At 35.4% G+C, this 70,760-nt stretch overlaps 2 protein-coding genes across 2 annotated transcripts; one reads left to right on the top strand and one right to left on the bottom strand.

Annotated features, from left to right (window-relative positions):
* The first annotated feature begins 10,122 nt into the window (after positions 1 to 10,122).
* On the top strand, positions 10,123 to 30,875 carry LOC123539151 (uncharacterized). Its single transcript, XM_045323641.2, has 9 exons — positions 10,123 to 10,359; positions 12,746 to 12,860; positions 15,995 to 16,128; positions 24,694 to 24,835; positions 25,887 to 26,029; positions 26,508 to 26,618; positions 26,933 to 27,091; positions 27,812 to 27,880; positions 28,528 to 30,875. The coding sequence occupies exons 1-9, from the start codon at positions 10,314 to 10,316 to the stop codon at positions 28,581 to 28,583; spliced, it is 975 nt and encodes a 324-aa protein (XP_045179576.1). The 5' UTR covers positions 10,123 to 10,313; the 3' UTR covers positions 28,584 to 30,875.
* An 11,277-nt stretch (positions 30,876 to 42,152) lies between these two features.
* LOC123537981 (type I iodothyronine deiodinase-like) lies at positions 42,153 to 44,291 on the bottom strand. The gene is made up of 2 exons (XM_045321938.2): positions 44,282 to 44,291; positions 42,153 to 43,893 (listed from the first exon to the last, which is right to left on the bottom strand). The coding sequence occupies exons 1-2, from the start codon at positions 44,289 to 44,291 to the stop codon at positions 43,142 to 43,144; spliced, it is 762 nt and encodes a 253-aa protein (XP_045177873.2). The 3' UTR covers positions 42,153 to 43,141.
* Positions 44,292 to 70,760: the final 26,469 nt, after the last annotated feature.

The raw sequence follows: 70,760 nt of genomic DNA, 5'->3' as shown, positions 1-70,760 counted from the left end.
TGGTTGTCAATAGAGCGCTAAACATGTACTATAAATGCTTGGCAAGCCTCTGCATTTCCGTTCATTATATTCAACGTTGAATTGAGTAAAAATTCAATATTTAAAGACACTTTTGTACTGTTCCTTTTATCAAAATGCTAGGATCTTCATGTAATCATAAGAAAATAGAAAGTGCTACACCAACTTTGCTAAATAAATAATGAAGAAAACAAAGAGCCTGCTTGTAAATGAAAATCATCTTATAAAAGATTTTTGCTAAACATGCCACAGCGCCGCACTGCAAATTATGCCCGGTAGTATGACAATACAACATTTAGATATAGCTTCATTCCATATGGTGCTTCCAGCATAATTAATTACATCATTAGTAATTTATTACATTATTTTGAGAAACTTTGTAATTTTGCTTCAAGTCTCATTCGAGTTTATCCATCCTTTCTGTCAAACAATTAAAGTACATGTGCATGTCAGAAGAAAGTTACCTATCAATTGTTGAATGGAGGATCTGTATAACATGGACATCGGCATCTGAACAAAACACTAGCGGTATTACAGGAGTATAAGCTTATTATACGATTCTTTGCTTAGCCAATTGTTTTTTAGATATACGATCAGATTTTGATAAACTTCATCGCCGTCAAATTACGATCTTTCTTGAGAAGACAGGATACCAGTTCAAAATGATGCCGTTTTGCGAGAATTTTTGTAGGATTGCTTACACTAGGAATAATTTCAGACGGATCATTACTTGGTTTGACTTCTCCTGGCCACATCACTAACAAATCAATACATAGCGTTTTACTGATCTTTTACCTTTTGAACCCATGGTTCAAGCACAGTTCACTCACTTTGACAATACAAAAGATAATAGGTAAGGGTAGATTCCTCGGAAGCACAGAGCACCAGAAACACTGCCCAAAAGCCACGCATTTACATAGTAGGCCAACAAGAAAAAGAAGCTGTAATGGAAAAAATTTTCAGACGGGTTGCTTCAAACATCCAACAAGTACATATTAATATTAGCTAAATATTGACAAAGGGGAAGGAATTGGTAAGGGGCGAAATGGGGTCGGCGGTGGGGAAGGAATCCGAAGGGGAAAGTTGAACAACGACGAATATACAAGGGAATGCCATGTTCTTTAAAAATAGTAGCACTACAACGTCAACCACGATAACGCAGACACTCATATACCAAAGATAAACACACAACGACGATCAACTGAATAACAGAAAAACGAACAAGCAACACGTAAGAAAACAGTAGGGCACCGTTATAGACTCACAAGCTTACAAACGCACCCACACAAGTAGGAAAAACAATCAAGTACCGTCTTGGGATTCGGCTGCCAAAACAAAGAGGAGCCACGAAAACTTACTAAAAGTAAAGGGGGAGGGGATGCAAAAAGTAGCGTAAATGCAAGGGAAAGGAAAGGAAAAAAGGGGGAAGTGAAAGTCAAAGTCTGCAAATCACCAAATAGGTCTCTTTTCTTGTGAAAAATGTCCGAAACAATCCTACACTAGCAATTTTCTATCAAGTACAACCTGTCTTTATGACTCCAAACCAAACTCTCTGTCAAATAGTCTTTACCGAAAAAAATAATGTATTTTTAATAACAAGAGATTGTAACCTAATGTACAATTCTTTGTAAATAACGAATCGTTAGAAATTGTCGATTCATTTTGTTACCTTGGGGTAAAGTTTACCCGTAACGGTAATTTTACAAAAGCTATCTCAACTTTATCCGATCGGGCATTGAGAGCTTTGAACGGTCTTTATTCAATTTTTTCAAGGGTGAAAATGGACGTTAAAACTAAGTTTTTACTGTTTGACCGGATGGTTATGCCTATTCTTCTATATTGTGCAGAAATATGGGGAGTATATAATGTAAAAGACATAGGAAAAATACACACGAAATTTTGCAAAAGAATACTAGGGGTAAAAACTCAGACATCAGTATGGCTGTCCTAGGAGAGCTAGGTAGATATCCTTTGTCAGTTATGTGTAAAGAAAGAGTAATAAAATACTGCTTTAAAATTATGGAAAATAAACAGTCTATCATGTACAAAATATTCATAAATCAAAGAGAACATGTGAATGGAACCAATTGTATACCATGGGTTAAATCTGTGGAAAATGTTTTTAGATGAATTAGGTTTTGGGTACATTTTCTATCAGAACGATATCGATGGTCAGTTATTTCCTATGTTAAAACAACGATTGAAAGACCAGCTTACTCAAGAATGGCGTGCCTCTGTAGATAGCTGTACAAAACAAGAGTATTATAGAAAAAGTAAAACATCATTTGGTTTTGAAAATTATTTGACATTTTGCGAAAATGATCACCTCACATGTTTTCGTTTATCATCTCATCGTTTAGCTATAGAAACAGGAAGATATAATGGTGTAGAAAGAAATAATAGAACATGTCAAAATTGTATCAATTTATTTTTTAATTGTACTAATTTAGTTGAAACTGAGTTCCATTTTATTATTTGTTGTCCTAAATATAGAGAGCTAAGAAAAATGTTTTTACCAAAATATTGTATGAATTGGCCAACAATTGAAAAGTTTATTACACTTATGATATCAAAAAATCAGAGAACCATTGTTAAGTTTGGAAAAATTTTAAAAGCTGCATATAAGCTTAGAAATAACACAGATTAAGTAAAGGAGAAAAGCCGAAAACTGTCCATTATGTGAAAGAATGGACAAATCGAGGCGCAACGCGTCAAGAGTGTCCATTCTTTCACATAATGGATAGTTTGAGGCTTTTCTCTGACTTAAAACACGGTCCTCACGAAAAAATCAAGATTGTCGTGATATTATATAATGTCTCTAATATTGTCCTCTTTGAGGCAAAGGCAATTCATTGATTTGTGTCTCTTTGCTAAATAAAAATACCAAGTCAAATAGAGTTTAAATTAGAGATTGCATATAAATATTTATTGCAGTTAAAAGGTTTTTAAACACTAATGATATTCAAGTTTCGAACAAATCTCATTTTGTCATATTTATAAATGATTTGAAGTACCTTTACAAAAAGTAAAATTTAACTTGGCCTTATGATGTATGTATTAATAGTTGTCCATGCTTTGTTCGTGCTGAGTTTGCAGTTTTATATAAATCAAGTCATTTAATAAATGACGGGTCCAGGTGAAGACATTCTAAAATGTATGTATATGTATTTTATATTGTTATTAGAAAACAATCGTTCTTATCTCGTAATTACGAGATCTTCTATTAATTTTATTAGAAGAAAATTACCGGTATTACATGTGATCTTTATTCGTTATGACTCATATCTCGTTTTGACGAGAAAATATTTCGTAATTACAATAGATAACACCGTTATTGCAAGACAATTATATTCAACTTTAACTAAGATCATCATAGCTAATCATGGCTAAATTTTCTTTTAATACCGAAACGTGCCGTAAAACTTTAGGAAACTTTTTTTTGTCTTAGTAGTAGAAAGCTAAAATTGCACATTTCTTGGTATGACTGCAACAAATGTCAGTTATGGCACAAAGGACATCGGACATTATGCTAGGGATTTTGCCCTAAGTTCAATGCTATTTCTTGACTTCAGTAGCAGATAGTTATATAATAGCTTCAAATACTGATGAATAAGTTATATTCCTATCAAACTGTCTCAAAAAATAGTTTTGTTTCATATTCGTTTTCTTGAAATTTGAACAGTTTGTAACTAAGGGTCATATTTTTGAAAAAATTAAAATGTGTATTTTTAGTTAGAATAAGCATTGGTATTTAAGGTATGTCTACTATGAAATATTTTAACACAATAAATAAACTGATACCATGCAGATTATCAGTTTTATTGACATTTTTGAAAATAAACGAAACGGAAAAAATAAAAATGGAACAAACTTTTTGGTCCCTAACTGTACTTCAGCTATTTCCACTCGAGTGCCCATGATAACACTGATGCGTTGATCATATCCTATTGTTTGTTTTCTATACATCTATTGCTATACTATATTTATACACATGTACAATACTGACCGGGCATTATGTGGAGGATTAATAGTGAATACATGCAGTGGTGTAGCTGGCCCTACATTGGCGTAGTTGGCCTTTTCCAGTTAAAACGGAGACTGCCTATTCCACTGTGGGTTCAGGGATGCCTTACCTTTAGCATTTTATATCAGTGGAACAGAACTTCACTAGCTAGTATCAACATTTATATAGATAATCTTGGGGTGTATGTGTTAGTTCTTTGCGGTCCTTACTAGTATTTCGGTTTGCTTCGAAATAAGTTTCAGACGTGTGAGCGAATTGATGCTAATTCTTGGGGTGTCATGTTAGTTCTGGGCGAGTCAGTATTAGTTCTATGAGTGTCAGTGTAAGTTCTGGAAGCAACTGGGTTAGTTAATGAGATGGTGTCTGGTGTAGTTCTGTTAGGGTATAGGATGCTGGATCGAATAAAAGCAAATGTTGCTCTTAAAATGCTTTCTATGTTCGCTTCAACTGTGTCCTACAAAAGGTAAAAAATTGCACTTAAGTGGCACTATTCCCATAGAAGTTCGTCTGTATTTCTTTGTCATGTTTACGTTGAAAACACATATTTAATATGTCGAAGCCACTTGCTTGGTTCTTGACTTACGACAGATGCAGTTGTCTCAATCCTGATGACACCCAATCGACGGACTTAGACTGTCAAGAGGTAACAGGTCTGATTGAAAAATTCATAAGATATACTTATAACGATCTGTCTGCTTTCTAGCGTGACCTTCTATGTCCGCTATTTATTTAGTTTAGTGTTTTCTGTGCTTGAAATATTTACAAAAATGAATAAAGCTGTAGATATGTAAGGTTTAGGAAACACATGCAATAAGTGTCAAATATTTATGTAAAAATTTATTTGCTGACACCCTGTATCTTCTTTCAATTTTAAACACTTTCCCACCTGTGACCAAGTACCATTTTTGCAGCATACGTATATAATAATTATTTACAAAAGGCATGTGAACTATTTTGTTGCGTCACTGGGTGGAAAGGTGTTTAAAACGTAAAAATGATTTATGTTCATATTTTAATAGAAATGAGAATGAGAAATGTCTACAAAGTCTTCTTTTTTGTTCATAAACTTGCAAAATGAAGTCGCATTTATCAAGAAATGGTCTTCAACTATTGTAACTATGCAATTTCAGAAGTCTATCCCTATGTCACTTTTTCCTTAATTGGATAGGCAATCTGAATAGGAAAACGTCCTAGGTCCTTTAACCAATTTTACACGAACACTGCGTTAGAAAGATAGGTCTGCAGCATTTGAAAAAGAAAGGAAAAAATGTGTTTTAGCTGGACTATTCAAAGAATAGGTGGAGCTATTGGACTCCAGTTTGTTTAATTCTGCCCATTGTTTTCTCGTTTAGGGCACAGCCATTATTTTATCTGGGGACCATACGCCGCTTTTCATGGAATTGCATTCTGTGCATCATTGATGGTTCCTTGTGCACAGTCGTATGAATACATCTGCGGATGTCTCCAAATTACATTCTGGTACTTATAACATGTGTAAAGGTTGAGCTCTGCTCCACCCGGGGCTAGAGAACGTGGACGGTAGCTTGCACTTCCATTGCCGTCCATGAACAGGCTCAATCAAACCGAGCCTTCAAAATTTTCGTTTATGTCGTGTTAGGCGACCTGTGGTTTTCCACTTTTTATTTTATCCATGCGTCGACGTCTGCGGCGTAGGAGTCCGCGTCGGCGTCCCGATTTGGTATAATGTAAGCTAGTATCTCAGTAACCACTTGTGGGAATGGATTGAAACTTCACACACTTATTCACGGTGATAAATTAACTTAGTTAAATACACTGCACAGGTTCCATAACTCTATTTTGTGTAACTTTTTATTAAGGTTTTATATGTAAGCTAATAATTCAGTACCTACTAATGGAAATGGATTGAAACGTCACACACTTGTTCATTGTGATAATCTGACATGCAGTGCTCAGGTTCCATAACTCTGTTTTTTTACAAAATTATGCTATTTTTCGACTAAGCAGTTGTTTGTTAAATTTCTGTATGTTAACTGGTATCTCAGTACCCACTCATGGGAATGGATTGAAACTTACACAATTGTCAGTTGTCATGAGCTGATATACATTGTACAGGTTCCATAACCCTTTCTGCAATTTAACAAAATTATTCCCCCTTTTCGACATGCCATACCAGGTGTATATCTGCGATACTTTTCTATTGCGATTTAGGAGTACACAAAGAGGACTTTACTACTTTCTAACGGTTGAAGATTTAATTACTTTTGGCAAATTGTTTGATTTTCATTTGACTGATAATTTGTGGGGCGATTTTGGGTCTCTTCAGCGTTTTTTTTTATTGCAGTTACAAGTTCTGTAAAACGTTGCAGTTTATATTTCGAAACTTTCGAATTACATAGGTTGATGTACTCACACCCTCTCAACGTACAATGTTGTTACTATACCTGTTCATTATTAACCTGTACCTGTCCATTCTTAAAGTATCCATTATTTTAAGAATGGACAGTTACAAGTTAATAATGGACAGGTATAGTAAAATAATCGTGTGTATAGAACGGTATCGGTACAATAACCTATATAATGGACAAAACTAACAAAGGATTACATCACAACCGTGTTTTAATATGTAATAAAGTTTATTTTCTTCTGTTCTGGTTATTCGTACATAGCGCTTTAATATTACACAAGACATACAACAGTGAGATATTTTGCTATTATATGCATGTCCACATGTCATTCTTGTTATTTCGTTTCGAACAAGTTTGGTACTTGTGAATCCTGCATGTGTTCCAGATCATACTTATATATTTGTAAACATGTATACCTGTATAAGTTATTAGAATAAAACTATTATGTTTAACATGTAATTATATGGTAAACCTTCCTTTACAGATCGTGATACTTTATTGTACATATAGATCTAAATGATTGTATCTAAATTCAAAATGCTTAGGAGTATGCGACCACGTTGTCTATGACAAATGTTTCGTATTATATGATACATTTTATGTTTGTAATATTTATTTTGTTTGTGATGTTCGTTGCCAAAGTCATGTGAATGATGATGTGCAATAAAAAAAATACAGCCTCAGCTGGTTGATCACCTAACACAAATTTTGATAAATAATTCTGTGGCCTATTATAATTAAGCTACCGATCCCGACAATACGATGCAAAATTATCTAGGCTGTGTCAGAAGTATTTTTCGTTATCGCTAATGACAGTAGTATCAGTTAGACCCAATAATTGTAGAAACACGGCAGTATTGTCAACTTCAGCATTTATTCTTATTCCTGCTTTGTTTTTAAAACTGTATTTTTTTCTTCAATGCGATTCAACAAAGACAAAACGAGTTAGTAAATCTAGTTCTAACTTGTTAAATACAGTTTTAAAAACATTTTTACGGGTCTGGGAACTTCCGATTAAAAAGTATAATACGAATACCGTAACCGCTTGGCCAACGATGAATCACCAAGTAACTTTAGTACTATTCAGACCACGTCAGTAATCTAAATTTGAATACATATAGCGTAACCTTTTCTCATGACTGTAATTTTGGTTGCTCAAGTAGATATTGATTGCTTGTTTATATTCTTGGCTAGCCACACTTAATCTATATGTGTTTATTTAACTTTGACCCACTATCCGACCAGGGATACTAATGAATTTTGATAATGTGGCTGTTGACCTCAATACAATTGACACTGTTAATTTTCCAACCAACATTTGCTTTACCATGGACCTATGGCGGATTATCTTTGAACATCCCTGGACTTATTGGACTCGACTGCCACATTATCAAAGCTTATTAGTACCTGACAGCGACGTCATATAGTGTTTATTTTCAATGTTTATCTTTTATTTTATACTCTTCCGTGAAATACAGAATTTTATCAGTGAAATAAAACTGATATTTTCACGGTTTCAAACAGTGAAAATGATATTTTTATTTTTCACTGGTACGGAACTACATTTGAATGCGAAAAGATATAAATTATAAACGATAGGAAATTCCTTGCAAAATATTCTTCAGTAACGAAAATATGTATAAAAATAATAAAAGGATCATAAATATTTATATTTTATCATAATAAAATGTCAAAAAAATCAGAAAACATAATACAACTAGTTATAGTTTTTCTACAAAGACATCCTGACGTCACGATATTATCACGTCATGATGCGATGCACGTGACGTTGCGCGGGCAAACTGAATATATTTTGGTTAAAAACATTAAAAATGCATAAAATAAAAAGAAAATTTGTTTGTTTTAGTGTAAGTATATACAAAGGTATGTTCGTATAGTGAAATATTGGTTCAAATTGATAAAAACAGATAATATTATTCTGAAAAGTATATACAATATGTCTCATAAAGATTGTATAAATGGAAAGAAAAATTGGGTTTCTAGTGTAAAAAAATTGTTATGTGACTATGGATTTAACTATGTGTTTGAAAACTCAACGTCTATTAGCGAAACATACTTTTTACATATTTTAAAAGGAAGGTTAAACAAAGGTTATTTGAATGTTTTGCTCAAGAATGGTGTAATAGTAAGTCGTCGAACACTGTGTTGGAATTGTATGATACTGTTAAGGTGACATTTGGGTATGAAAGCTATCTTGATTTTTTACCTTCCGATCTTAGATTTTATTTAACTAGATTTCGGGTTTCAGCACATTCATTAAGAATTTAAACTGGACGATATGGAGTTAATAGAATACCAAGAAATGAACGTTTTTGTATTTTTTGTAATTTAAATGATATAGATGATGAATTTCACTTTTTCTATAAATGTCCATGTTTAGCTGATCTTAGAAGAAAATATATTGAATCTTATTTTTATAACAGACCAAATATGTATATACTTATTGAATTGCTAAAGTGCACTGATAAAAATAAACTCCTCAAATTATGTAAATTTATCAAATTGTCTTTAAATCGAAGAATTTCACTTTTGCAACGGTAATTATTGTTGTGCTCATCCTCTAATAAGTAGTGTATACTAGTATGTGTTTTAGTATATTTGTTTTGTAACTTTTGAATATCGTGACCTATTGAATCTGTTTTGTAATGTATGTTATCTAACTATGTACATGTTGTACAAGTTAATAAAGAATATGTTCTGTTCTGTTCTGTTCTGTAAGATCGAAATATATTTCACTCGTGAACACTATAATTTACATTTTCACTCGTGGCTGCGCCACTCGTGAAAATATTGCATCATATGGTGTTCAATCGGTGAAATATATTTCGATCTTACACTAAAACAAACAAATATCCTCTATACATTGTACAGTATACACGCAGAGTATTACTCCCGCACGATAATTTAAACGACATCATGTTTATATTATCGTTTGATTGTTATGACAGTACATATATATAACCCCTCTCACAAAAAAAGTGACATTTTCATTCGGCGGCCCGTTGGTTGATACATGTAAGTTCCAGTTAAACAGGACTTATTCCAGAAAAAGGATACCGCCGCTCGTTCCCAAAGGTGAATGGCTAACAGTATAAATATATAGAGGATATTTGTTTGTTTTGAGTGAATATGGAATATATTTCACTTCGAAGTGAGAAAATTTCAAATATTTTCACGAGCGCGTAGCGCGAGTGAAAATGTGAAAATTTGCTCACTTCGAGGTGAGATATATTCTATATTCACGAAAAACAAACAAATTTTCTTTTTATTTCAGCTCAATTACGGTGAGATGTGCATTTTGCAACTATTTTAATCTCAGCGCGGGAAACAGACATGACGTCAGACGTGCTGTGACGTTATAAAGACGCATGCAACATAAAGTTCCATTTTGTTTTATATTTTGCTGCATAACGGTATGAAATTCTCTTTAAGTAAATTAATTTGAATCGAGAAATATACTATAAAGAACAAAGTGCGGCTACAATTTTCTTCCTGTTTTAAGCAAATAATTTAAAATTCATACACACTGTAATGATGGGGCGGAGCTATATTTCTCACAGGGTGAAAATATAGATTTAATATTTTCACCCTGTAAGTGATGAAATATGAATATATTTAACTGATAGAATACAGTATTTCATTAGTTAGCATAAAATACACAAAGAAAACTTCGTGCAATATTTCAGCGGCTCCTAATAGAGCTTACCATGAGAAATCAGCTTTCAACGACGAAAAGTTCATTTATACTGAGGTCCTCGCTCTTGTTGACGGCCAGTTAGTTACATTTTGTCGCGGTATTGTGCACAGGAAGAATTTTATTTAGTTAAATACACGCATGCGCGATCACAATACGAGAAATAAGGATGAAGATACATGTTTTTGTGATATTGATAATAATTGCTGTCTTAGGTAAGTCAGAGTTTAGAAAGACTATATTTTTTTAAAAATGTTATTTGCTTTATCAACATTTATGATTAATCAAATATGACCAATTGTATATATAAATACATATATAATTCTAAACTATACATAATTACTTTCGAATCTTAATCTTATAGTCCGAGTGTACTCAGATTAGGAAGTTAACATTCAATTTAGGAAGAAAAATTGACTTAAACCCTACACAGTTTCCCGCCGTACAATGTCGGGATAGAACATTGAAATTTAATCAACTGTTCCGACAGTCATCATCAAAAACAACAAAGACAACAAAAATAACCACATTGTGAGATGATTTCGATTTATTCCCGTTAACCAATCTATTTGTTTACTTCTTAAGCTTTTAAGATATTTGTTCAGACCCTGCAGCAATATCACACCGTATAGTTACAGTTTGTTAGGTTATCTGTTCTTGTCAAATGTTATATACATGCGTTAAAGTGACATGCCTTTAGTTACAAAGTAATTTTACTATTTTCAGAAAATGTAAATAGGAAGTGATGAAAACAAAATCATTTGTTAAAATAAACGTGTAGTATATGTCAAATATGTTATTGTCATTAAACGGACACAAGGTACTTATATTATTGTCAGTAGTGAACAAAAAGCCCTCTTACGCACTTCCCGAGATTTTAACAGATAATTATATCTGTAAAAATCTCGAGAAGTGCGTAAGTACAGTAAGACGTTTATGTATACATGTATTGTTAATATATTATGTTGTTCGTAAGTATTTACCTGACACTCATTAATTTTCGCCAATATTTCCGGGCGTTTTTGTTACTTTACGCAATATTTCTATCCTGAAAATGTCTATACAACTGAAATAACCTGTATATTTAGCCAATGCCACGATAGCGCATTGGTAATGCGTATGACTTCCCTGCACGTTATCACGGGTTTGAAATCACTTCAGACATATTTTTTAATTCAATGTGATGTTATCCCTAATGCTTTTATTATTACATTATTTTATGTAACATATTTCACAAATTATTTCACATATTTCATTTTAACTGTTTTCTGGGCTTGTGGTATATATTTTCCGAAAATACTCGCAATACTAGTAAGTATCGTCTAAGATATGTTAACGGTTAGCTTGAATAGAATTGTATTTCATTCAACAATGAACCATAAAAATCATGAGAAGTGTGATCATAAAAGTATGGCAATTTTCCTGCCTGTTAACTTTGCAGATAAGATTTGAAAAAAACATATAGCGAAACGTATGACTCGAACCCACAATCATGAGATTGGTAGCTAAACGTGTTGTCCGCACAGCTAACTGCACCTGTGACATAACGTTAAACTTTATAGAAAATTATATACGCAACAGATTTGTCGCTGATTCGGTTTGGACACCGAAAATTAATTTACGGAAATATACGGAATATTCGTGTGTGCCAGGTCAATACTTACGGACAATGACCATACTTTTTATCAACATAACATATTGTCTTAACTGAGCTACATTCATAATCAAATGTCAGATAGTAACAGCTGATTGTGTAAAAACTTCCAGTCTTTTTTCCAGGATAGTACACATTTATGCTGCTTTCATCTGTACATGTATACAGTGTGTACTATTATTAACCAAATTCATCAGTGTTAATACACATAAATTTGTTTATTCTATGTTTACATAAACCACTGGTAGTATTTTTTTCATGTTTTCAAATATGGAATTTGGGTCTAGTATACCTTTCAGTAATAAAAATAAACATATTGAAAATTTGAATAAAGAAACTAAAAATACCCAGAATTACAGTACTATATCGCTCCTACAAGTTGTTTTGTTTTTGTTGGGTTTAACGTCGCACCGATAGGCCAAATGGCGACTTTCCAGCTTTGATGGTAGAGGAAGATCCCAAGTGTCCTATTCGTACATTATTTCATTACGAGAGGGCACCTTGGTAGAACCACTTACCTTCCGCTAGCCAGTTGGATGGATTCCTCACATGAAGAATTCAACGCCCCGAGTAAGCCTCGAACCCACACCGGCGAGTAGCAAGTGCCCTATAGAAGTTGAGATATTCACATCCATCTCTTTGTAACAGACTGAAGTCCGAAATATTCAATCAAAACAACGAAAATATCGTGGCTTTGCGTGCAATTGCAAATGTATTGGCAAGGTGGGAACCAGCTTGCAATTTAGAAACCCAAAGGGACTCTTTAAACAAAAGCTTGTTTCTTTTTGCGTAACTGTACGATATACAATGTACCAGTATATGAACTTCACAGATCTTTCTGTCTAAGTTATGTTGGACATCAATTATACTTCAGACTGGAAATCCTAGTTACGGGATCCTTAGTAGATAATTGCGTATCCTGAAATTATCATGACGTTACTTTTTAGGCAATTATGTGACTGACGGTAGAAGGGGCGGAGGAGGTTTCAGGGGTGGATCAAGGAGCCGTGGTACAAGAAGCGGGGGATCTAGAAGCAGCGGAACCGTTAGGAGTACAACAAGGTCAAAACCAGTTATATTTTACAAGTTAAATCATAGCAAAAGTTCCTTCTAGGGCACATCTGTATAAATATAAAATGATCATCATGTAAAATTTTGGTTGCAATGTCTGTTTTATACTGCTAAAAATGTCAAGTAAGTATTTACGCTAGTTATTTAACATAAATTGTTTAATCCAACAACAAATTAAATCTGTTACGCCTTTCAGTAGAGTAAATACTGTAATAAGACATAAGACCCGGTCAATCCATTACGATTTGAAGCTTGAATTTGTTGCGCATAATTAGAGGGTCGCAATGGGGTTTGTTTTCACATATTAACCATGCATTTGAAGGTATTGTCCGTAAGTATTGACCTGGCACTCATGAATATTCCGTATGTTTCCGTAAATTAATTTTCGGTGTGCGAACCCAAACAATGATATAGCTATTGAAAAGCCAATTATATACCATCACGTATCAGATATAGCTGTGCGGACAAAGCGTTTTGCCACTAATCTCAGGGTTGAGTGTTCGAGTCCTCTGTCTGACCAAATTGTTCTTTTTTTATGATTTTATCTGTAAAAGACGGAAACTTGTCACACTTATCATGTTTATCAACGAAATACTCTACTATCGATTACCATTCTTCTACGTACATAAAACCGTTCTACAAAATGTCGTTTAAAATCTTCAGGACCGGACAAGCATGCATTTATTCAACGGAAAATTCAAAGAACTGTTGTTAGCGATACAAAATGCAATGTTTCATAAAAAATATATACTCATAGATACAAATACAAACACAAGGAATTATATTTTAAAAAATGGTTAGAAAATAATTCGAACCCATGGTAACGTGTTTTCAAGTCGGAGAGCTTACCACTACACCACTGTGCCGTTGGTTCTCTAAATTGATTATTTTGATAAATCTAGATATTTTCAGGACACGAATATCACGTGAAATAACGAAAACGCTCGAAAATATTGGCGAAGATTAATGAGTGCCAGGTCAATACTTACGGAAAATAACTACAATATTTAGTTGTTTACATTTAAATTTGCTGATACATGTCAATCCGGTTGACTGAATGTACATATGTTATGTTCCTCAATAATGGAGGAAATAAAATAATCAATCAATCATCCTCGGGTTTAGTAATATGTAATCAACGGAACGCGTTCAGTCAGAGAGTTGCCTCAATTAGGAAAGAATAGTTTAACGTCATAGGTTATTTCTTAGGTCACGGAGTTTAATTGGCCAGCTTTTAACGACAACAGCTTTCGATATCAGTAGCTCAGTCAAGTGTGACTTACCGAATTGAAATGTTCCTTCTCAAGAGAAGGAACAATAATTAAGATATAATACTTTATAATTAAAATATAATCCATACTGCTTCCTAATCTATTATTAGATTCCCTGACGTTCAGAAAGCGGGTTAAACCAGATGATTGCTTGCAAAATCTTAACTGAATAATTCGTATGAGATTGAAATGCAATACATATTAAAACCAGCCTTGAAAGGTCACGTGCACCTGAGGTTGTAATGAAACATAATTCTTACGGTCACTTCTGATATAACTTGTCTTGAACATCACCATGTTTTCTTCCCATTTACCTAAATAAAACCATCGCGACAGCCTGTTTGTCGAGCATTCGCTTCGAGTGCGGACGGGAGTCTTTAGTTCGATCCCCCGACCACGTCATACCAAAGACGTGAAAAATGTGTACCAGTAGCTCCATTGCTTGGTTTTCAGCATTTTAAGGGAAACTGGCTCTTCTTCACTCATACCCTTGTTGCGATGAATTCAATCAGGAATCTGGTGTCGAGGGTGAATAGTGTAATACATTAGTATAGATTAACCCTTACCATGCTGGGCACGATTGATTCTGTCTTTGTGACCAGTGTAGATCATGATCAGACTACACTGTTCGCTATTCAGCCAGTATCTTTTTGATAAGCACTCCTTTTAACTGTTAATGGTACTGTCCAAACTGAAAGATGGACACGTTTATTATAGAAATTTACCAAGGTAAGGGCTAAACCTAAATAGTGTTGGGGGTACATTTGTTGTATTTAGAGAAACATCAGAACATATCTTCACAATGACCTCGAAGACAGTTTGACCGTAGGCGCTTTATATGCAATCCACTCGTTTTATTCAAAATTATTCGGACAAATACATATAGGAAATATTCCCACTATTCGCATATCGTATAAAGTAATGACGTATTCATTCTATTGAAACTTTACAACTTTACTTTGAGCGACCTGTGAAGTTTCCATTTTTTTCTATTCTACCCCTAAAAAATTTGTTTCTGTGTACGAACTGACTTCCGCGAGTAAATTGCAAGTCCCCGAACCGACTAAAGTGACAGTATCTTCCCCGGAATGGTCTTGGACACTTCCGTTTGAGTTCTTTTCCCGTTATAAAGCAATGAAAGTGATGTTACTTCACATTTTGAAAAACGATCCTTGCTCCACATTTGATTCATGCGAGGAAGTTGTCATGCATTTGAGCAGAAGGCTATTATTGATTAGTGGGTTTGCTGGCGACTCTCGACGGAAATAACGTATCGCTCCAAATTCATCATACTGACCCCATATATATTCCGAAGAGAATCACTAACAAACCGAATAGTTGATTTTTTATTGGCCACTTATAACCTAGATCGACATAAACATCTCCGGACCTTCCACAAAATATATGGTGGTGGTGGGGATGGAGAGGTGGGGGAGGTGGAAGGGGACCATCACGTGATCACATTTTAACCAATGTAAATGCAAAGAAATTTTATGGTAGGTAAATCAATAACCGACATATCGCCATTACAAAGCTGATATGAGCCGTGCCATGAGAAAAACAATATAGTGCATTTGCGACCAGCATGGGTCCAGACCAGTCTGCGCATCCGCGAAGTCTGGTCAGGTTCCATGCTGTTCGCTAACAGTTTCTCTAATTGCAATAGGCTTTGAAAGCGAACAGCATGAATCCTGATCAGACTGCGTGGAAGCGCAGGCTGGTCTGGATCCATACTGGTCACAAATGCACTATGTTGGGTTTCTCATAGAACGGCTCATATAGCGATTAGATAGCGAAAAACCCATAACTTATACTAGAAAACAAACTGACGATTGGTTTCTAAAATATTTTCAGGTTTGCAACTCGTTCCTCTTATCGGGGATCCTCTTACCGACAAGGAACGTGGAAAACGGCGGCTGCCGTCGGCACCTTATACGGTCTATCTAGTTACAAACAAAGGAGAAGATACTTCGATTCTCCTGACAGCGGTTTGTATTTCATTTTTAATTTTGTTAAAGTAATGTATTGATTGAAATATAAAGCTATAAGTTTTGATTTTACGAAAAAGTGTATTGTATTTTCGAAATAATGCTTTGTCTTTGCGAAATACAAAAACAAAATAGATAATAAAAAAAAAAGAAATAATAATACAACATTTAGAATAAAGGGTTGAATGTCACCGTGATTATTCCGTAGCATAATAGTGAATTCAGATATTTAAATATTTGAGCAACACCACGAGAAAACCAACATAGTGCATCCGTGCAGTCTGATCCATGCTGTTCGCTAACAGTTTCTCTGATTGCAATAGGCTGGTCGCAATGCATTATGTTGGTCTATGAGCGACAAAATGTTTAGTATTTAGTTAAAATACTATTTTGCTTTAACTTGATTGTGATGAATATTCAAGCTTATTTAAACCACTAAGTGTTCGCTTCCTGAGGAAAAAAACTGATGTCATATACCCTAGTGGGGCTCGAACCTACCATCTCAGGGTTTAGCGGTCAGCACCTTACCCACTTACACAGGTTACACGCCACGGCAATAGTTTGAGCTTCCTCAGTGTGTATTTGTGTGTTTTACAAGTGATGCGTCAAACATGGCCTCCAATTTTATTTTGATTTCATAAAGCAATTTAAAAAAAAATCTGAAAAAGATCTAGTCTTAGAATAAATATCATGTACATGTACTTAAAAAGGGGCCTGGTTTGAAATGCTGTGTTTTTAAGTTTTAAGTTGTTCATGAAACAAAAAAGATGGATGGTCAGCTGTTAAGTGTGTTTATGTCTTACTACACACACAGAATATTATTCTTCTTTAAATGCATTCCAACACTATCATGCATGTACGTTTATCACATTAAGAGTTTTTTTATGGCTTTGGTGCCAAGATTACAATACTGTAACCACTTGTACATAATTTTATCTTCTGATATTGCCTTGATTTTGAACTGTTTTTATTGTACTGCTTACTTTTTAGGCCACCGAGGATGGGTTTGTTCAGTTTGTCAGTATGTGCAATATATGGTTCGTGGGTCAAGGCCAAAAAATTTGAAAGTCGTAACCCAGAAATTAGGCAAAGGTTGAGCTATACCATGATGTTATACTATCATTCAGGAAACTTTTTAGGGTGGATGTCGGTTTAAGCGACATGTCAGTAAAATCTAATGACGATTTAAACACGTCGGTGGCTAATAAATATTGTTTAGCCTGGCATTGGGATATCGCTGACTTGGATGGTAAAAGAGACATTTATGCGACATTTCTTATAAAAAAAATCTTATCTTTTAATGCCTAAAATAATCAATAATTTACTTTGGTTGTCAAAGAATGCTACGATATGTATTATATACTGAATAAAATGTAAAAAGTAGGGGTTGATGTACTCCACCCACCACATTAGTACATATACTTATGAGGGAAATCTTAAGAACTTTTAATCCCTTTACAAAGGAACAGAATTCTTATGTTTACAGTAAAGAAAACAAAATGAATGAATAATTAACTAAAATTTCAGATACCTTCGCACTTTAATGTCCGACGAGTTGGCTAAACCTACGGTTTGTGTTTCATTTCTGGGCGAATTGCATACTGACAGACCTTTTCTTTGCTAGTGCAGTAGAAATGATGAAAGTATTGCAAAAACTAATACGACCGCAAACGTTGTATGGCAGTTCCCTATGGAGAACATCAAAATGGAAGCAGATCCAGCAATATAAGTCTTTATTCAAGATGACAGTTATTTCAAATTAATCCAAAATTATTATACATATGAGTCAGTGCAACCAAAAAATTTATATTTTAATGACTCTATAGATCTTCTTAGTAGTCATTATGAACGTAGAAATTAAATCACCCAAATTTAAGGTTTGTTAAACTACCAACAAAATAGGTTATTAAGTTACACAGAATATTCAAATTAAGACGGCCACCACTTTCCAAATTTCCAAATAACCTCCTTAAATTTGATCAAACATGCACATATGAAAGAGGCGTAGCTCTTTAAAAGTCAAAATTATAACAGGAATCACCTGATATTGATTTAAACATGTTACAGAGGATTTTACTGCTCACAAAATGACCACCTGACATGTACAAATATTGATGAGCTACTACTGTTTAAATATTCAGTATTATAAAACAATCCAAAAAAGTTTTCAAGGTTTGAAGTTTGGTTATCCAGATCAATCTAATAAAGATACTGTCCTGTCATTTTCAAACTGGTCGCCAAAAGTAAGTTTGCAAACATACATATGGATAAGATCTAAGTAATCATTGCTGTAAGAGAAGTTAAAATAATTTCAATTGAAAACTACGTTACCAACATGAACTGTTTCTCTTTTTTTAATCAGGATGGCACCATTTTCAAAATGCGTACCATAAAAGACATAACAGTAATATGATTTAAGTACTGCTTTTATTTCTTTTAAAACTAAACATGTAACTCTCAATTTTCAATCAAAGGATTTTGAATGTAGCTAAAATGTAATATTAATTTGTATCAGAATGGCTGCCTGATAGATGTTACATATACAGTGTATCCTTGTAGAATAACGAGAAATGGAGAATGGAACATAAAATGAAATCGTCACTTTCTTCTGAGGTAGTGAAAAAGCTCATTGTACAAACGGTTATGTCTTTTTAAAACATTTGAAATGATTTATAATGTTTATGTTTAAATGCAAATTGCATATTTCTGTCACAATCAGCTAAGTATGTACGACCTCTTTTTAAAGGACAGAGCCCTTTCTGATTACACAAACAGAAATTAGCATATACAGTTCTAAACCTATCAAAGCAATTTAAGATACATATATATTGATGTACCTTTTGGCTGTGCTTGAACGTTTTATTTGTTTTTTTTTTTTTTTGAAATAGAAATTGTCAGATATGCATTTGTAATGCCAAATCCCTTTAATATCATTCAACAAAATCCTTTCAATGCGTATTCCTCTGAAATAGTGCCAAACTATTATGAATACATCTATAGTCATGCATTTGCTTGACAAAATGAACAGGTAGTACAGAGCTTCGCAGCTATAATTTGAGCAGGTCTTGGAATCAAAAAGTCGTGTATCGTATCTGTTTTTTAATTGGTTGTATGAGTAATAATTATTGGTATTGTTGTAATTAGTACTTAAAGTAACGTACGTTTCAATCCCATTTAGGATGTAGCTTAATGATTTATCTACGGAATAAAGCACTTAACTAAAAAGAGTTTTTACAGATACGTCATAAAGATATCAATATACCACTGGCGTTTTCCAAACAAATAGTACAGACTCTGTAAATATGTACATATGCATCTATACGTGTATGATAAACTTATTCTGATACTGATACAGAAAAGTGACTTCTCGCAACCTCTCATATCAACATTTAGAGTATATTTCTGTCATATTTTATAATGTGACCTCTTGTGTAGTTCTGAAACATACGTTACCGAAATTAGATTAAGGTACTTAATGGTTGAAACACAGTTCCATACCGAGGTCATCTAAATGTAACAGTCCGTCAAACATAACCATGTGCACTACAACCCGTCTTTTTTTGCTTTTTGCTTTTCTATCCTTTCTTTCCTGTACGATCTCATAGATATGTTTTTGTCTTTACATTTGCTTTAAATACAAAATGAATACACGTATATTTATTTTCATTCATTGTATGTCTAACCGGTCTACATAGTATTACAATATTGTTTATTGTGAAGTTAACATGTTACCGAAACAAAATACCAAAATACGCAAGGAGAGAGTTTCAAATAAGCTTGGCTTTCCACTCAATCCTTCATGCTGCAATTATGTATTATTCTATATCTATTTTATCTATCCAATCGCGAACTTTCATTTGCAACACGTGACCGTACAATATATTACGGTATTTGGACGCACGTGCGTACAAAAAATCCTGTATTTTCTGTATTTGGACGCACGCGCGTACAAAAAAATCCTGTATTTTCTATATTTGGACGGTTCAACAGTCCCATGTTAAACATACGATAAAGCCCGAACCGCGTGAAAGTGTTCCGAATGTAAATCGGATGAAGTAGGCGCTCTATGTACAAAGTTTGATTACGCGAATTGAAATCTAGACTCTTCCACGCGTTTAATACTATAAATTAACCTGTATCCGCTAAGACAGATCAGTGTAACAGACTAATTGAAATCAGGATTTAATTGTCGTATTTCTTTCTGTTTACAACACACAAAAACGATTCAAGTGATGACAATGCTATCTGATTTAGATATTAACACGTTCGTTAATAATCAAAAACCTAAAAATACAGTAAAAAAAAATCATCAGATGTTGAAATATTTGAAAAGTGGCTAAAAGAAGCCGTTCCGGACGAAACTAAGAAATTGGAAGAGATCAGAGCTGACTGTCTGAAAAGCTACCTCAGAAGTTTTCATTTAACGGTTAAGAAACAAAATGGAGATTATGAATGGCAGCGGACGGGCGGTCGGCATCCAAAACATGTCCGCTCTCTAATTCAGTTTTCATCGGATCTTCACCAAAGTTGCTGACAATGTTTGTGGGCATAACATCTCGGCCAATTTCGATAACCATCCTAATTGTATCAGGCACTCTTGGATTATGGTCCTTGAATTACTCGAAAAAACCGGGAAATTTAGCCTTGTCCGCTCTCTTAAGTCGAACAGTTTTCATCCGATCTTCACCAAACTTGCTGACAATGATCGTTGGCATAATATCTCAGCCAAGTAGTACAACCACCCAAATCGCCAAATGGCTGTTGTACGGAGGTTGCACCATATAATTTATTTAATACTGATACGCAGAAAAACAACATTCAATGAATTACATATATTACGTATGAACTGAAATAAATATAGAATAAAAAGGTTATTTAAGGCCTAACATTGTTCTGTATAATATATATTTGCACTCATACCAAGCTGGGAAAATACAGAAAAGGCAGGAATACAATATTCAGTGAAACATTTTTAATTTAAACTTAGATAAAATAGATATAGAATAAAAAGGTTATTTAACATTGTACTGCACAATACGAGATATATTTGGCCTCGCACCCAGCTGAGAAAACCATATTGGACTCGCCTAGCGGCTTGTCCAATATGGTTTTCTCAGCTGGGTACTCGTCCAAATATATCTCCGTATTGTACAGAACAATGTTAAATAACCTAATAATGTTTCATGTTGTAAATATATATGAATAAAATATTGTTTAAACCAAATGTAACAGTTGAAATACACCAATTTTTGAACGAACTAGTTTGTTTGTATATGTTAATAGTTTTGAAAATATCGAATTTTAAGTAAGAACGCAGAGCTGACAATAATGATACCACAACCAGGATATGAACAAGGAGTCTTATCTATGTTTTCGTTAGGGGAATGTAATATGAATTCGTAGTTCAGTAATTCCATCCCACAGTATAAGTGAAATTTGAAAATAATCATGGTCAAAGAAACAGAACTATTATAAAAAGAATGTTTTACCAAAAGTGTCATTTGTTTCACTACACGTACCTAGTTGTACTGTATATGTATGATGCTCCATAAGTTCAAAATGTGCCGTGTTTATTTACATCAGGAATTACATCAGCAACTTGGAACAAATAATGCATATAAACCGATAATTTCAGTCATGAATACAATCTTACCTTCCGTGAATATCAAAACAACGCATTAAAAATATAAAATCCTCTTTCTTGAAAGCACCTATTAGTAAATCCATCGAAACCCCAAAACTATCTTAGCTTTAATGTTACTTAATGTTCTGTGTAATCTTTGTAACGTATGTTTCATAATATATGATTCGTTTCATCTTTGTAAAAACTGACTGAGTAGGTGCTTTGCAATGCCAGTAAGCATGACGTATGTATAAGCCTGAAATAATTATGTACGAAATATAAAATTGAACAGGTTACCTTTACAACCTAGGTAGGAGAGGTGGTCTAGTGGATAAGGTGCCGAACGCTCAATCCAGTGGTTGTGGGTTCTAGCCCCACTGGGGTCACGACCATGACCTCTCATATGGCACCAGTATTGGTTTTTCCAGGAAGCGGACTCAAGAGTAGTTTCCAAAAGCTTGAAGCTTTGATTACAATCGAGCTGTAACAAATTAGTATAAACTAAAACCTAGGTAACGTACATTTGAATCTTAGATACCCTCACGTTCTGTATTTATTTTGAAAGAAGGACAAAAATATGCAGACTGCGTACATACTGTAACCGAGTCTGCAGTTAATTATCAATATGCTATCTTTGAAGCAGAAGCCATAAAAATGCTATTACATCTATGCTATCAGTGATGCTGAAAGAGGCACCGTTGTTTTACTGTAGTTTGTCGACATCCAATAATTGAGAATAGTTACAGGGTTAAGTCCAACAAAATTATAACGGTCATGTGTATATGTTTATTTCAATTAAAATCATACAAATGCAATTGTTGGAGCATTTTCAATGTTGCTAATTCTTCAAGGTGGAAAATTTGAGTGGCGACTGTTACGTATGTTACAATTAAAAGTATCAAATAAAGGTCAAAATTAAACATGTTCGCTTACTTTGACATCTAAAATAGAAAACTATTTGCCTGCACGTTGTCTATAACCTAAACTGATTGCAATATTTTATATTTTCTCATGAAAATATATTATAATTGTGATTCTTCACACAATTATTTGATGATGTCTTATTAAAAGATACAGTAATTCTGATTTTTTATGAGTTATTTAAAATGGCAAAAATGTAGCTCGATGGGTGGAGTACCTTGACCCCTAAATTTTGGTAGAAATCGTCAAAATTTGGAAAACATTGTTACAGTGAACCTTAAATTGATTAAGAACATAAGCAAAGCTCTAATATCTGAAAGTTAGTATGGAAACAGTCTGTTAAGAATTCGTGTGTAGCTAACAATACTTTCAAAGAGAGAGATTTCCGCATTTTTCATGCGCAAGGTTTTCTAAAATGAGTATAATTTTTATTTGACATACGGTAGGAAGCGACATCCGGTCTTAAACAACCCCGGAATGAATGTATTAATGGCTGAAGTGGATGAACCTTTGCCTAATTTCTGGGTTACGAAATCGAAAAACTAGAGGTCTTTAACCAACGTCGCAGAAAAGCAAAGTCATCGATGCCGGTACTAGTGGGCCGTGAGAGGTGTTGCACATTACATTACCTCTCATGAACAGACTCAATCTTGAAAGCTGGTGCTAGGGGAAGTGAGAGGTGTTGCACATTACATTACCTCTCATGAACAGACTCAATCTTGAAAGCTGGTGCTAGGGGGCCGTGAGAGGTGGTGCACATTACATTACCTCTCATGAACAGACTCAATCTTGAAAGCCGGTGCTAGGGGGCCGTGAGAGGTGTTGCACACTACATTACCTCTCATGAACAGACTCAATCTTGAAAGCTGGTGCTAGGGGAAGTGAGAGGTGTTGCACATTTCACAACTTTTCATGAACAGACTCAATCAAACCGAGTCTGCTATTATTCTTCTTGGTTGCATTCTTAGCCTCCAAAGGATCTAGACTTTTTACAGATTTTATTATATTTAACTCTTCGGAGCAAATACATTAATTTTGCGCAACAACATTTCAGTGTACCTCCGTACGTGTTATAGTTTTAAAAGGAAGAAAATGACATAATTCATAGACAAATTCACCTGAATACCCTGTGAAACAAATAAGACTGAAACTGTTTATTAAGCGACATTTTCACTGTTTGTACGTCATAGTTATTACGTAATAGCGTCACGGTTGCGAGCAGGTTGAAGCATCCACATATTTGGTTGGTTTCGGCAAGGAAGTCTTGATATCATGTTCAAATTGAAATAATATATCTCGACGTCATATGAACGACAAACGATGTTTTTTAGCTCGACTTTTCGGAGAAAAAGTAGAGCTTTTACACTCACCCCGGCGTCGGTGTCGCCATTGGTTGAAATTTTCCGTGGAGTCTCAAAACTTTTGACTTGAAACTTAAGATAGCTACTTACTATCAAAGTCTGAACCAGGAAAAACAATTCCCATAACTCTGACTTTAAATTTTGACAGAGTTATGCCACTTTTTAATATAGAATGTTTTGGTGAAAAAATTGATCGAGTTAAATATCTCTGTTACTATTAGAACTTTTGGCTAGAAATCTACAATAATTATTAACTATCAAAGTCTACACCAGGAGAAACAATACCCATAACTCTGGTTTGAACTTTTGACCTGAAACTTAAGATAGTTATTTATAATCAAAGTCTACAATAGGAAAAACAATCCTCAAAACTCTGACTTGAATCTTGACAGAGTTATGCCCCTTTTTAACATATATTTTTGGTTAAAGTTTTATAAAGCTTTTACTAGCAAACCTTAAATTCAGAGTCAAGAACTGAGAAAAGTCGAGCGTGCTGTTCGGACAGATCTTGTGAAAAAACAGATCACTTTTTCGGTTATTATTTCTTTAATTCGGAATTTCTGTGAAAGAAGTCCAAATATTGTTTAGGAACCATCAGGAGAGTAACGGCCCTTGATATCGACAGTCTTGGTTCAAAGGTCATTTGTTTTTCATTGCCAGAGCCTCAAGTTTGCTTCAATGAAAAGAACCTGCGTAATGGAACATTTGGGTATTTTATATGTCCAGAAGAGGGCCAAAGTGACGACATGGCCTACTGTTGCGGGGATGAGGATGCACAAACATGCTGCGAATACGCCGATGCGTGAGTATGCTATATTTTTCAAAATCGACCAATTATAATTACAAAACATTTGGTACCGTACACATTGGGACGTTTGATGGTATGCCGTAAGGATAAGTGAGCGAAATTTTGTGTTGTAAAAAAAATGGCCATATTTAAAATCGAAATATATGTGCTAAAATGGTTTTGACCAGAAAATTGGTTTATATTTGACCGTTGGCATGGCGGAAGGAAACCTTTCCATGACAAATATTTTATCAAATATAGCAAATATTGTAAAATGTGAAATAAAATACTCTAAACGCACTTAAAAGGTTCATTTCCGAAAAAAAATATCTATACACTGGCCTTATTCCTAGAAAGTTCACACTACTTTTTAGAATTGTTGGTCTCTGACCTCATACATGTACGCTCATGTCACGTAAGCATACTGTTTTGGCGCCGTATATGAGACAAAAAGTAGTGTTGTCCTATTTCATCTTCATGCTTACTTTAAAGACATATTAGAATCGAATTAGAATATAGCCGAACCATGTTTTAATGTATCTAAATACTGCAAGCCCGAACTACGCCCGTAAATTTATTCCACTTCGTATTGTTTAGATTTATTAAAATGCAGGCCTGCTTTATATTATTTCTAACACTAAGGAAAACTATCAGTAATACAAAGGGACTCAAACTAGCTAGGGTTGCGATTGAACCTCTCTGTTACACATCATAATTCGATTGCCCCGTAAGCAGTCTCTAGAATGAGCAACTGATCCAAGAAAGTATGTGTCAAATGTTAACCATGATCGAAGGAACGACCTCCTCACAAGACACCAGGGACTGGTTCCCCAAGGAAGCGAAGCCAAGAATAATTCAAATGTAACCTTATGATTAAAGTCTTAAAAGTGGAATAAGTGTTGGGTGCTCAATATGTAGATCACGGGATCGGACCCACTGGCACTACACCAGTTATTGGGTTTCCAAAGAAAAGCGGACTGGAAAGCGATTAAAAAAGATGAAAACTTTATTTTAATTCAAAATATAGCAACATATATACTAAAATATTGATATTAATATTTTGTAGTGGAAAACGAATTGTCGGAATAGTAATTGGTGTTATCACCGCTACAGTTATTGTGGGTGTTGTGGTTTATTATTTTTGTATAAAACAAAGAAGAGACGCGCAGCGCAAGAATACAACCATGTACAGTCACAATCAGACAACAGGTTTGTAATATAGTTCCATTTTAAACATGTATAAATATCTATAAACTTAAGTTGTCTCAAAGTTTGTTAAAAAGGCACGTACCCAAATTTATGATATTTTTTTCGGACTTCTAAAAAATCTTTCATGCTATTAAAGAAATTTTAAAAAATGATTCAGTGAATTATATGCAGTATTTATTCATGAAAAGGCCATTGTGGCCTGAGAAATATTCAGACAGGTTATTTACTATAATGTTTATATAAAATAGAATAAAACAACGTATAACAACGTCTGTAGAATAAGACAATGGATATCAACCTCTGTAGAACAATAGAAAACAGTTGTCGTAGATAAAACAAAAAACAAAAACAAAAAACAAAAAAACCACACACACACACAGATAATGACCTTTGTAGAATAAATCGATAAATCGAATCATTTTCATATCTTGTCCATTGATGAAAACTCGCTTGATTAATATGAATTTATTTCACACAGGTACTGCATCTGTGCAATATAGTACGAGTCAGCCATATAGTACGAGTCAGCCACATGGTACGAGCCAACCGTATAGCACGGGTGTAGATTTCCAGTATGGTCAAAAGCAAGGTGAATATTTCCTTTACTTTTCCGATTTATTTTCCTACTGGCCATATCTTTATCATTATTATCGTCAAACAATTGTACATATACATTTTTTTTCAATGGGAGACAAAATATTATGCAAATAAGTAAGTAACTGATATATGTGTCGCTTTCTCATTTTTTTGGGGGGTGGGGGTGGGGATTGTTGGGTCTGTAGCTGGGGTATAAGGGTTGAATTTGCTACTGTTCGTCAAAGCCGCGTTTTGATGCAAGTTTACTTTCCGGATCATTTATGATGAATGTTTGTATACGTTTTAAGTAGATCTAATTTGTTTCAGGTATGAATTCCTATCCACAAACTGCTGACGGGACAAATACCTATGATACGACTACGTCTTACCCACAAACTGCTGACGGATCAAATACCTACGATACTATTGGCAATTCTGCCGTCAATGGGGCCCCTCCCTGTTCCTCCGGGCCTATTGGCTTCGAGGGTGAGTCTTTTTTTTATTTTCTCGGGGTTTCTTTTAAATATGTAAAATGACATATTTTTATAAACGCTCATTAAAGCGGCATGCCTCCAGATTGTTCGGCAACAACAAAAAATTGTTTAGATATCTTGAAATAAATGTAATATTTCTTACGAAGGCTTTAAAACTTAATTACTGACAAACTTTATGTTACGGAAACACATGAGAATTTGCTGTTTTTACTACTTTTTACGATGAAAATCGAAAAGCGTTTGTCACGCTTTTACTCCAGGTGAAACTGTCTCGATTATAAATATCTATATTTTGAAGTCATTATTCACTACTTCAGCTATAGCGCTATTGGGTATGACGACGGGTCATCATTTTTCTTGATTTAGAATTTTTAAAATATTTTAGAAACAAAAATTCAGATTTAATGTTCATAATATGACCAAAACTTCAATTTGAAAGAAGATTATTTTTAGCCAAATCTAGAGGTATGCTGCTTTAACAAGTCCTAAATAATTGACAGTAGTAGTTCTCCGTCGCCATAATATTAAAGTCGTAGTGTTGGTAACAAGACCTTTCCAGAACAAATATAAAATCATAGATTTTTCATACTATTATATTCGCATATATTGTTTACTGTATTTCAGCAAAAATGTTTTAGATTGTAATAACTGAGATATGTTTTCAAGCTGTATCAGGCGTACCATGAGTAACCGTGTTTTTTTTTAATTACAGGTGAAAAATCTTCCCAAACACAGAATAATACATCTGTGCCTCCACCTCACCCAACGACTCCATACACAGGTAAATATTCCATACAAATGTCTTATTAAAAAACCCGTTTCAATTAGGCATCGGTGGTTATACCCTATAGCCATTCTCTGCACCGGTATACATGTAGTATGCAATTTATAAATGTGCTGTCAACATCCCACATATTTCACAGACTACTGACGTAATTATCCTCGTCACAACGTCGCTGAGAACGTTTGCTTCGCTTGATGACATCTACGGTTGTGACGTCATATACATTCCCGGCTAAGATATTCGGGTACAACTAGATAAGACGGTACATCTAGATAAGACTTATGGATTGAACATTTAAAAGAAGCATTCTAAAAATTAGGAAGTTAAAAAACTGTATTTATTTCTCGTTGCTGTTCTTATCGAATCAAGTTGCTGGGATGGGTAAATGACTGTGGAGCAAAATTTCTGAAAGCGGCTTAAATTTGATAATAATTTTGACAAATAAAATTTCCCATGACAGATAGTGTTCAGCGCATTCTACTTAATGGGTTTTATTTCTGGCTAAAATTTTAGTTGCTTAGGCAATAATCAAGGCATCGGGAAGCAGTGTATTGGATGCTTAAGGACCTCAGACAGACAGTTAGGGGTACATGTATGGTCTTTGTGTAACTGCATTTGTATTACATATTATTTCTTTTTTACAGGTTTTCAAGACGTGCCTACGGTACCGCCACCTGCCTATACCTCAAATAACATCTAACAACTGTGTCTGCGGACAATTTAACAAGGGACGCAATCCATGTATAAATAATATTTGTCTATGAAATGTATGACAGGTCGTGCAATCTCACGTTACCTTAGAACAATCAATCTGATCACCTCGACCTTTATGCCATTATATTATTATATTGTATTATACGGAGAATACGGAAATACCCGATGTTTCACGATTGTAGAACAATATGCCGGAACATATTTCAGTCCAAACATCTATGGAAAAATTTACATGGGTTACATATTCGAGTTCGGTCATTTTTATATTTTTTACCTCCGACAATTAAAGGACAGGGGGCTTCTGAGGTCGCATTAAGAATATTACTAGCCAATTCCTTTCCTTTGGAACTAAGAATCTTTTAAAACTGGTACATAAGAATCTGAAATTGCTTGGTTATAAAACATACCTCACTACTTGTAAGTTATTATTCTGGAGGAGAAACAATAAGGGAGTGATGGACAAATCGCTTTTATTTAAAACACAGACAGATATTAGTAACTTACAGCTTACATTTTAACTTGAAGTAAACATTATTTGATGTATCAAGCCTGTACTCACTTTTTGCCATTTTACCACATACTTTAGAATTTTGGTCAATTTTAAAATAGGTCGCACGTCTCTACAAAGACCACTCTTTGGAAATAAAATGTGGTCTTTCTTAACAACTGGTTTGTCATAACAGGTAAATAACTTTTCTGTTTGGAATGGTATAAGTTAATGGCGACATAAAGGAGAAAAATGTGACATTTTAATGCAAGTTATTTAACTGTGATATTAAGTCGGAAGTGATCCTTAGAACAAGTTTGATTGTAAATGGAAATATGATACCATTTATGTTACATACGCACATCTTTTCAAAAACTGTAGAAGGAAGTAACAAAAATCAAAATGCCTTATGTAGATTTTCATTTAAAATATGCCAGTGAAGTGCATGCACTTCCGTTGTATATAGAGTCATTAAGGGCCATAATATTTTTGAAATATGGACGTTTGTCTTATTTTTGTTCTATTATGACCTTTCGACATTTTAGCTCAGCATTTTTTGTAAAGATAGAAAAGGGTGACCAAGGGAAACTCAGTTTCAGACATGTAAATAAGACAATCTGACTAAAGTACTTGATCTTCTAAACGAAGATCTGAGAACGACCTATTCACATTCGTCTTCTGTATATTTATGATTTCCATTATTGCTATTTTTATGTTATTCAATCAGACGACTTGTTCGATTGTCAAAGGATAAGAAAAATATGCGGTTATTCGAGGACTCGAACCCGGGACCCCTCGCTTACAAAGCAAGTGACCTACCGACTGAGCTAACCGGCTATCTGATACATTACGACATAAGAATTGTAAATATCAAAAGTCAATGCTACATGTAGATTTGCAAGATGTTGTAAGCTAGGCTCTGATTGGCTAGCGAAAGAGCCGTCAGAACGAGGCAATGAATAGGTCGTTTTCAGATCCTATGCGTAGCGTAATAGGAGATGTACTTTAGTCAGATTGGTAAATAAAAAATCTTCAAATTACTTACACTCGCACGGAGAAGCGGGGTGATGTTTTAGTAACAGTGGTTCGCATACTTTAATTTTAGAAAGAAATGTGTTCAGAAACATTTTGTAATAAATCTATATGTTCGACAGTGCCTGTTCCATAATGTAATTTAGCCTAACTCTGTTGTATGTGAATATCTTTTTGCTGTTTTAGTTTAACACCATCTCAGAATTCTGAGACCACCCATAAACTGCAGACCTGCCATTAGTCTGTCTGACCTATGATGCGATTTGTGTGGCTAAAACAGTTGTCAAGAATTAGCACAATAGACTTCAATCCTAACGATTTTGTATAATTAAATGGGAGTCTCTGTGGCCGAATTATACTTTTCACTGATATGCTATCACTGATCCCTCTTTGGATATTTTGAGAGAAAAAGCTTGCAGGGTCCCACTCGTGTCTAAAAGACAGTACTCTGAAGGGCACCTAAGTTTACCATCCAGCAACAGATATTTTCAGTTTACGGCTGCAGAAAGGAATTATAAAAGGAGATACCTCCAGACACTCATCAACATTTCTTTTTTATTTGTTTAAAGCAGATAGCAACTGATTTTAGATATCGAAACTGGTAGACCATTGTTTGAATATAAAGTACAGCATAATTTCTTCAAGTAATAATATTTCAAGTGTCAGTAGGTGCCTAACGCTCTGGAGAGCGTTCTACATATTTTATTAATTAAAAGATGTTTATATTCAAATAAAGTCTCCCCAAAACATAGAAAATCACATGAAGTTTTCTTTCTATGTAATAATCATTAACTGGAGAAAGCAATACCTAACGTTTGAAAAATTTGTCATAAATCTGAAGGCGTGTAGCTTTAAGTACATGATGCTAGTTATAATGGACTCGCGATCAGACAAGTCCTAAAATTGCAATTAATTATGACACATTTTACATATGTAAGACTTGAATTTGAGGTTTTATATTATATTATGACAGTTTCAGTATGGGGAAAGGAGACTGTGATATAAATGTTCATAGAAAAGTTGCTTTGAGGGGCGAGCTATTGTGATCACTCACCGTTCGGCGTCTTTCGTCCGTAAACTTTTATTTTAAACGACATCTCCTCATAAACCGCTAGGCCAATTTCATCCAAACTTCACAGGAATGTTCCGTGGGTAAAGCTCTACAAAAGTATTCAAGGAATTGAATTCAATGCAGAACTCAGGTTGCCATGGCAACCGAAAGGAAAAACTTTAAAAATATTCTACTCAAAAACCAGAAGCTCTAGAGCTTAGATATTTGGTGTGAAGCATTGCCTAGTAGATCTCTACCAAGTTTGTTCAAATCATGACCCCGGGATTAAAATTGACCCTGCCAGAGGGTGTCATATGATTTTACATAAGAAAATCTTAAAAAAATATTCTTCTCAAAAACCAGAAGCCCTAGAGCTTAGATACATGACATGCAGCATTGCCTATTAGACCTCTACTAAAGTTGTTCAAATCATGACCCCGCCCCAAGGGTCACTTGATTTTACATAGATTTCTGTAGGAAAATCTTCAAAATGTTTTAAAAAATAAACCAGAAGGTCTATAGCTTAGATATTTAACATGTAGCTTTGCCTAGTAGACCTCTACAAAATGTGTTCAAATCATGACCCCCGGGTTCAAAATTGACCCCTCCCCAGGGGTCACTTGATTTTACATAGGAAATTCTTAAAAAAAAAAAATCTAAAAATAAACCAGAAGGCCTATGTCTTAGATATTTGACATGTAGCATTGACTAGTAGACTTCTATAAAATTTGTTCAAATCATGATCCCCGGGTGAAACTGACACCGCCCCATGGGGTTACTTGATTGCACATAGCGAAATCTTCAAAATTTTCTAAAAATAAACCAGAAGGTCTAGAGCTTAGATATTTGACATGTAGCATTGCCTAGTGGACCTCTACAAAATTTGTTCAAACCCAGGGTCAAATTGACCCAGCCCCAGGAGTTACTTTATTGTACATAGGGAAATCTTCATAAATTTGCTAAAGATAAACCAGAAGGCATAGATCTTAGATGTTTGATACGTAGCATTGCTTAGTAGACTTTTACAAATTTGTTCAAATCATGACCTCCGGGGTAAAATTGACTCCGTCCCAGCGGTAACTTAATTGTTCATCGGAAAATCTTCAAAAAAATTCTAAAAATAAACCAGAAGGCCTAGAGCTTAGATATTTGACATGTAGCATTGCCTAGAAGATCTCGACAAAATTTGTTCAAATCATGATCCACGGCGTCAAATTGGCCCCGCCCCAGAGGTTACGTGATTGTACATAGGAAAATCTTCCAACAATGTCTAGAAATAAACTAGAAGGCCTAGAGCTTAGATATTTGGTGTGTAGCATTGCCTAGTGGATCTCTACCAAGTCTGTTCTAATCATGACCCCGGGATCAAGCTTAAATGCAAATCTTCATAGCAACCATCTAACTAGGTGAGCGATATAGGGCCATCGTGGCCCTCTTGTTTACATTTCACACTTTCTTTGCAGTCAGATTGTTTTGAAATATATCTTGCACATACATACAATCATGTAAACTGATTAAGTATTCGATCTAAGATATTATGACTAGCTTGACTTGATATTTTAGATGTTGTTCGGCCGCAGGCCTTCCAGTCATACAGAAGATCCTGGTTCGATCACACGAAGGGTCACTTCAATTGATATTAGTCACCGGAAAAATTAGGAGCACCAGTTGTAGTTTCTCAGTTTGATATTTATTAAGGTTTTTGCAGAAATTTAGCCAGTTTGGAACATTCAGCAGGCAGTGATGTACATTAAAATCATTCTTTATAGAGATAGGGGCTGTTTTGCCAGAATGTTCAGCTGTGATACACAATTTAAGTTTGTTCAGTGTAAATGGTCATGGTATGCATGTTTCATGTACAGAGTGCACTGGATGCCTGTAAACTGTAAGATTTGAGTGAAATAGTCATTCCAGAAAGACTCATAAACTTTTTAGTAAGCTCACATATTGGACTTTTCAGAGCTGTTTGGCTCATTTTACCTAGGGTAGCCATAAATGAATGATCACTGAAAAGTATATGACACATTTATGTACAAAAGCTATTCATTCTCATATTTGCCACATACTGGGCTGCTTAAAAAGGGCAAATTTGACAGCTACATGATTTTTCTTAGTTCAAATTTTACATTTTCGTATGAGTAGACGACGCGTTTTGACGTGCTTTTTGAAATATGAATAATTTTCCTAAAATTGGAACAGTGTTATTGTAATCCGACTTGAAGTGGCTCTTAATTTGGATAGATATATAAATAAGGATTACATGCTGTGTTTTTTTTTTTTTTTTTTTTTTTTTTGGGTGAAAATCTCATCAAACGAAAAAAGTTATTGTTTCTTCTCTTGAGAAGGAATACTTAGGGCCGGTAAGTCACACTTGACTGAACAAGTGACCTCGAAATCTGTTGTCATTACGAGCTGGCCAATCAAACTCCGTGACCTTAGAAATATTCTCTGACGTTAAACATATTATTTCCTAATTGAGGCGACTCTGACTGAACGCGTTCCACGGATAACATAGGATGATTGATTGATTCTTTTATTTCCTCCATTCTTAAAGAGCATTACATGTGTACAAACAGATAGACATACATCAGCAAATTCACATGTAAACAACAAAATAAATATTATCGTTTCCTTCAATTGCATGGTCCGATATGTGAAAACAAATCCCATTGAGACCCTCTAATTATATGTAACAAATTCGCGCAACATGTGGAATTGGATTGACCGGGTCAAATGTGTATAGCCAGTGTGAGTGTATTCTTATTGCCGTATTTACTCCACTGAAAGTGGTAACGTATTTACTTTGGTGTTGGATTTAACAATTTATGTTAGCATAAATACTAGTCGGACAAATCCGACGTATACAGTTTGTTTTATATTGTGACGGTCAAACTGCGGTGGCTGCAAAAGTCAGAAATTAAAAAGCAGCCACTCAGCGACAGTAAACTTGTTTACATAAGTACTTGACATTTTTAGGCAGTATATAACAACATAGTTTTTTTTTTTAATTTTAGTGTTTTTTTTTTGTATTTTGGTACAGAAATAAACGCACCCTTGGTGCAAAATGTAACGCCCCCAGGTGCGCTTAAAAAGTAAGTAAAGTTTCTTCTTGACGAAAGTCCTCACCTGATGGAACAACTTATTTCCAGCCGAGCTCACGGCAGGCGTCATTTACCTCCCCAGCATCCAGTCTAGACCGATACTGTTAGAACCAGTACCAAATTAAAGTAAATCACCCAGTACTGAACACTAGTCGAGATATCAGCCGCAACCGGGAATCGATCCGGGTCGGATCACTGGCGTAGTCCAAACTGCTAATCATTGCGCCACTGACTCTCTGATTAAACGGGAGGATACGGAATGCCAATATGGTAGAATAGTCTTGTCCTTGTGTCCGATTCTGGAGTTACGCACACTGATGACCAATATTTTAAACAGACATTGCAATCCAAATTTTACAAGATGATCATTATATATTTATTATATTTATATAGATGTGCCCTAGAAGGAACTTTTGCTATGCTTTAACTTGTAGAATTTTGCGTTTGTTTTTTGTTTTTTCATCTGGAAATTACGCGATATTGTTTTGCTCAGATTTGACCGATACCATGTGTAACATTGAAAGCTCTCAAATTTTAGTGCATGGTTCAATAAAGATTAAACTTTCAGATTCAATTTGTTATACATCTGTATCGGTAAAATATTGTTTTGTTTAAAGAGAAAAATAGGTCTAAATAGGCACAAGACCACAGTTATTTGCCCTTGGTTGACAATAAGGAAGTGGTTACGCGGAAAATAGTTCCTCTGTTTGATGGTGAATATTGGTGAACTTTTGAGTGAAAGACTAGTCTGTGTTCAGACCGTATGTTTGGTTCACCGGAGATAACTCCTGAGGCAATACAAATTTTGTATCATTATGTCCCTTTTATTCTCAAAACATATAGATAATCAGAGCCAAGACTGATGAAGTCAAAATATATAAAAGAATTATTTTTTCTAAAAAAAAAAGATTATCTAGTCGGTAGCCAGACTAGTGAAAGACCTACAATAAATGGCATAATTTAATAGAGGAGATATGAAATAGTAGGTACATGTACAATCTGACAGAATGAGAATGTCAGAATATGCATCACATGACTTTTTGATAGGGCCTGTTTTGCCTGTTTGCGGCCATCTAGAGAGTATTCTTCATACGCTTGTGATTTGGTTCAAAATGGTGGAAAAAAGAGCCGGTCAACCCCATGTTATTGTAGCTTTTTTTCTCTTGAATAATTATGTCGAGTTCAGTATTTGTAGGGGGGGGTGGGGGGGGGGGTTGTTTTCTCTTGAATAATTATGTCGAGTTCAGGTATTTGTAGGGGGGGGGGGGGGGGGGGGGGGGGGGAATGGTATGCATGCAAAATTGCAATAGTGTCCAGTGCCTATATAGAACATATAGTAAAAATAACTGTGGTCTTAGGCCTGATATATTACCATAAGCCGCCATAAGTATTTGTAATTGCATTTATGAATACTTCTGACCGTTTTACTGAAATTAATCCTTTTTTAAGCATTTAGAAACAAATTATTGTTTAATTAACTGGTACGTAATATATTTTTCAAAAAATAATCCAACATTTCTAAACAGATTTCCAAAATGAAGGTCTGTAAACCTAGCGGAAGATGTAGTACCTCAAATAACTTCTGTACCGTTTTGAAAACGTTTCAGCACTTTATAAAAGTGTTATCTAAACCAGTCAATATCTAACCATCATTGGACCAATATCTCTTTTAATAGGATAGATATCGTAAAATGATATCTGACCATTATAGTTTTGCTAACTGGTTTTAGGTCCGATATCGATCAGATATCAAACCGACTATCCGTCACTGTTGATACTCGTCTTTTACTTGACACTTGTTGTTTTTGATGTGTTTAACACATATGAATGGTTAGGTACTGACTGAGGGGATTTTAATCATATCTTACACACATAACACTAGGCCTAATGTAAGCCATATTTTTATATCGCGCAGACATAGCGCCTACCCGCCAATATTCCGACTGCTGTCTATCCAACTGAAAAGTAAAGTGTAACATACCTTTGAATTAGAAATAACGTGTAATGTTCCTAGCGCCGTCATTTCATTGTTAGCCATATTAGAATACAGTATCAACATGTTGATGAAATTCATGTACGTTGTAGTTAAACGCTACTGACGGAATGAATGATTAAGACTTAAAAAAAAAAAAACAAAAAAAAAACAACATAATACAGGTTTTCGTATGATATGAATCGGAAATCTTTCAAGTTGTGTATTTTGCTGATTATTCCTCCGAGCACCGGACCTGCGGACCTCCTTTAGGCAAGGTAGCCAGAGGAAAATTTTACATTCGAGATATCTGTCTCACTATATGTTTTAACAAAGGACATTCTACATAGTTTGTCAGCTAGTCTAAGACATAGTCACCTTAGCGATAGGACCCATTTCATTGTTCAAGATACTAAAGGCGTAGGTACTTCCCTGGGTCATATAACTCGTATCCTGACAGTCAGAGTTCTGGTCATTTAGTACGGGGCAGATTATTGCTTTTCTCCAGGGCGACGGTATTAAGATGGTATCGGATATTAACTGGAATAATTGTTGTAGTATTTCTGTAATCATGGGGAATTTAAGTACTTCATATGGTATGTTATCGTGATCACAAGCAGAGCCTGACCTTGCGTGCATAACAATGTCTGTTAACCAATATTTCGGTTCATTTGCTCATTGGTCACATATAATGGATCCTGCATGTTTATTTCCAATAACTGTTTATGAAGCTTTACCGGGTCATAATGTACTTCGTCGAAAATACTGTCATTTCCCACTGCTATACAAATGACTGAAATCCATTTTCCATCGCTCAAACACGTTTTTCTCATTTCTAATAATATCCCCATTGTCCACAATTTCTATCGGTATAGATTTATAGATTTATATTTATTGGGGCCAAGTTTTGTTTTTTTGTTTTTTGTTTTTCCAAAATTCCGTTGGATTTGAACTGGAAATGTCCTCTATTTCAACAGCTTGAGCAAATCTGTATGCTCGTTCCAACTGACAAAAATTAAGAATTTCAGGACCGCCTCTGTGGCCATGTATTAGAGAGCCCGCTTTGGGTGCTGAAGGTATAGGAATCGCTCCCTGGCTGCCTCATACCAGAGACTTGAAAACATGTTACTTGTAGCTTCCCCTCTTGGTGCTCAGCGTTAAAAGGATAGTTCTAGTACTGGTCAGCCCGGTGTCAGTATAATGTGACTGTGTGGGGTGTCATGTCACACACTAAGATTTAATTAATATGAACTTCCTCTCTGCTATAGAGAAATCGAGTAAAAAATCCTTCCTGAAGTCCATACGTCGAATTTCAATACTTGATAAAATTACCGCCATGGTCATATTTTGCCAAGGTACGACCATGGCATACGTATCAGTTAAAAGTAAAAAAAAAATGATACCAATTTGATATATGAGCCGCGCCTTGAGAAAACCAATAAGTGGCTTTGCGACCAGCATGGATCCAGACCAGCATCCGCGCAGTCTGGTCAGGATCCAATCTGTTCGCTAATGGTTTCTATAACTGCAGTGGGCATTGAAAGCGAACAGCGTGGATTCTGACCGGACTGCGCGGATGCGCAAGCTGGTCTGGATCCATGCTGGTCGCAAAGCCACTATGTTGACTTTCTCGTGGCGCGGCTCATATCGTTCTGCCATGGCAAAAAGTTCGATCTGCCTAGAAAAATGAAATTTTTCAAATATCTTTAAAATTGTACTGTTACGAAATTGAATAATACTCACGTTCAAGCAGGTAAGTAAACAACTTTAGATTATTCTTATTTTTTTGTAAAGCGTGTCTAAATAATTTAAATATAGGTTAGTATTCCCCAAACACACACACGTACCCTCATCCATGCTTTCTTAAACATTGTTTTATGCATACTCCTTCTTTTATGATTATGATTCTTCACTTCACTTTCAAAAACGTTCAATACCTGACATTCCAGTGACACTTGTTATCTTTATATTGAAGTAATTTTCGTTTTAATAAACGCAGTGGTCAGATTTAAAAACAGGTTTTGTAATAAGTTTAGTTCTATTCAGTAAGACAATTCCCATATGCATTAATTGAAACTTTGAACTAACTTTTGCCATTCATGAATTTTTAATAAAGTAATTGAAAAGGATTTATAAATGTAACCAAAAATTTGGAAAATTATCTGCTTTGTTTATTTGATAATTTCCGAATTTTAGTTTTACTTTTTATACAGCTATTTTAATTGACCGTCGTTTATATGACTGAAAAATTGTAGAAAAAGACGTTAAACCCGGACACACACACTTTTAGTTGAGATCTTGCAAACTGAGCTGTTTTTGTGCTATGAAATAGTTGCATTTGAAAGCTTTGGTTCACTATATTTTCACACGGCAAATGAAGGTCACTCATAATGGCATGGCATGTTCTTCGTTCGTACTAAACATAATGATGTTCCAAAATTTTTCAGTTATATTTTATGTTGTTTTGATGTCTCAACATAAAATTACTAACATCAACAAAACTTTTAAATTAGTATTTTACAATTTGGTAGGTATAAATGTTTGTTTTGTTTACATGTTTCATATATTTCCATCCAGGGGAATAAAGAAACATACATTTCAAAATATCTTATCATTTGAAATAAGTACACTACATAATCAAATTAAAGAATAAAAAAAATTAACAAGTTTCAGTGAGAAAATTTATACTGGTGCAATTTTATTATATCAACATTTCAAAAATTTGATATACAGTCTTTGTAGTATTTACTTTTTTAGATATGTTTGAATGAAATGAGAATAACAACATACTTTAAATTTTTGCAGTCATAAGCTAATATGGGAATTATTAACTTGAAAAAGGTTTTATCTTACTGTTATGCTATCATAGCTTTAATATTTTTGAACATTGCCAGTGGCAACAAGGCTCAACATTATTTTTTGTGTATATCTTGCATTCATGTGTGATAAATTCACTTTTAATATTCTTTAATATAATATATGCTTTTCATCTTACTTTGAATTAAAAGATTATATATTTATTTGTCTGAAAATAAAGGTAAACGTATTGATAGATTTAGTAGCAATCTAAGAAAGCTTAAATGAAATAAAGGGAGGTAATTCCATTATGAAGTATATGATAGATATAATGAAGGGAGGTAATAAATATTGTGAAGTTAAAAGTCTTCATTTCTTTGATGAGTTAATTAATTGCTTTACATGTTGGTTTATTACAAACAAGTACGACTTATCATGTGTACCCGTCATGGGGGAGAATAAAAAAAGATATTTGATGTCCTTGTACTATAAAGTAGTTTCTGGATTTGTTTACATTCCATGATGAGAGTATCCCGGGAAAACACCCAAGTTTATTTTCATATCAGCAAATTCGATGAGATAGTCATTCAGGAGTTGTCTGTCTTCTAGCCCTACCTTCCAAAAATGTAATGGGAACTAAAATCTCTTTTAAAAAAATAACACGCAACATTTTAATATTGTGTTATCTGATGCACCAAGCAGTATATATTTGGAGTCTAAATGCTAAAATATCCAGTTTTAATTGTTTAGTTACAGTGTCTATATTATGTACATAAGCGAAGTATAATAACAACGTTGAACTAGTTTTAGATTTGACATTTATTACTTCCCTTTATGATAGAATACAGGAAGAATTAAAGTTATTGAAATGTATGATAGCAAAATAAAATGGAATTAAAAATTTCTGTAATAAGAAATAAAGATTTTTCGAATGTATATAATTTTGAACAATATAAAGTACTTTGGAAACCCTTTTGAAAGATTTAAAATGTATTATATATATTTACACTGCACTTCTCCTCTTCAGTTACATCAAATAAAGTTAGATGAAACGATAATTTCTCTTTCATCACATATTTGAAATCTGTCTACATGGCGGATGAATTCATTTAAATGATACGGTAGGTACTTTTAGTCTATACTGATCGTAATCACCTGTATGAGGGGACACTGGCGCCAGATCAGAAAGAAAATGCCTCTGTACATGTTATACCCTACCCCTAGGTATTCTATAAGAACCATGGTCATGAACGGGAAAGTGCACTAACCCGTTTCAATCGTACATTTCTCAACTTAAACGCGCAGTTCGGTGAATGGGTACCTAGTATATTGAACAAGCGATAATTTATCTTCCATCGTGCACCAGTCACATTGTCTCAATATTCCATATTGCTGAGATTATCAACATATTTTATGCTTTCGTCAACGTTACAGAAAAAACTTGCTTGAACTTCCCTAATGAACATCCGGTCTAGAGGTCACGGCAGTGCGCACATGTTTGGCGAAACGTAAACAAACAAAAACAGATTTTAAAAAAATCAAAATTTTACACTAAAACTCGAAATGATGAATGAAATTCATCTTGTATATGATCTTTAATTTGAAATCGTACATTGGTCTGCGTCTGTTCTGTATATTTTATTCATTTTGCACATTTTGCTGCATTTTCACATTTTAGCGAACACGTGTAGTAAAATGACGATTGACATACATTTTTACAACAGCCAATCAGAATGGTTTTGTAATCTAGAACGGAACTTCACCAGGGAAGTTCAAGCAAGTTTTTTGTGTAATGTTGAAATTACTATAAACTACGCGTTGTTTTTATAAGATAAGATGTATTGAAAAATGTGACCGGTGCACAATGGAAGATAAATTACCACTTGTTTGATATCCATAGTACACATTTACCCCACTGCGTGTTTTAGGTATGAAATGCGCGATTGAAACGGGTTAGTATATTTTCCCGTTCACGACCATGGTTCTTATAGAATACCTAGGGGTAGGGTATAATATGTACAGAGGCATTTTCTTTCTGATCTGGCGCCAGTGTGAGGGGACATCTTAAAATATTCAGTTGTGTAACATGCTGTAATTGTTCATTTAAAATTTAACAACAATCTGGCGGTTTATATCTTATTCTGGTATTTTTTTTTAAAAATTGTACATGTATGAATTCCCCGAGCATTTGAGTAATAGACTTGCATACGGTATGAAATGGAATTTCAACTCGCTTTTATCGGCAAAAAATGCCATACGACTGAATGTAATGCGATCAATACATTCTAATTTCCGGTGACACTTCTTTAAATTGTATTTTATTATTATTATTTTTTTTTTTACTCTTAGGCGTAAAAATTGTTTGTTTCCGGTATCCCGACCTTCCCTAAATTTTTGGCCCGACCCTAAATGTTTTTATGGCATTGGAGATTATTTTTTTCAACTGTTAAACAAAAAAAGTTGCAAAACTGCACTTTTTATGCTTTAAACATGGTCAGTGATGTTAGAAATCAACCGTCATGATGCTCTAAAGGCATAATCCCCTTATTTGTATTCATTTTTTTTTAAATAAAAATAATTTCAGAAAAAGTCTCACTTAATAAAAAAAATCCAAACTACCTACCCTACCGGAAACAAAGTTTTTTAGGGCTTATCTCAGTGCGTTTTGTGTTATTTTCAAAATAACTATCCCCTGCCTGCAAGAGATTTCATAATTTAACAATTTTATATGTAGAACGCAATATGATAATAATTTTAGGTTATCCCGATAAATGACTTTCTGTGTAAAATACTACACAAAAAAAAACCTCAGTCCGACTTGCATTTTCTTTATACCATATCATAAAAAAATAATAAAAATATTTGAGCCGCGCCATGAGAAAACCAACACAGTGGGGTTGCGACCAGGATGGATCCAGGCCAGCGAGCGCATCCGCACAGTCTGGTCAGGATCCATGCTGTTCGCTAATAGTTTCCCTAATTGCAATAGGCCTTGAAAGCGAGCAGCATGGATCCTGACCAGACTGCGCGGATGCGCAGGCTGGTCTGGATCTATGCTGGTCGCAAACGCACTATGTTGGTTTTCTCATGGCGCGGCTCATTTTGCCTTTTCATAACGAACAACAGCATACATAGCTTAAACTTAAAATAATTTTGTTTCAGAAATGATAGAAATGTATAATGGAAAATACTATTTCAAGATCTCTATTCACGAAAATTCTAAACTAATCAAGTGAATTTTAAAAGTTTAAAAGGTCGTACGAACTTTCTTATTGCTACAGAATGACTGATAAATTTTCAATAAACGATGAAGTCAAATCAGAAAAGACGCTGCTGTCATTTTTTACTTGAACATATAGGATGTGATCGGCATTAAATTAGTTGTTTGTTTATTCATGTTTAGTTTGGTTTAACGTCACATCGACATAATTACATGTTATATTTCGCGACTGCCTAGCTTTTGGTGGCGGAGGAAGGCCCCATCTTTCACTCCGGGTATTTTTCGTGGCACGGCCTGATCTTTGGATAGACGCATAAACCTACCATAAGCCAAGTGATGAATTCTTTTCAAGGTGGAATCTACGCCTAAAAAAGCGAGGTTTTAAACACAACGGATAATATAAAAATAATATGGCTGTCAAGTATGAGGCCAGTTACATAACTTTCATTTATAATAAGACAAAAATCAGGTAAATACTTGTTTTAAAAACAGAAACATACTTTAAAATGATGAATTATGATACAAAAATTGAAAAACAGTAATTTCGAATGTGAAACGAAAATATAATTGTACCTATAAGGAAACCGAAATGTAGTTACAAACGTATTTCATAAATCCGCCTCTAAATTTGAGCCGATCTAGTCATAAAATGCTGTATACCACATCCCTGTCTCCCAATATGTCTTTGTATAATATAATCATGCACATGTCACTTTTTATTGTGTATAGTGTAGACGCGCACACTGTTAACAATTTATGCAAAGAAAAACATGTTGCTTTATGCCAAAGTTCTTGACATTGGAGTACTACCAAACATGTCTTTTCTCTTAAAATGTACTGCTTGTAGGTAAACGGAAAGAGAAAATGATCTTCGAATTGTGTGACTTACGAGTTGGCGTATTTATTTAGCCAGTCTTCAATTTCTTCGACCTTATACCACATTGGTCCTCTTCCACCTTCGTACACTATGACCCCGTTTAGAACTATATATAACCTCTCATATAATCCACCATAAGCTTTATTTGCGTTATCATCCATCTTATCAACAACAACACGGCAATGTGGGTCTAGTTTTTCAAGTTTTCTTGCAGCAGAAAGACGGTCTTCTATACTCCGGTGAATATCTATATCATAATTATTTCTAAATTTCCAACCGTCCGATGCATGTGCTTCTTCTATATATATTATAAGAAAGTCTGCTTTGTCGCTAAACTCATCGACAAGTTGTGTAAACTTGGAAAGTTTCGCGACAAACGGAGGTCAAGTACAGCTGCCAAAGTTTAAAATAAGTGGTCTCCCCTCCTTTTGGAAGTTGAGTATATTGTGCGTCTTCCGGTCATCAAGGGAGATAACTTGAGAATTTGGCGCCATTTGCCCATACTGAGCTTCTTTCAATAAGTCTAACATTCTTGAACGGTACCATTGTTTAACATATCCAAGACAATATGTCGTTCTTTCATAATCTTTCTCGTCCCATCCAATCGCGTTCATTATAACGCCGTTAGCTTTTGTGTAAGCTCTATCCAAACGTTTCGATACATATCTCGCTAGAAGCAGTTTCACCACCTCTACAGGGAGCCAGACAAATGTCAGCAGAAATAGTCTTATCCATGTTACAAAAGTGTCCATTTCAGACTCTGTCAAAAATATCAGATAAATTAATTAAACTGAGTATCTTATGTCAATAGAACAATGTAAATGGATTGTGTGAATAATCAGTGTTAATAGATTTAACAAAATCATAAACAACATTAAACTGGAGAATAAGATTGGAGATAAAGAATTTATTTTTTTATATAATTTATAATTACAGTGCTTACTTACATTCTGGTTGGTCTTAACGTATTTGACATTGTCCCAAAGAATATTCAAAAACACGAATATCCTGCGTTTTATCTTGACACGTGTGTATATATATATGACATGTATTCACACCAAAACTCGGTTATAAGGTCATAAACTTTGATAAATCTTTCCTCAATATTTCACAACCTTGATGGACATGTCACGCGAGCGACATCATACGGTTGTCCATATTTCGCAGCTTATTCGTTTTGCAAGAGCTTGCTCAAAATGAGAGGATGTTTCAAATCACCAAAAAATATTACAAAGAGTTACTAATATCATAAACGTCGGAAGGCTTTCACTAAATTTTACTTAAGATGGTCCGAACTTATTAATACAATACTAACTTTAAAACACTTTTAAAACTTGGTTTTTCAATCCCTTGTATACTATGGAGATGTAGTTTATAAAATTCGAAAAAATTAAACATAGCTCTTTTTTTTAATAAAAAAAATGTAAAATGTGTTAAAAAGTAATCAAAAGAGGATACAATGCGAAACACGGCCAGCACAGTGCATGTGGTGGCTTTCCTATTTGATGGTGCGATGACTAATAAAGTGTAAGACTCCTCGATGCTTTTCTCTTAAATTCTACAAAAACGGACGGAATGAGTGGAACTTTGTCTAGCAGCTTGCTTAGTCGTACCCTTAAAAGTTAAGACTTTGGTGCTCTGACTTCAGATAAGTTGTTGAGTACATTGGTGTAATTATACCACAGATTGATCCTAATTTTATGTTTAATTTGATTATCTGGTATTTTGTCACTGATGGTAAAGCTTTCCTCAGCGGAGAGGTGTTGTGCAGAGAAAAATCAGAAAAATTGTTAATAAATCAGATAGCACAAAAATGTATATCTTTTAACATAGAAACTACAATAAGGATAAATTATTCAATAAGTTTATGTTGCTAAAATTTTAAATAACGAAAATTCTGTATGTTTTATGACACTTGTCAATACTTTATTGTTGTCTCAACTTTGACACATTTATGCACTTTAATCTTTGATAACCAGAATGTGATAAAAAGGCTTATAATTGTATTTGTGATAAGGTCATTGTGACTGACTTGATGACGGGACGTGGTAATGGTTGACACGTTTTCACACGCGTCAGAAATATTTACAATTTTAAGTGTTTTAGAACGTTTTTGGACATATATTTGTCATTCAAAGTTCTGGAAATATGGCATCTGACTATTAAGGTAGATGTGCTGCTTTAGATGAAGGGTTTACGTCCGTCGTTAGAGAAAAGAAACGGAAACGACACTCTACAGGTGCCACGTCGGCAGGTCAGTCGCCATCTTCAACACATCGTTTTCCTTCCAAATCACAATTTGCCGATATGGATATGGACAATAAAATGTCTGCTATGTTTGAAATGATGCTTGACTTTGGCCAGTGTAATCAAAAACTTGAAATGTTGAACAATTTTTCGTATGCACAACACGCAGTGAATGAAGTCAGTGAGGCCCGTATTAGGCTATTAGAATACAAGTCGTTGGACTTAGAAACCAGGCTCTTAAGGAGCAATCTCATATTTAACGGTTTCCCCGAGTCGAATATCGATGAGAGATGTCGTGATATGGTCTCTGAATTCCTGAAGGACAAATTTGGTCTTGACAGTGTTGCCATCGCCGACGCCTATCGTATTGGAAAAAGGAAAGTTGCACGCGGGTTTGGTAATGGTAGCCCACGTAGCAGAGCTATTCTTGTAACATTCTGTGATTTGCGCGATATTGAAACTATCATGTCTAACGTCAGAGTCTTGAAAGGCTCCAAATTTGGAATTTCTCATGACTATCCGCTGGAGATAAGGGACGCGCGCAAGGAACTTTGGCCTGAGTTCAAAAGAGCCAGAGATCAACATGGTTTCCGCAACGCCAGATTCGTGTTCCCGGCTGCTATACTTGTAAATGGGACTGTGAAACGCGACTTATTTCCCGGCTGGCACGCCATTCTACGTGGTTCGCGTAATTCCAATGTCAGGGCCCGGGTGGAGGAGAGTTATCAACGTTCAACTCGAATCTCTTCTCCATTAACCAGGGATGAGCAGAGTGCGCCACCCTCCCGTCAGCCAGAAAACACTAATATTCAGATGTCCGATTCTTCTGAATCTTCAGATGACGAACCGGTAACCTTAGGGGAACCTTCTCAGGTTCCAGTAGAAATTAACACTGCTCCCGGCTATTTACTTGGAGTCCACCCACCCATCTAGCAATCTGTACCTCCGGAACCCTCTGACAATGAAGATTCAAACATTGACAACAAAGCCTAGGATCACGTGGGGAACGTGACCTACTTCTGTGACAAATGTGTAAACTTGCTGTGTTCCTCCAACCAACTGTTTTGTGTTCATCTTTCTGAAAAATATAAAAGTGGAATTAATTCTTTAACTCTTGGATCTAAAACAGTCAAAACTGGAAATGAGGAATTATTTGTCAATTTGGATTTAAACAAAAACTGTGAAAATGCATTCATCAGCAACTGTGAAAATCGTAAGTCAAATGAAGCTTGTGAAAATACTTCCACTAACTTTGAAAGTGCCACACTCAGTCATGAAAACGTTTTAACTTGTAATTTATCCATGGTAAATTCTGTATCAAATAACTGTAGCCCAGCAGGTAATGAAAAACTTAAGATAGGCTCGCTGAATGTGTGCGGCCTTAAGGCCAGGCTTAACATTCCAGAATTCCTTGATATGATCTCTCAGTATTCTATTTTATGCATGGTAGAGACAAAACTAGATATGTATGATATTATTGACATTCCTAATTATACTTTTTTTTCAAAACCAAGGACAAAAAATGTGATAAGGAAATCTGGCGGAATAGGGTTTTTCGTTAAAAATTCTCTTTTAGATAATATTGAAATACTGTCAAGTGACAGTGACTACATTTACTGGCTCAAGATTAAAACAGATCAGTTACATTTTGTAATAGGGGCTATGTATGTACCGCCTGAGCAGTCGCGTTTTTTAAATGAGGATGAATATTTTCTGTTTGAAAATGATATTGCAAGCAAATGTATAGAATTTCAGAACGTCTTATTATTAGGTGACACAAATGGGCATACGGGCTCGCTACCTGACTATGCAGAGTTTGATGATTTTTTAATTAACCATTTTGATTTAGATGAAAATGTTTTTAACCAATATCGATTACTAAGCGATTTTAATATCCGACTTGATAGGTCATCCATGTGTACCAAAGTTGATAGGCTTGGACATAAGTTGTTAGACATATGCAGATATAACAATTTATTCATTCATAACGGAAGGATAGGCTCTGATCGCGATGGGGCATTTACATTCCGTAATCTATCGGTTATTGATTATTCTATTTCGTCACTTCCGGTTCTGCCCATGATTGAGGACTTTAAGGTTTTAGAAACAGATCCAATATTCTCAGATGGTCACTGTCTTTTAGAGATTTGTTTGAGTATGAACTGTACTCAGGCTAACGCAGCAAAAGAGAAAACAGCTTGTGACACACCGAATTCAATTCGCCCTCCGAAATGGGATAACAGAAAACAAAACGATTTTTTTAATAATTTAAATACGTCACTTTTAGATGAAATAGACACAATGTTACGGAATGATAATACTGAAAATTCTAATTACTTATTTAATCAAGCTACCGAAAATATACTCGTCTTTTTCTAACCTCAGCGGATTGCACTTTTTCCAATGCGAAATATTTTAGTTTAAAATAAATCTAACAAACCATGGTTTGGGCCGCACTGCAAACGCGCAAGGAATAAATATAACAGGGCGAGAAAAGATTATCAGTTAAATAGGTCGATGTTAAATAAACACAGACTAAGTGCGACAGCCGAGGTATAACAAACATTCAATACTACCTGAGTAAGCATATCATAGTCATGGAGAAAAGTTACGCGACATGAGCTCACATAGACGCCGATTACTGGCGTTTCTTACAGTATTAAAAAAGAAAACAGAAACAATGCTTACATCGAGTCTTTTTTGACTATTATAAAACGGTAAATGAAACCCGGCACGAAAATTTTAATGAACCTTATGATGATCGTTTGTTCCAAACATACATATTTAGATTCGCTAAATAGACAATTACAGCGGACGAAATCAGAAAATGATTTCAAAATGTAGAGAAATAAAGCGACGTCGCCCTTTGACAAAATATCGAACGAATACTTAAAAAGTACGACCGAATTGATGCTTCCCATTTACTGTTTGTTATTTACAAAATCCTTGACACAGTATCTTACCCGATATATGGCTAATCGGTTCTATTCAACTATATTCAAAACAAAGGTACCACTATCACCCAGTAACTATAGGCCCTAACTATTTTAAGCTGTTTAGGTAAATTTTTTACTTCGATACTAGATGACAGAATTAAATATTTTTGAATGATAACACTTTGTTACATGAAAATAGGCTGGTTTTAGAGCTGATTACTCTACGATAGACCATATATTTACACTAAATTTTTTAATAGAAAAGTTAAGATCAGTAAGAAAAAGTTATTTTGTTGTTTATTGATTTTTCTTCGCCTTTGATCTAGTTTGGAGATAGGTTTATGGAGTAAAATTTTAAAAGTGGGATACGTGGTAAAATATTCAATGTTATAACCAACATGTACCAAATATTAAGTCTTGTGTCTCGGCAAATGGACAGAACTTGATCTATTTGAAAGTCATTGCGGGGTTCGACAGGGCGAGAATTTGTCTCCAGTTATGTTTTCATTGTATTTAATGATTTAGAAGACTTTTTATCCACGAAAAATGCAGGAATAAATTTAAATGCTGAAATTGACAACGCAGTCGTATTTCTACAACTACTGGTTTTACTTTACAGATGATTATATTGTTATTAGCGATAACGAAAAAGATTTCCAAAACAGCTAAATGATTTTGCTTCGTATTGCGCGCTTGGAAGCTCATATAAATTTTACAAAGTCCAAAATTATTGTTTTCGGAATATAAGCCACAGAATTATAATTTCTGTTAGGTGAACAAGTGGTTGATGTCGTAAAAACATATAAATATCTAGGAGTGCTGTTCGCATCATCGGGTAGTTTCTTACAATGCAAAAGAATATTGTTTCACAAGCAATAAGGCAATGTTTGCACTTTTTTCAAGAATAAATAATCTAGATCTTCCGTGGATCTTCAGTTAAGCTGTTTGATCACACCATCTTACCAATACTAACTTACGGATGCGAAGTGTGGGGCTATAGTAATCTAGACATGATAGAAAATGTCATTGTACTTTTTTACGTAAAATAGGAAAATGTAGGAGCAGTACCCTATGTATATGCTGTATGCAGAATTTGACGATACCAATTGAAATTATCATTAAAGCTGAATGATAAAGTTTTTGGAATAAATAATCTTATCCAAGCATTCTAAAATTGTTTATATTTTGTTATCAGAACATGATACAGTCTGTACACGCTTTTAAATGGTCATCTTGTATTAAGAGCATTCTAGACAATACTGGCTATTCCTTTACTGGCTTAATCAGGCGACATTAATTGTAAAGGTATCGATATTTTGGTTAAAAGGGTTCTAACAGACCAATTTAACCAGCAGTGGTCAACTTCCCTAATGGATCATCAAAAGGTACAGGCTATAGCCTATTTAAAGATAACTTCAGATGGAAAGCTATTTGTTGTCGTTGCCTTGCTGCTCGACTAAGTCTCCTGCATTTCAGAACAGGAAACCATCGACTTCGGTTGAAACGGGCGCTTGCGACAATCTCACGTTGCACATGAGGAGAGAAAGTGCCCACGTGCCCACTTACGATATTGAGGATGAAATGCATTACTCTTAATTTGTCCTTTCTTTACAGGTCTTAGGAATAAATATATCCTCATAGTTTTCCATAGACCAAATATCTGAATACAAAGAACTGATGACGTGCAAAAATGAACATTATTCATAATTTATGCTTATTTGTTAAACATGTATTGCGAGAATTTAAGTAATTTCCTATCTGTATACACACCTTCTTAAACAGTGTTTACTATGTACCAAATGATTTAATAAGATTTGAACAAACCAGTGTAAGTCCATGCATTACGAATTCTTGTTCGTTTGTATTTCAGTCAAGAAAGAATTAAAGTACCTTCGTGTAAGTCCACGCATTCCGAAATCTTAAAACCATTTTGATATCAGCATAAGGAAATGTACTTTCGGACTTATTTTGTTATTACAATTTAAGATAAACTCTCGATTGTAGCTCCATTTCATAAACTGTACACGTGGATTCCGTTTATCTTCGCGCGCCCTGCGAACTGTCCAATCAAAACAGAGTATATGCAACCTAGCTACTTCTATATTACACAACAAAATAACGTGCCATATAATTTGAAAGCAATGTTTGTTTTTTGTTGTTTATTTTTCAACTTCTATTTTTGCTTTTGTCTCTTATTTCTACTTGTTATTTAAATCTGACATTATGTTATTGATATTTTTCATCGTATAGTATCAATTTTTTCTATTTAAAGTGTCTTCTTGATTTGATCACTTCCCCTTCAGAAATTACCACTCCCGTATGAACTTTATCAGTTATGTGTATTTATTTGTTCACATGTATTTACACCATGTAAACTGTGACTCTGAATAAAAGTATTGACTTGACTTGACTTGACTTGATAATTTAAATGTTAAGATTCCCTGATTGATAAGGTGTTGACTGCTGTCAAAACTTCTTAATATTTTAAATACTAGTAATTTTATTACCATGTGCGCTTTCTTGAATTTGATTGGTTTATACTTTTAATTACAGTCACAATAAGGGTCATTTTAATTGGTCAGTTATTATATGTTGAGAGAAAATATATTTTCAAGACAGCAGATTTCTAGGAGAATAGATTTGGATTTCCAAGGAGAAACATTGTGGTATTGTGGTTTTCCATTAGAACATTATGAAATTTTAATATTTAAAGCTTTTTACTAATTGCTATATTCTACGGATATCCATGTGAAAACTTTTGTTAACTTTAAAGTGTGTGGTTTTCCACTGAAGAAAAATAAAGCAGATAATCTGGAACAGTGTTTTATTTATTTGGACATAATTAGTAATGCCACAGTGCCATAATACCTATAGTATTTATAACATTCCATCACATATTTACGGCATTACAGAGTGATTTAATTTACATTGTCTTGTCTAACTTGTTGAAAAAAGGGTAAGTGCTTGATAGGCTTGCCCTAAACGCGTTTAACCTCATTATGGGGCGTAGCTAGTGATACAGCGAAGCCCAGTAGTCATCATTTAGGAACGTAGCTACGAGTAACAGTAGTCTACACTCAGGGACACAGCTAGAAGTGTAGATCAGTATGCACTGTATTTTCAGCATAGACGTGCATGCACAGTTGTCGACATTTAAGGGCGTAGCTAGACGTCAAAGCAGCATGCTGATGTTGTTAACATTTAGGGGCATAGATGCGTGCACAGTAGTCAACATTTAGAGGCATAGCTAGGCGTACATCGCAGCATGCACAATAGTCAACATTAAGGGGCGTAGCTAGACGTACATCGCAGCATGCACAGTAGTCAACATTTAGGGGCGTATCTAGACGTACATCGCAGCATGCACAGTAGTCAACATTTAGAGGCATAGCTAGACGTACATCGCAGCATGCACAGTAGTCACCATTTAGGAGCATAGCTAGACGAACATCGCAGCATGCACAATAGTCAACATTTAGAGGCGTAGCTAGATGTACATTGCAGCATGTACAGTAGTCAACATTTAGGGGCGTAGCTAGACGTACATTGCAGCATGCACAGTAGTCAACATTTAGGGGCGTAGCTAGACGTACATTGCAGCATGCACAGTAGTCAACATTTAGGGGCGTAGCTAGACGTACATCGCAGCATGCACAGTAGTCAACATTTAGGAGCATAGCTAGACGTACATCGCAGCATGCACAATAGTCAACATTTAGAGGCATAGCTAGACGTACATTGCAGCATGCAGAGTAGTCAACATTTAGGGACGTAGCTAGACGTACATCGCAGCATGCAGAGTAGTCAACATTTAGGGGCGTAGCTAGACGTACATCGCAGCATGCACAGTTGTAAACATTAAGGGGCGTAGATGCGTACACAGTAGTCAACATTTAGGGGCGTAGCTATACGTACATCGCTGGATGCACAGTTGCAAACATATAGGGGCGTAGATGCGTACACAGTAGTCAACATTAAGGGGCTTAGCTAGACGTGCAGCGCAGCCGATGAACAGTTGTCAACATTTAAGGGCGTAGCTGCATGCACAGTAGTCAACATAATATTAGGGGCGTAGCTAGACGAGCAGCGCAGCATATGCAATTGTCAACATTTAGAGCGTAGACGCATGCACAGTAGTCATCATTTATGGGAGTAGCTAGACGTACATCGCAGCATGCACAGTTGTAAGCATTTAGGGGCGTATATGCGTGCACAGTAGTCAAAATTTAGGGGCGTAGCTAGACATGCATCGCAGCATGAACAGTAGTTAACACTCAGGGACGTAGATAGACGTACATCGCAGCATGCACAGTTGTAAACATTTTGTGACGGAGTTGCATGCACAGTAATCAACATTAAGGAGCGTAGCTATACGTACATCGCAGCATGCACATTAATCAACATTTAGGGGCGTAGCTATACGTGCAGCGCAGCATGCACAGTTGTAAACATTTAGGGGCGTAGCTGCATGCACAGTAGTCAGCATTTGTAGGCGTAGCTATACGTGCAGCGCAGCATGCACAGTTGTCAATATTTAGGGGCGTAGCTGCATGCACAGTAATCAACATTTATGGGCGTAGCTACGAGTAAAGAGCAACAAGCACACTATCAGCAATCAGGGACGTGGCTAGATGTACATTGCTGCATGCAAAGAAGTGCAGCATGCATAGTAGTCAACATTCAGGGGCTTAGCTACTAGTAAACAGCAACAAGCACAATGGTGGCTTACATAAGAATACAGTGCAGCATTCACTATAGTCAACATTTAGAGGCGTACGTATGGACACAGCCCAGCATTCAACGTACTCAACGTTTAGAGGCGAAGCTAGGAGTTACGAATGGCAAGCAGAGTCTTTAACATTTAGGGACATAGCTATTCGTACATTGCAGCATGCAAAGGGGCGTAGCTACATGTGTAGAGCAGCATACACATTAGTCAACATTCAGGGGCATAGCTTCATTTGTATGGTAGTCATGTACAGGGGTATAAGAAAACTCAGTGCATCATGTGAGTATAGGATAGTATGCACAGTAGCCAACATAATTAAAACGGGCGTAGCTAGACATACAGTACAACATGCAATAACCTAAACATTCAGGTAGCTATTGGTATACAGCAGTAAGCAAAGAAATCAACTGTAACGTTTCCCGGTCAGTAGTCAAAAACTATTGCTTGAGGACTGAAGAATTGAGGATCCTATGTTTTGTGACTATTAACCGGCAAGTAATTCAATGAATGTTTCAATACATGTCATTGATATTATTTTTTCTTCACGATTCGACTTCAGCCACATTTATATTAACATACACAGTAGAGGAATACCATTTAGAAGAAGTTTCCAGGATTACTCGTAACTTCAATGTGTGTACAATCATTGACGATATAGCTACGACCTCATATTGCAGCATTGGCTGATGCATGTAAAAACTGATTTTATAACATTATACGAAATAATTAGTCTGCCAATTACGGTGTTCAGTTTGGACAATCGTGACATTTTATTGAATCCTAAACCGCGATGCACGATGGTACGATGACGAAAACGCGATGGCACGATGATGAAACAACGATGGTACGATGGTGAAAACGCGATGGCACGATGATGAAATCGCGATGGTGCGATGGTACGATGGTGAAATGTCTATGTAATATCGCGTTTTCATCATCGTACCATCGCGTTTTCACCATCGCACCATCATGCCATCGCGTTTTCATCATCGTACCATCGTGCCATCGCGTTTTCATCATCGTACCATCGCGTTTTCACGATCGTGCCATCGCGTTATCACCATCGTACCATCCCGTTTTCACCATCGTACCATCGCGTTTTCACCACCGTGCCATCGCGTTATCACCATCGTACCATCGCGTTCTCACCATCGTACCACCGCCTTCCGGTTAGAAATGCGTAGTTCCGTGCACTTGAATTTTGTCAAAAATAGATGAATATATCTCAATGTATTTTGCGAGAAGAAACTGACCATTTAGATTCTGCTGTTTTGCAAAATATTTTTCAAAATGTTCAGTGCTCAGCTCATAAAAACTGAGTAAAATCTTCAAGGCCACGTCCTTTGTATTTTATGTATGCATGAAAGTAAATAAAAAGCTGGGTGTTATAGTTATTTTTGTTAGGATGTAGAAGGTACATAGTGCAATGTGAAAATGAGATTTATCAAACCTGTATTACTGACACATATACTGTACCACTGCGCATGACCACCGGAAGGCGATGGTACGATGGTAATAACGCGATGGTACGATGGTGAAAACGCGATGGTACGATGATGAAAACGCGATGGTACGATGGTGATAATGCGATGGTACGATGATGAAAACGCGATATTACACCGACATTTCACCATCGTACCATCGCATCATCGCGATTTCATCATCGTGCCATCGCATTTTCACCATCGTACCATCGTTGTTTCATCATCGTGCCATCGCACCACCGCGTTTTCGTCATCGTATCATCGTACATCGCGATTTAGGATTCAATAAAAAGTCACCGTAGCCAATACATCCAAAAAAGTGGCATAGAAATTGCCTTTGATGGCATTTTTTGTTAATGCCCGACAGCCATATTCATTATTAACACTTTATAAAAATTGCAAACTTTTCACTGGGGCTGTTGCCGTCTAAGTGTCATAGTAAGGTCACAGCACAAGGTCAAATGTCAATAAGTGCATTTTATAAACTTCAGATTTTCGCCATATTTGCTACATTCTAATACAAACTTGTAATTTTTAGGTGATAATTATGAATCTGAGAAGTAAAATAAATTACTTCAAATAGATTTATTGCATTTGAGAATGGCAGAATTCAAAACGACTAAGGTTATTTTTATAGAATAAGCTTAACTTTTCGTACGTTCTGATATTTTGTTCATTAATGGAAGTTATCTTACTCATGTATCTAAAACTTCCGTTTTCAGGCTAACAATTTCCATAAAGGCTGGTTGGTTACCTGTATGTTTGCCTGTATGAACAGTACAGGTAGAAAGAAATCTATGGCGCGTATTTTATAAAGACTAGTACAGTCAACTTCCTTTGCTCGAATTCGGATTATCCTATTACTACTTTTGGCTCGAACTCATTGTCAGGTCTATATGTGTACTTCACGTTGGCTTGTAGTACTGATAGGTCGAACACACTTTGCTTGTCCCGTCGGGCTCTATTGATCATATTTTGTCTGTACTAACTCTTGACAGATCTAAAGATTCCTCCGAAAGCATAGAACTCAAGGACGTAAAAATAGAAAACTCGGTTTGATCAAGTCTGTTTGTGAGATGTGCAAATTCTCTCAAGCATTATCTAAATTGATCTATGCTGTCAATCAAAACTCTATTCCGGTGGTTTACGCTTGTGCTGTAGCAATTTCATGAATGTTTGGGCGTTTAGAAATACTACCTCTGTATCAAAGTGTAAATATAAATATTAGATAACCGCAAATGTTACGTTTTTGTGTGTGTTTAATTTTTTATATATTTTTTCTTTTCATTCCATTAGCATGAAAATGGTACTTTTCATATTTGTGAATCAGGTAAAAAAAATCTTTGCACATTAACATCGGGCTATTATAAGAACTGGTAACCGCTCCTCAAGTGTTCTCTATTTTATTATCACAGCAGCGTTGTTTGTGCCGTGTGGCGGCCGTAAAATGTTTCCCCGTACATTCAATCAGGGCTGTTATATTTCGATCTTCTCAGGTCGTTCAGCACGACTTTTATGTCGTGTTATTGGTACTGTTTAGTTTCTCAACATGACCATATCGGCCCGGGTGGTTCCAATACTCCCGCTTTCATAGCCTTGGGTATTGTATAACCACCCCTTGGATATGGTGTCTGCTTTTTAATTTTGTCTTTTGACAGTTCCTGTGATACGCAGGCTCCATAACCTCAGATCCCCTTCCTAAAGTCCAGTTTGTTTAGTTCTGCCCATTGTTTTCTCGTTTGGGGCAAACCCATTATTTTATCTGGGGACCAAACGCCGCTCTTCATGGAATTACACGCCTCAACACGTGTATCATTGAAGGTTCCATGTTCACCGCCGTTTGAATACATCTGCGGATGTCTCTAAATTGCTTTTTGTACTTTTAGCATGTGTTAATGTTGAGTTCTGCTCAACCCGGGGCTAGAGGGCGTGGACGGTAGCATGCATTTCCACTACCGTCCATGAACAGGCTCAATCAAACCGAGCCGAGCCTGCAACATATTCGTTTTTGTCGTGTTGGGCGACCTATGAAGTTTCCACTTTTCTCTATTTTATTATCACAGCAGCGTTGTTTGTGCCGTGTGGCGGCCGTAAAAAGTCTCCCCGTACATTCAATCAGGGCTGTTATATTTCGATCTTCTCAGATCGTTCAGCACGACTTTTATGTCGTGTTATTGGTACTGTTTAGTTTCTCAACATGACCATTTCGGCCCGGGCGGTTCCAATACTCCCGCTTTCATAGCCTTGGATATTGTATAACCACTCCTTGGATATGGTGTCTGCTTTTTAATTTTGTCTTCTGACAGTTCCTGTGATACGCAGGCTCCATAACCTCATATCCCCTTCCTAAAGTCCAGTTTGTTTAGTTCTGCCCATTGTTTTCTCGTTTGGAGCAACCCATTATTTTATCTGGGGACCAAACGCCGCTCTTCATGGAATTACACGCCTCAACACGTGTATCATTGAAGGTTCCATGTTCACCGCCGTTTGAATACATCTGCGGATGTCTTTAAATTGCTTTTTGTACTTTTAGCATGTGTAAATGTTTAGTTCTGCTCAACCCGGGGCTAGAGGGCGTGGATGGTAGCATGCATTTCCACTACCGTCCATGAACAGGCTCAATCAAACCGAGCCTGCTACATTTTCGTTTTTGTCGTGTTGGGCGACCTGTGAAGTTTCCACTTTTCTCTATTTTCAATATCTACAATTTTGTAACTATTTGTTTATGTTAGTTCTATAGATGTCATAACTTCAAAAAGGCTTGATAAATGTCAGTGAATTTGATCATTAGTATATCGAGTGCCATTAGTATGAGCTTTATGACTGTGAATATAGGAGTAAAGTATGTTTGTTTTCCCATTACATCACCTTTAGATTTCCGAGAGATTGGTTGGTTATAGAACCGAGTAGAGCAAACTTACCAATGTATCACAACGGAATCTACTGATATTATAAAATAAACAAATGTGAACTTACGCTACTGTAGTCTTAAACGTGTAAAAATAAATTTACTGACAATAAGATTCAGTGCGGAATGCTTAGACGAGCTACCCTTATATAGAAATAACTTCTTACCCTTATATAAAAAATGAATAAACCCTATAACACTTCGCAAGCTATACGTCTTAGCCTGACATATTCAATCGGCATTATTTGTTTATTATAAACCTATGGTTTTGAATTTCAAATCTCTTCTTCATGCTCTTCTAATCCTGCAGGAAGTTTTTTACGCATTATAAGAAATGCATTTGCAGTGTCATTTTATAATCATTTGCTCAACAATTTTTTGAATGAAAATTGGACACATTGTTTAATGGCCAGTTCAGTTAATAGGCGATATCAATTGTGCGTACATTCGTTCAAATGAGGTACCCCCCACATCTCCCAAATAAATGTCACAGAATGAATGCAACTTAGTGCTGGTCTGTATGCGGTAAGTAATGCTATCTGCGGGATTAATCAATGTTGTCATTAATGTAGTGTCATTAATGACGTCACAAACCTGATGAAAAAATTAACATGTTCATATTGAAAATATAGATGGATGTTCCATTACAACTAAACAGAGTTGAACATTCAGAAAATAATAATTTGAATTTTATTGAATTAATAGGATCAAAGTGTACTACTGTGTTTTGGAATTTACTAATTATGTGACTTTTAATTATTGTTACCCTTACAGTTAAATTAATTTACATCAGGCTATGATCGTTTTTATGCTATATTATAATAAAATAATCATTTAACATTGTGTTAATCATTTTATTCAAATCTGTCAAAATTTGGCGATGAAGGGAATAAAAACTAGTGTGTAGTTCGAAAAGTTGTTGTGTATATTATTAACATACGCACAATTTTGCTACCTTTAATAACACAGAAGTCAATTTTAAAGTTAGTTTTGACCTTGACATGACTGTGACCTTGAAATTACATTGAAATAACCCTTGGATACGATAGTTCCAAAAATATTTCTCTAGTTCATCCACATATAAATATTAGCAAACATGTCAAGTAATACACACTTTACCATCGTTTGCCACTTTCCCAGATATATATTATTCTATATAATATTATATATTATATTATATATTTTCATCAGTTTTATTTACAGAATACTAAAGGGCGTTGAGACACAACATTTAAACCAATTTAAACGGTATATGAAAATAAAACGAATGGACAGCGGCATAATTTATTTATAAATGCACCTATTTAACCTTTGACCTCATTGTACTGTAATAAGGAACCTTAGAAAGCGACAGTCCCTTTTAAATTTCATGTTCGATCCTAAGGAACACTTTTATATTAATATCCGAGCATTAACAATAAATGCCATCAGAAGTCACATTTTCTCAATATATTGGCAGACTAAATTGTACGTGTCAACATAATTATTATATATTTAATTTGTAGACAGACAACCGGGTTTTAATTCAGTCGTTGCATGTTTTCCTTTTCGTATGTCAGGACTGTATTTTATGTAATTCAGCTAAATAACGGTGTTTACCAAACATACAGAACAACTTCAACAGTTAGCAGACAGTTTTGACATTTGATTGTTTTCCTAGCAAAATCTTACTGTGCTTCTGTCAAATAGAAGATACTTGATTACATTGTGTATAACATAAACAGGGCTTCATACTTAAATATCATGTTTAGGATAACTGTCCGTTTCATGTGAACCCGGACCAATACGGAGGACGAACCGGATGAGACTGGTGATGCTTGCGACAACTGCCCTGATATACCGAACGCCAACCAGGAAGATACATACAAAGATGGTCTAGGAGATGCTTGCGACCCAGATATAGATAATGATTGTATAATTTGTCAATTTATAGGTTATGAATCGTCTCGTGTTGTTGAATATGCGTTCATAAAATGAAATAGTATGTTAGTACTGATAAAAGACTTTTTATCATATGTTTACAGTGAATTATCGAAATACTAGGGTGAAATATAACTGGTATTTTCTTAGTGAATTTTCCACTGGTAAGAAACTATAAAATGGGTAAACACAGTCAAAACATGAAAAAAAAGAAGAAAATTTGTTCGTTTTACATTTAAGTCAAAATATCTTTCACTCATGAACACCATATCTTATAATTTCACTCTTGGCTATGTCATTCGTCAAAATATTGCAGATATTACAGTCTAACACTGAAACACTCAAATATCTCTATATCATTTAGACCAGCCGTTTTGCTTCGTCGCTGGTTTAATAAATGTAATATAATATTCAAAGAGTGTTCTTTAATAGCATAGGAAATACAGGTAAATGGAGGCGAGTGAAGCATGTATCAATTTCATAAGAAATTATTTCGTGCATAGTCATAAATTCACTGGCCTTGCTAATCTTAAAGTTTTCGACGGTGCATGAAAATTGTTTTCAAACAATCTTGTAAAAGATATTATAATATTTGCTGAAACTGTTAAGTGGACGATGATAATCTCATTACAGCCTATAAGATGGGAACGAATCAGTAATTCAAAATACATTGCGTGCTGTAGATTTATCACTTCAAGCACTTAATTCAAACTAGCTCTGTACGTAGTACTTAGAATGACATTTCAATGTCAGCTATAAACACTACTAGAGTAAATATTACAACTGGTACTAGCTGAAGGTAGGTCTAACAAATATTTCGTTACTTAAACATACGATTTTTAACAGGTATAATGCTCTTTCATAATCAATCTGTATAAACTTAGGAGTGCTAAATGAAGAGTACAACTGCCCTAAAGATCAAAATCCTGACCAGCTTGATCTTGATGGAGACTCGGTCGGTGACATATGTGATAACTGTCCTGGCACAGAAAATCCAGATCAGGTGAAAATAACATCTGGTCTCGCTTTATATTGTATTGTACAATTCTCAGTTTGACTTTGCTTAATTATTCCAAAGTTATAAAGCGTGCTGGATTACATCATTTTTGCAGAGAATGATTCCACTAAAGTTGCGAACGTTTTCAATCGTTTAACTTTACTTGATTTGAAGATACACAAAAGAGGAAATATTAAATATCAAATATCAAAGTAGTACAATATATAATATCATAGCTTTTTCTAGAACAACTTATATGTTTTATACCATATTTCGTTAACATTTCAAAGGTTGTAATAATTATCAAGCTTTAAAATTGAAAATTATAAAAAGTCATTGTATGAACTTTTATCTGTTTGGCAGCGTGACACCGATCATGACCTTCTTGGAGATGTTTGTGATAATAACAGCGATACGTAAGTTCAGATCCTGAAATCACTCAAAGTCGGAGTAAAGTAAAATGTAACTTCAGCTTTTGTTAAAACTGATGTTTGGATGACAATACAAATCATTTACATCTGTACTGGTATGAAAATTAAAAAAGAACAAAAATACTTTGTACTCTCTAATGCTATGGTTGCATCCAAGTGCACATTTTAGAGAAGTGCTTGTCAAACGACATTAGTCATAACAAGAACAGATTTGAAATTCATATGTTTTTACATGATATATCCTTATTTACTACACATGAAAAAAGTCAGTAAATATTTTACAGAGACAAAGATGGGCATGAAGACACATAAGATAATTGTGTAAACATGACGGACGCCGATCAGCGTGACACAGATCGTGACGGTCAAGGAGACGCTTGTGACGATGATGATGACGGTGATGGTATTCCGGATGTAGAAGATAACTGCCCATATGTGGCCAATTCTGATCAAAGAGATGACAACGGTAGGTTGCTAACCAAATCATCGTAACGGTAGGCCGCTACCTAAATCACCATAACGGTAGGTCGCCACATAAATAGTTCTAACGGTAGGGCGATACTTAAATCACCATGACTGTAGGTCGCGACCTAAATCACCATAACGTTAGGTCTCTTTTTAAATCGTCATAACGATAGGTCTCTGCCTAAATCAGCCTAACTACCTTTAAATCATTCTAACGGTAGGGCGCTACCTAAATCATCCTAACAGTAGAGCGCTACCTTAATCACCCCAAACAGTAGGTCTTAACCAAAATCATCACAAACGGTAGGTCGCTGCCTTAATCATCCTAACGATAGGGCGCTACCTAAATCAACATGCAAGTAGTGCTCCGCCTAAATCACCATAACGGTAGGTCGCTACCTAAATAACCCCAAACGGTAGGTCGCTACCTAAATCATCCTAACGATAGGGCAATACCTAAATCACCATGCAGGTAGGGCTATGCCTAAATCACCATAACGGTAGGTTGCTACCTAAGTCTTCCTACCGGAAGACCTCTATCTAAATCATCCAAATTGTAAGTCTCCACTTAAATCATCCTAACGGTAGGTCGATACCTTTATCATCCTAACGATAGGGCCCCTATATAACGGCAGGTCGCTACCTAATCCACCCCAAACGGTTGTTCGCTACCAAAAATCATCCTAACGGTAGGTCGCTTCCTAAATCGTCCTAATAGTAGGTCGCTACTTGAGTCATCCTAACGTTAGGTCTCTGCCTGAATCATTCCAAACGGTTAGTCGATACCTAAATCGTCTTAACGGTAGGTCGCTACCTAAATTATCTTAACGTTAGGTCTCTGCCTGAATCATTCCAAACGGTTAGTCGATACCTAAATCGTCTTAACGGTAGGTCGCTACCTAAATTATCTTAACGGTAGGTCTCTACCTGAATCATTCCAAACGACAGGTCGCTAGCTAAATCATCCTTACGGCAGGGCGCTACCTAAAATACCAAAACGGTAGGCCGCTACCTGAATCTTCCTAAAGGATAGGTAGATACCTAAATCAACTGAATGGTAGGGCGCTACCTAAATCGCCGTAACGGTTGGTCGCTACCTAACATTATAATGCCATAATAACAGCAGGTCACTTCCTAAATTGTCGCAAAGATAGGTCGCAACCTAAATCATTTCAAACTGTTATTAGTTTTGAAATCATATCCCTTAAGCGATATGTCCGAAAGTCTGGTCGGCGGAGTAATTCTACCTTCGTTAAAGCGTCTACTTTAAGGTAGTTTGGCAGGTCTGGATGGATTTTTCTACAATGTCGAATTTGATTTAATCATGATTTTTCAAAACTTCAGAATATAATAATAAGAAAGACAGGGCCATGTGCTTTCGAGTTTTGCTAGATTCCTTTGAAAAAGTTAGACCCGTCACAAGTTTTATAATCGGCTTTGATGGCAAAAATAAAATTTGATGGCATTTTCACGAATAGATTTTTTTCTAGAATGTAGATTTCAATGACACTTCTCACAATTACAAACTAATATATGGGTTATAATGTGGCGATATTAAATGTACAGGTAAACATTATTTGGAATTATAAAAGTAACGTGTTTAACATTTAACAAGAGCTCGTCGAACACGAAATGCCCCCTTGATGCATTCAGTAATTGCACAAGGAACAGAAATTATATGCTCACTGTTAACAAAACAAAAGTTTTACTGTTCTGGTTCAATGTGACCTTGACCTTTGACCTACTGACCTCAAAATCATTTGCTGGTCATGATCAGCCTCCCTATTAAGTTTCGTGATCCTAGGCCCAAGCATTCTCAAGGTATGGTCCTGAAAGAGTTTAAGTGTTCCGGGTCAATGTGACCTTGACCGCTGGCCTACTGATCTCAAAATCTATAAGGGTTATCTACTGGTCATGACCAACCTTCCTATCAAGTTTCATGATCCTAGGCCCAAACGTTCTCAAGTAGTTGTCTGGAAACGGTTTAAATGTTCCGGGTCTGTGTAATCTTGACCTTTGATCTACTGACCTCAAAATCAATAGGGGCATCTGCTGGGTATGACCAACCTCCCTATCAAATTTTCTTGATCCAAGGCTCAAGGTGACTTATCGCCATAAACCGTTTTACTGTTCCTGGCCACTGGGACCTTAACCTTTGACCTACTGATCTCGAAATCAGTAAGAGTCATCTGCTGGTGATGACCAACCTCCCTATCAACTTTCACGATCATAGGCCTAAGCAATCTTGAGTTATCATCAGGAAACCATTTAACTCTTGATCTTTGACATACTGACCTCAAAATCAATAGGGGTCATCTGCTGGTGATGACCAACCTCCCTATCAACCCTCATGATCCTAGGCCCAAGAGTTATTAAGGTTATCATCCGGAAACGGATTGGTCTACATAGCGACCGACTGACAGCAACCGACCGACACACCGACCGACATCTGCAAAACAATATATCCCTCCTTCTTCGAAGGGGGGCATAAATATCATATTTTATGTTAAGATAGGAAAGGTAGTAACTTTGCCTTTTTTATAACTTTACTCACAGGTTGCCATTTATTCATTAATTGATTTTCGTTTCTGCATGCCGAGTCCAGGCTTTATTCTACGTCATCCGGCTGTAAATGACGCTTCGCCAATACTTCTGGTTAATCAAACGTGCAGATCTTTACACGTGACGATGAAGATTCAAAGTAAGCGACTTTAACCGTTCAATTATGGAGGTCCCTTATTTGTTTGAATTATTTTATCTTTGTAACAGTGACGCACGTGTTTCCGTTAGCTCATTTATTGAAAGAAATTGAGCCGCGCCATGAGGAAACCAACATAGTGGGATTGCGACCAGCATGGATCGAGACCAGCCTGCGCATTAGCGCAGTTTGGTCAGGATCCATGCTGTTTGCTTTCAAAGTCTATTGCAACTGGAGAAACTGTTAGCGAATAGCACGGATCCTGACCAGACTGCGCGGATACGCAGGCTGGTCTGGATCCATGCTTGTCGTAAACCCACTATGTTGGTTTTCTCATGGCACGGCTCAATTATTTAAACTCTTCGCATAATTTCATATTGAACAACGTGGATAATTCATAGTTTCTTTGAACAAAATGTCACACTGATGAACAACAGAGGTTACATACAGTAATTATTATACAGACAAACAGACTAAATTATGATGCTAGACTGTGTTCAGACTTTGTGTTTTGTTCACAGGAGATAACTCCTGAGGCTATTCAAATTTTGTGTTATTATATCCCTTCTCTCCTCAATACACCGACTAATCAGTGCCAAGACAGATCGGTCAGAATAAAAACGAGAATTGATTAAGATAATAAACAAGAAATGTCTTTATAAAAGACAAATGGCGCAGAGCTAATAATGTCTGGTGCATGAAAAGTTCAGAATTGATTAAACAGGATTTACCCACTAGCACCCACTAGCACGATATGTCGGCCAGCATACAATTAGTTGGACTGGAGAAAGACTTAAGCAGTATATTACCTGAAACGAAAATAAAACCCTAGCTTTAAAATCACTAGTGACACAAGTAACTCTAATTACTAGTATTTAATTAAATTTCCAAAGATTTGCAGATTGGGAGACCTTCAATAAATGTTGATTTTTTTTATTTCAATTAAGTAATAGGTAAATACTAAACATATAGATGATGGAATAGTGATTTTTTAATTTAATTTGCACAATGTTGTTGTCTGCATAGTCGTTATTTTCATTACAGTCATTGACGTCGTACTTTCCTGTGACGTCATACTATTTTGTTATTATACTCTGATGAAGTCCAATGGACGAAACATGTTAGTTTTGAAGTAAAAAGTATATTTCTGGAGTTAGTTCTTCGCTTTATCTATTCATTATTTTCATGAAATTTAAGATTTTTCAGCTGACCTACTGGCCTTCACTGGTATTGTTTTTGTTTTCGTCTACACTTGCCAAAGCAAGGCTCCAGTAGAGAAAGACCCCTGGTGTTACATTGTGTAGGGGATAACTCAGTTTCGTGAAAAAAAGCCCAAAAAAACCAGAAAAGCAACAACAAGAAATATTTGTTAAATTGTCTGGTTTATTTTCACGAAGAACATATACAGTCCAAAATCGGTTACACTGACTACAGTTACAACCTGCCATCACTCGTCTGTAAGGTAGCAGATGCCAGTTTTTGGACTTTTCGCAAGTCGGCTTTCTTCGATTCAACAGAAATCAACTAAACAAAGAGATCTGAAAGTAATAAAGCATATAGTTATCATGTATTCTTATGTTTTCTTAAAATCAATTAGAAATATTTGCCAATTATAAGACTAAACTCCAATAGTAGCTAATAGTGAAACCTAGGGTTTCCTAAAACATGAACCAATTTTCCAAAATATTATACTACTTTGCCTGGTGGCAAAAAGTAAGGGGAAAAGCAGGAGTCCAACAATGTGCAGTGCTGTGCACACAAACCTCTCCCGTACCTATTCTGCATAACAAAACTATCGGTCAACCGATTACTTTCAGTACTCCTTGCTAAATTAGAACTTTGTTGTTTTGCACATGGTAATAAGGTACAGTTACCTGCCTAAAGGAAGTGTATCCGAGAGGAAAGAGGTCCGTCATTTCGTGATGGATTTGATTGTAACTAGATATTAAGAGCTTCTAGAAGTTACCAAATTTTATAAATCTGATGTAAATGAAGAGAAAGGGGTACAAAATGCTGGAAAATCGTGGTTTCTTTTGCAAATGACTGTCTGCGGATTTGAAGAAACAGTAGGCTGGACTTTGTAAAAATGCATTACACTATTCATTCTGACAGATGTGAGGAGAAAAGTAGCAGGTCAACAGATCACTTAAAAGGGATTTTTGTGTTTCTGTCAGATAGATTTCTAAAGAGAAGGTATTTGCTTTTGTCTTCCGAACATTGTGTCAAAGCCTTGCATTGATATTTTTGTATTTAACTCTGTGGGAAATTATTTGTATACAGCCAGCAATCAACATTTGCAGTTACTCGCAGCGCCATATAATGTATATAATTAGACTATGATATCGATGGTCCGATTAGCTCAGTTGGTAGAGCATCTGACTTGCAAGCAGAAGGTCGCAGGTTCGAGTGTCCTGCATCGGGCTGCACATTTTTCCTCTCCTATTACATTGGTGCCGTGAGTGTGGTGACTCGCCTTAAAACCCTAGAGATAGGGTGAAGCAATGGCTGGGTTAGTCAAAAAGAATCTGAGTTTGTCTTTGGAAAAAGGGAGGGAGGAATGAAGCAGTGTGCATATAATGTATATAATTAGTCTATGATATCAATTGTCCGATTAGCTCAGTTGGTAGAGCATCTGACTTGCAAGCAGAAGCTCGCAGTTTCGAGTCCTGTATCGGGCTCCAAAGTCACCGTCCTCTCCCTGGCCAATAAGGTATATCAATAATACATCTGACCAACCTCAGGACACTAATTCCGTTAATGTCAGCTGAATGCTTGTCAGAAGTGTTTTAAAATGTCACATTTAATGTCATACTGAAGGAAAACAGGGCCTTACTTACCTTTATCTTAAAATTTTGACCCTGGCCAATTTGGATCTAATACTGCTACATAAAATGTGCCGCACTGAAATGAAGTCATCGCGCCTCCGGCGGCGCAGGCATTGCACAGGATGTTTACAAAAATAACGAGCAAGGTGAGTAAAATTGAATGTTTTTGGTTATTGTCTTTTTACAGTAAAAACTTTTTAGAAATCGGGGAATGGAGCGGGATGTAGTTGTGTCTTGCCGACAAATCCATGCCCAATTTGTGAACTAATATGTAATATTGTTATTTTGCGCGTGTTTTTCATCGGATATAGTAACGTAAAAATTACAAAAGCAGTGAATATTCAGAGTCATTTCACCTCTTGCTGGAAAAGAAATGATGTATTTCTGCAGTATATCATATAAAGACATGATATCTGATCGATTGAGATAAAATACATGCCTAGGAAAAGGCATATCCCCTCGCTCTGCTGACTTTTCAGTCCAGTGCCGCAGGCATCTCGATGGTGCCGCAGACATCGCGAGAGGCGCAGTCATCTTGAATACTATTGTAGTCAGTAGTACGTGTAATTTCGACCTTCTAACATGTATTGAAGTACAAAAATATCAATAACAATGTTGTTCCTCCAGTTATTATAGTAGTAAGACAAATCTTCTCAATCCGAACTTTGTAATAAATAAATAGCTATTTTAAGAAGTTTGCAGTATTTTTTCTCGCTGTGTTTGGGAATGGGGCCAGGGAAAATCACGTCATTTTGTATCAAGTTGGGATTCATTTTCTCCCGTAAAATAGCAATAGGGGGAGGGAGAGAGAGTGTGGTACATTTATTTAAACAAAAGACAAAAGACACAGCATGGTTTCCACGATGTGCAAAGAAAGGGTGAAATTAACAGACGCGCAATATCATGTCTATTTTAGAAATGAAATCCAAGCTTGAAAAATATGGCATGCTTTCCATGAGTTTGCACGGTAGGATTATCTCTTTAGTACGACCTACATTTTTGTCACGGCGCTTTGTTCGTGGAAAGCATGAGGAACGGTCACCTTTACAGCTGAAGACTTTTGGAGGTAGGATACCTTGTTACAAGGGTAAATTCAAATTAGCTGAACCGCAGCATGTTTTTGTATTTCGTGTAATATGAAGTTTTAACTGCTACACTCTCAATTTCGTTTGTCTCTGTCCCTTCAAGTTCAATTTTTATCCAAGTTTGAAGAACATGACCCTCCAAAGGTATTTCATATTGAAAGAAGAAGGAAAATACGGATATTTAACACTTTTCAGTGTATTTTAGTTTCATTGATATCCGTAGAAGTCTGCATAATTGATAGTTTAACTGGTATGCACGTTATCTTTCTAATGTAAGCTTAAAATGTATATGTCGCGGGGCTCGTGTTTCCATGGTAACGCATTTTCTCTCATTTTTAAACAACTATGTATAAAAATAGGGGTTTTCGACGGCTTCAGTGTCATTCTGTTAATGCCCAAAATGAAATATTTGGGTAATATTATTAGCAAAATACCAAGAGCTTTACATGGTACCCTATTTTTCTTAAAGTTTAAAGTAACCATGGCAACAGAGATGTTTAAAATAGCTTATATCTTGCTGTTTGTCGTAATTTCTTTAAAAAAATTATTGAATAAGATTATCTTTCTAGTTGATGTAGCTTTAAAACATATTATTTCTAACGTAGGTTACATTTTCGTGTTATTTGCATTTATTCAAACAAATTTCACAGCTTAGAATACGTACAGCAGTACCCCTCGTCTGCCATTTTTCATGGAAAAAGCTTCTAGGCATGAAAGTTAAACAAAAGTACCGTTATATGGACAAGAACAATCAGTCAAAATGGGAATACACGTATCTTCACACAAGTTTCGCTTTTCTCAAGGAAAACTATTATGTACACATGCGTTTGTGGGAAAGCTCGTTTATGAAATAATTTTCGGATTTCAATGTTTGGCGGGATCCAAAGCTTCAAAAGTAAAGAAATTTAAAAATGTTTTCATTTTCTGTTACATGACAACACGAAATCACGAATTTCACAGTATCATAAGCTAACATAATGGCTTTTTACAGAAATGTTTTATATCTTTACGTGAATAATACTTCTATATGAATCTATAAAACAACCAATCTGACTAAAGTACTTGATCTTCTAAACGAAGATCTGAGAACGACCCATTCACATTCGTCTTCTGTATATTTTGGATTTCCATTATTGCTATTTTTATGTTATCCAATCAGGCGACTTGTTCGATTGTCAAAGAGTAAGAAAAATATGCAGTTATTCCAGGACTCGAACCCGGGACCCCTCGCTTACAAAACAAGTGGCCTACCGACTGAGCTAACCGGCTATCTGATACAATACGACATAAAAATTGTAAATATCAAAAGTCAATGCTAGAGGTAGATTTGCAAGATGTTGTAAGTTAGGCTCTGATTGGCTAGTGAAAGGGCCGTCAGAACGAGGCAATGAATAGGTCGTTTTCAGATCCTATGCGTAGCGTAATAGGAGATGTACTTTAGTCAGATTGTAAAACAACATGATTTATATCAAAATCTGGCTACATGTTTTGTTGCTTTCTATGGAGTAACATGCGAGCTTTATTTCCGTATATTACCTAAAGCAAAATATAACATCAACTGCGAAATCCATGACAAAGAATTATTGACTTAGGTCATGAATGACACGACTTTAGCTAATGTAAGGGAGACAGTCCAGTTTGAAGGGAATCGATTTAACACAGTAAATAACTAAGGGAGAGAATTCTTGCAAAATCTCGTTAAAAGCTGACCATGCATAATTTTTGCCATTTTTCAACAAATTTTAATGTTTTTGTTTTAGCATCGAGTTTTTTTTACAGTTTAGGCGTACTTTTTTATTAGCGGCGAGCTGAATTCCCCCCACCCTCCCCTCCAAAAAAATAATAAAAACAAATGAAAACAAAATAACAAAAATGAATAAACGGTGAGCTTCGTAAAAAATTAACAAAAAAAAAAACAAAAAAAACAAAAAAAAAACACACACACACACACATAAAAACATGAACTTTCTCTCGCTGATCTCGCGCTATGTTTTTCTGTAACAGTATATCAGCACAAATTTCACTGTTAAGTGAAGATATTTACATACGAACGAAGAATATTTAAAACGATACTGTTCCCAAGTTTTGTGTAGAAAAGAACCAATGAAAAAATGTCCAAAATGGGGCTTAACTTATCATTTCTGAAATTCTACAAAAATATTAACGTATTTTACTCACTCTTTGTCGTTCAACTATGATTTAGGTCTGTGCACTGACTGTACACATAAAGTTTTCGTCTGATCATAAGGTGAGATGATTTTCTTTTTCCTTTTTATGTACACTGAATGCATGTACATCCATCTGAAAATATAATATAAACAAGATATTTAACTATAAAGAAGGCGCGTGTTTTAGATATTACAGTTTACTGAACTTTTTATCATTTTTTTTTAAATACAAGTGCTTGATTCTCATAATTCAAAATTCAAAACATAAGGTCAGAGTTAGTTCATACTTATTTTATTATAGCTCGATTGGGATGAAATGTTCAAGCTTATTTGAACCACTTTGAAATTCGCTTCCTTAAAAAAAGAGACTACTAACGCTCCCCTTCATACAATCAGAGAGATAAAATTTACAATATCGTTGAAACATATGGATTTTACTTGATATCAGTGATGTATATGTCGCAAGATATACAAACATACATAACAATAAAAAGGGAAGATACTTTTTGCATTCCACATCTCGAGCAAGTTGTTAAATACGTTTATTTATTCATCGTGTTTATAATAAAATGAAAAACGGATGAATACGGATGAACGGAAGCTATACTCGGCATAATCAGTGATTGACTGTTTTCTTCATGGCTGTAAACGGGTACACACAATAATTCAGTTTATATATGTACATAGTTCTTCTGCCATGCCTTCAAATTTTATTCAATTGGTTGATACATAAA

Source organism: Mercenaria mercenaria, chromosome 18, assembly GCF_021730395.1.
Source record: "Mercenaria mercenaria strain notata chromosome 18, MADL_Memer_1, whole genome shotgun sequence".
Classification (NCBI taxonomy): domain Eukaryota; kingdom Metazoa; phylum Mollusca; class Bivalvia; order Venerida; family Veneridae; genus Mercenaria; species Mercenaria mercenaria.
Note: the sequence above shows the minus strand (reverse complement) of the source record. Positions and strands in the feature narration are given on the sequence as shown.

Bases quoted from the DNA above. Each gene is read 5' to 3' on its own strand.
- LOC123539151 (XM_045323641.2), top strand. From the start codon at position 10,314: ATGAAGATACATGTTTTTGTGATATTGATAATAATTGCTGTCTTAG. The intron at 12,861-15,994 runs GTCAAAACCAGT...AAATATTTTCAG, and splicing joins ACCGTTAGGAGTACAACAAG to GTTTGCAACTCGTTCCTCTT. The intron at 26,619-26,932 runs GTGAATATTTCC...AATTTGTTTCAG, and splicing joins CCAGTATGGTCAAAAGCAAG to GTATGAATTCCTATCCACAA.